Source organism: Carassius gibelio, chromosome B3, assembly GCF_023724105.1.
Source record: "Carassius gibelio isolate Cgi1373 ecotype wild population from Czech Republic chromosome B3, carGib1.2-hapl.c, whole genome shotgun sequence".
NCBI classification, from domain to species: Eukaryota; Metazoa; Chordata; class Actinopteri; order Cypriniformes; family Cyprinidae; genus Carassius; species Carassius gibelio.
This window is the reverse complement of record NC_068398.1, coordinates 13,216,834-13,288,922: the sequence shown is the minus strand read 5'-3', so window position 1 is coordinate 13,288,922 and position 72,089 is coordinate 13,216,834. Positions and strand designations below refer to the sequence as shown.

General features: G+C 37.7%; 2 protein-coding genes across 5 annotated transcripts; one reads left to right on the top strand and one right to left on the bottom strand.

Moving 5' to 3' along the window:
* Positions 1 to 14,136: 14,136 nt before the first annotated feature.
* On the top strand, positions 14,137 to 24,442 carry LOC127952131 (serine/threonine-protein kinase pim-2-like). The gene is made up of 7 exons (XM_052550440.1): positions 14,137 to 14,194; positions 14,286 to 14,380; positions 14,481 to 14,531; positions 14,676 to 15,054; positions 15,158 to 15,334; positions 15,470 to 15,558; positions 24,338 to 24,442. Exons 3-7 carry the CDS (start codon positions 14,505 to 14,507, stop codon positions 24,440 to 24,442), a joined length of 777 nt encoding a protein of 258 aa, XP_052406400.1. The 5' UTR covers positions 14,137 to 14,194; positions 14,286 to 14,380; positions 14,481 to 14,504.
* Positions 24,443 to 24,723: 281 nt separating this feature from the next.
* On the bottom strand, positions 24,724 to 57,245 carry axin1 (axin 1). Of its 4 annotated transcripts, none has more exons than XM_052550795.1 (10): positions 56,782 to 57,245; positions 53,877 to 54,848; positions 40,835 to 40,975; positions 36,266 to 36,362; positions 32,152 to 32,289; positions 29,688 to 30,238; positions 28,937 to 29,107; positions 28,566 to 28,814; positions 26,314 to 26,463; positions 24,724 to 25,686 (listed from the first exon to the last, which is right to left on the bottom strand). In XM_052550795.1, the coding sequence occupies exons 2-10, from the start codon at positions 54,752 to 54,754 to the stop codon at positions 25,560 to 25,562; spliced, it is 2,502 nt and encodes an 833-aa protein (XP_052406755.1). In that variant the 5' UTR covers positions 54,755 to 54,848; positions 56,782 to 57,245; the 3' UTR covers positions 24,724 to 25,559. The 4 variants fall into 4 exon arrangements, with proteins under 4 accessions (XP_052406755.1, XP_052406757.1, XP_052406754.1 ...); XM_052550797.1 differs by having other exon boundaries at positions 28,937 to 29,104; positions 56,782 to 56,998; XM_052550794.1 differs by having other exon boundaries at positions 56,796 to 56,987.
* Between the last annotated feature and the right edge of the window lie 14,844 nt (positions 57,246 to 72,089).

Genomic DNA, 72,089 nt, shown 5'->3' with positions numbered 1-72,089 from the left:
ACAGGAAAAAAATGCCATAAATTCTCTTTATGTGAACGGTGTTGTAAGTACCTGCCCTAAAATGATTTCCTCAGAGATTTTTCAATTCTATAGTTCTTTATATAGCTCATTCTTTTCTGTATCAGACTGTAATATTCTCTTTGATAATATACACTCTAGCATACCGCAGTTAGACCAGGAATTTAAAGACTTGTGTGAGGCTGACATCAAGATAGAGGAATTAGATAAAGCAATAAATAAATTATCTTCAGGAAAATCTCCAGGTCCTGATGGCCTTACTTCCGAATTTTATAAATTTTTTAGGGAAGATTTGAGGGAACTATTATTTCAAGCCTTTCTCGAATGTATCCAAAATAATTCACTATCTTCAACCATGAAACAAGGTCTAATTACTCTTATCCCCAAACCGGGTAAAGATGCACGACATATAGATAATCTTCGCCCCATCACTTTACTCAACTGTGATCATAAAATTCTAGCGCATATATTTTCCAGTAGGCTCAAGAAAAATATAGATCAAATAATTAGTGAATCACAGTCTGGTTTTATAAAAGGTAGGTCAATACATAATAACATCAGATTGGTTTTAGATATTTTAGATTATCGTGAATATATTGAAGATGAAGGCTATATTCTCTTTTTAGATTTTAAAAAGGCATTTGACACAATCGAACATAATTTCATATTTAACTCCCTCGAAAAATTTGGTTTTGGCATGAAATTTATTTCTTTCATAAAAATGTTATATAAAGACATCAATAGTTCTATATCCCTTTCATTTGGAACATCCCAGAGATTCAATATTTCGCGAGGAATAAGACAAGGATGTCCCATTTCCCCTTTTCTATTTATCTTTGCAGTAGAAATGCTTGCTATCTTGATAGATAAAAATAGCAACTTTGATCGACTTAGTGTATTTGGAAGACAAATTGGTATAAGTCAATTAGCGGATGATACAGCGATCTTTTTAAAGGACCAATTTCAGATTAATAAAGCCATTCAACTAGTTAATCTATTTTCCAAAGCATCAGGCCTACACTTAAACTTGAACAAGTGTGAGTTACTTGCAATTCATGGCAGAGATTTAGACTCTTTATGTGACATACCCATAAAAACATGTGTAAAATATTTGGGGATAACTATTACTAGAGATAGTAATCAAAGTGTCCAAGAAAATTTTGTTAAAAATCTTTCAAAAGCAAAAGCAATCCTCAATAACTGGCTACAAAGAGATATCTCGATATTTGGAAGAGTCTTATTGACTAAAATGGAATTACTCTCCAGGTTCGTTTATCCAGCCTCCTCCTTAGCTATCCCGCCCCATTTACTGAAAGAATGTAATATTGCATTGTTTAACTTAATCTGGAAAAATAAGCATCACTATATCAACAAAAATGATTTAGTTCACAATTATGAAGAAGGGGGATTAAATGTTATTGATTTAGAAATAATGAATAGTGTTTTGAAAACTCAGTGGTTAAGATCATTTCTTTGTAATTCAAACTGCTTATGGTTCATCGTATCTTCTTCAATATTTGGGAAAGTAGGTGGCTTGGAGTTTTTGATTAGTTGTGACTTTAATATATCCAAATTACCTCTTAAATTGTCTGCATTTCACCAACAAGTTCTCCTTTGTTGGAAATTAGCATTTTCTCACAATTTTAGTCCACACAAAACTTGTATTTGGAACAATCGTTTTATTTTGCACCATAACAAATCTTTATTTTATGAAAACTGGTTTCAATATAATATTCTTTCCCTATTGGACATGACAGACAGTTATGGAAATGTTCTCAATTACAAGGATTTCTGTTTAAAACATGGATTTGCATATCATCCTAAAGAGTTTTACAGTGTTGTAAATGCCATACCCAAAAACATGGTATTATTAGTAAAAGGGATTCTTACACATTACTCTGTAACATTCTCTCTCCCATCTCTTTGTCTGGGTGAATTGTTTATTAGAGATCATAAATGTAATAACAAATATATTAGAAATGTCTTCATTAATAAACTTCATCCAAATAGAATAAAACGATATTATGTTTTCAAAGAATTTAACCCTAAAGAGGTGAAGGAAATGAGCATGAATTATCTTACCTTTCCAAGTCTCCCTAAAGTGAAAGAGCTTCATTTTAAAATAATAAATTATATATACCCGTCTAAGGAGCTTATCAAATCAAAATTTGATATTGGAGAAAACTCTTGTCAATTCTGTGATAGTGATATTGAAACCACTGAACATATTTTTTTTGATTGTAATTACTCAAAGTTGTTTTGGGCTCAATTGTGCAGTAAAATGTCATGTGTAATTACATGGATAAATCCCCTTGAATACAAACAAATTAAGTTTGGTGTACTTAAGAAAGATTACTCACAACATTACTTGATTAACAACCTTTTTGATGTTGCTAAATATTTCATTCATAAATGCAGATTTCTGAAAACCCCTCCATCCTTTCCTCACTTCTCTAATGAACTCAAACTTTTTGCTGCTTCTCTTGATGCTCTCTCAAATGAAAAAGCTACTGCAGTTGCCAGCTTCTTCAGTGAACTAAGTGCTCAATAACTACTTGCTACCCCTTGTAAGAAATTAGTTATCTATAATTGCTCTTTTATTTTATTTATTTTTGTTTTTTATTTAATTATTATTATTTATTTTTTTTGTAATTTATTTTTATTTATTCCTTTTTGTTATTCGTGATTGTGCATTTAATGTATTACATCACTATTACATATTGTATTTGCAACTATGTCTGCCTCGAAGAATTGTTAATATTGTTTATTCTGTACCTGTTTTGTATGTACATTTGTTTGCTAATATAAAAAAAAAAAAAAAAAAAAAACAATTGAAATATTCACTGAACAGAAACATTCAAAAAACAGATTAATTCAGGAATAAAAGAGATTGTTTTTATGAGAGTCAGTGAATCATTCACTCAACAGATTTCAAACAGATTTATTCACAAATCAGACAAGTGGTTGAATTTATGACTTTTTTTATGAATTACCTGTCCTTTTGAGAAAACATGCTTTTAAATCATATATGCAAAAATATTAAAAGTTTACAGAAAGCATTAGGTATGATTCATAGAGAATGCTTTATGCAAACTTTCAATCTTTCTGCATTTTTAGATTTAGGGTCGGGGCAAAGAAAATACAATTTGTACAGTATACAAACCATTACATCTGCAGAATGTCCCCATAAAATGTGGAAATCCAATGTGTGTGTGTGTGTGTGTGTGTGTGTGTGTGTGTGTGTGTGTGTGTTTTCTACAGAATAAATAAAGTCATAGAGGCTTGAAACGGCACAAGAGTGAATAAATCAACTCTTCTTAACTCTCTTTGGCTGATGATACACGGGGCAACTTTTTGAGCAATGTTGCCTGGCAACTTTAAGAAATGTTTGCAACGGGCAACCAGGTGAGACACAGGACCCACAACCAATTTAAAATATCTAGATAGAAATGTGTTACCCATTCTCAATGGGAAAGGTGTCCAGCAAAATTGCTCAAAAAGCTTTCATCAGCCTTAAGTCATTGTGGCATCTTCCAATATCTAACTTAAAAATTAGTTTTGAGCAAATTATGAAAGAGATTTGATTTGATTTTTAGGACTAAACTAATGGGAACATGTTGGGTATTTTCTTGCACTAAGAACTGTCAGAAAAATGGCTTGCACGCATCTTTGATTCCTGCGGCACAGTGATGTACTAAATCTCTGAAAACCCAGTCTTTTGTCCACATCTTAATCATTTCCTTATATTTAGAGTGAATATTTTCAGTAGTTCTTGCATTCAATCCTTCACATGGATGACAAGCACTTTCTATGCCACTGGAAGCCCAATTTATTCACATCTTTCCAACAATCAAGGCATCATGTTCAAATCATAAGAGCAGCAGCACCTACAGGTGTTGGAGTATTTCTCTGAACAGTTCTGAAGCTTCCATACTTGCGCTGAATTATCTTACCACGACTTTTAAAGCAATCAGTCACTTTGCCCCAGCTGCAGAAAGTACATGAACATGGCATTATTATGTGTGTGTGCTGCAAGTGTGCACGAGTGCACAGCCTTCACGAAAATGTGTGAGCAATGAATGACTTAAACACTGGAAAGAATTAAAAAGAAAAAATGCTAATTAAAAATGTTTGTGACAATGCGACACTTCCTCGATAGTCCAAGTGACAATTCCTGTGTCGACGATGGAGCATGCAGCTGACTTATAGTGCGATGTGATTTGAAGCCATTTGCATTTTGAGAAAGAGAATGCCTTGGGATTCATTCACACTGTTTGTGAAATTATGTCTCACAGAAACTTCTTCAAATTACTTTATCAGTTATTTAATTGAGAAATATGAATTGTACCTCACCTAAAGCATTATAATTATTTCACCCACGCCGGACAGAGACTGAGACAGAGAGTTTCATTGGCTCTCCATTTTGCAGCATTTATTAGCATCCAGGTCAAGGGTGTGGGCTCTTTCATTTGTGGAAAAATTATACAGGTCAAAGAGGGTCAGCAAAAGGTCGTAGTACACATTATTGTAAAGCCTATCAGTGTCAAGCAATAAATTTATCCAATCAAGTCATTCAAGTAACCAATATTTATTAACTCGTCAAAGGTTCTAAAACACAAATAGGCTTAACTGGTAGCAAGTTGATACCATAAGGGTTCAACAACCCCCAATATATCATGTGCAAATGTGCAATACTTTACACCAGACAAAAACAGTCATTCAAAACAGTGACACAGGCCAGCTCCTAAAAAAGAGCCAGAAAGACACCCTCCTTATTGTGCGAAAACATTTCAAAATCATTTTTAAAAACAACATACATCAAATAACATGAATAAACATTCCACTACAGCACAATATAAAACAAATAACATGAATACACGTTCCAATTTAGCACAATATAAAACAAACATACACTTCAACCATATACAATCACATACCTAGTACCAGCTAGACAAGTTTTCCAACTCTGGCACAAACCATCATTGCCATCTGCACAAAACATTTAAATGCCAATGATTATACACAATATCACGCGGTTAATAAGTATTACATCCAACATTGTCACATACCTAACAACAGCTACGACAACTGTTTTCCGAAGCTGGCACAAACCATCATTGCAGTCTCCAAGAAAGAAACCACCACCACCTATCTGGCAATCAGCATGCACCTGCCATTACTCAAAAGCTAATGCCAGCCCATTCATAAAGGACACGTAGGCTAGAGACTACCATACTCACCAAACAGGACTACCGTAAATACTATAGTGTTTATAGCCATTACATTCACCGCCCCCACCACTGATCATCGTCCCAATGATCTTATAATTTCATTTATTAACCACCTACTTAAACTACAATCCCCACACTTTTCCATATGATGTCAAAAGCCTAGTGTCCTTTATAAGCAATGGTCTACTCTAAAAACCCCCTATCTTTTCCATTAGAAACAACAGATTTGGGTAGATTAAATGGATTAGAATGCCTCCCTGCTGTTGATCTACTAGAACGCCGCAATTGACCTGGAGGTACTTGAGTGACTTCGGACATTCGAGATTCTTCTGAATCAATTTGCTCCACTGAATCAACATCTGATTCACTACATACCTCTGGTTCTGACTGTTTTCCCATCCTCAGCAAGGATTCAGTTGAGGCCTCTTCCCTAATAACCCATGCTTCATCCAGTTCACTATCAGAGACTACCTCACTATAACTCTGGACATCCTGGTGAACCGCTCCTACTACCCCTGGACCGCACGGCCTCAATTCTGTTCTATGAACATTCTTTGGTGGGCAAGACTCATCCACAGGAGCAACTGTATACACCGCTTTAGTGTCATCTGGCTGAGCTATCATTTTGTAGGGCGTAGGCATCCACAAATCCTGAATTTTATGCCTTCCTAAAAAATTGTGGTTCCTACAATAAACCAACTGACACACCTGCAAAGAACTCTGTAGTGAAGGAGGACCAATATATCTCTTCCTAACTTCAGCAGAATGTTCCATCTGCCCCCATGCTTTTTGATAAGCCTCTTTAAATATCTCCTGATGCCCCACCACCCATTCATCAACCGTCTCTATAAAATCTGACTGGCTTACCCCAAACAAAATGTCAACTGGTAACTTTGGCAACTGTCCAAAAATAAAAAAAATATGGGCTATAACCAGTACTTGCATGCTCAGTTGTATTATAAGCAAAAACTACCTCTGGTAAATATTCAACCCATCTTCTTTTCTTCAATGGTGAGAGAGTTCTTAAATTATGCAGGGTTTGATTGAACCTCTCGTATTGACCATTGCCCTGCGGATGATAAGGGGTAGTTCGACTCTGCTTAATCCCATACATTTTACACAAGTTTCGGACAACCTTTGCCTCAAAACATCTCCCCTGATCCGAATGAATTCGTTGGGGGGACCCCATACTTGTGAATCCACTCCCTAACAAGGGATTTTGTCACGGTCACTGCCTTTTGGTCCCGGGTAGGTACCGCAACCACAAACACATCAGTGAAAATCAAGACATTCTCCTTACCATCACTAGAAGGTTCTAGAACAGTGAAATCCATAGCTACCACTTCAAAGGGTCTTCTAGCTAACAAACTACCGGTTTCAGTCACTAACTTTGGCACTGGGGCTTTTGCCACAATACATCGTTCACATTGCTTACAATAAGTTTCAATATCTTGAAACATTCCTGGCCAATAACATCTGGCTCTGACCAGCTTAAAAGTGCGTTCTACACCCTGATGCCCATGTTCATCATGTAACCCACGAAGGACTTCCTCCTTCAGACTCTGAGGTAGGAGCACCTGTTTAATCTGGCCTTGTTTAGGATCCACAAATTGGCGGTACAAGACTCCTTCCTCCTCTACCAACTTCTCCCATTGTCGTAGAAGTTCCAAGACCTTACCATCCTCTTTAGCCCTCACTAATCTACCAGGTTTTACTTTCTGACTCCAATACACATGAAACCTTGCAATAATGGGGTCGGCCTGCTGTTGAGCGGCCCAAACTGCCTGAGAAAAAACAGGGAAGCTACATGTGGTTGTCTGCTCATTAATCATCATTGTATGACCCTTCTCTGGAGTTTGATTAAAAATACTCGCCCCAAATGCAGGTTTAGCCATTGACTGGGTTTGTCGTGACAATGTATCCGCCCCCCCATTTTGACGCCCTGGCCTATAACGAATTTCAAAATCAAATCTAGCCAGGTCTGAAACCCACCTCTGCTCAATGGCACCAAACTTGGCAGTCTGCAGATGACTCAGTGGATTGTTATCCGTAAACACTATAAATTTGTGGCCTAACAAATAGTCACGAAACTTATCTGTGACTGCCCATTTCAATGCCAACAGCTCTAGCTTCATGGCACTATAATTCTCCATGTTCCGCTCGGATGGCCTTAACCCACGACTTGCATATGCAATCGGTCTTCTTCCATCTTTCCCTTCTTGGGACAATATTGCTCCCAACCCATGATGGCTGGCATCAACTTCCAAATAGAAGGGCTTTGTAAAATCTGCATAGCCAAGTACCGGGGCTGTAACTAGCTTCTCTTTTAATACCTGTAAAGCCGATTCACACTCAGAACCCAGTTCACCAAGTGGCACTCTAGTGGTCTTAGATTTACCTGCCTTTGGTGTGGCCAATGCTGCAAGGGCATGCAGGGGTGAGAAAATTTTTTCACAAATCGCCTGTAATATCCGGCAAAACCCAAAAAAGATCTAAGTTCTGTTACTGTACCTCAGTGATCCTCAAATCTGACTCGCGAGATCCAGTTTCCTGCAGAGTTTAGCTCCGACTCCAATTAAACACACCTGCCTGTGATTTTCTAATGATCCTGAAGACACTGATTAGCAAACTCATGCGTGTTTGATTAGGGTTAGAGCTAAACTTCGCAGGAAAGTGGATCTCGCGAGCCAGATTTGAGGATCACTGCTGTACCTGGTCGCGGCCATTGGGCTACTACCTGGGTTTTCTCAGGATCTGTTGCAACCCCCTCAGCAGATATCACATGTCCTAAATAGGATACTTGGCGTTGAAAAAGCGAACATTTACTCCATTTCACTTTTAGGCCATACTCCCTAAAACGTGAAAGAACTAACCTGAGACGACTAAGATGTTGTTCAAAAGATGACGAGAACACAATCACATCATCTAAATAGAGAAGCAAAGACTGATCTTGAAGACTGAAAGTGCTGATCACCTAAAATTCTCTCCATAAGTCGCTGAAATGTTCCGGGTGCGTTGCAAAGCCCAAAAGCCATACGATTAAACTGATATAGACCAAATGGTGTGCAAAAAGCAGTCTTTTGTCTGTCCTTCTCAGCAACCTCCACTTGATTATAACCACTAGCGAGGTCCAAGGTTGAAAACCACTGGGCCCCGCTAAGTACATCAAGTGACTCCTCTATCCTAAGGAGTGGATATGCATCTTTTCGTGTCTTTAAGTTTAACTGGCGGTAGTCAACACACATCCGCATATTGCCATTTTTTTTCTTAACAATAACCAAAGGTGATGAATACGGACTACAGCTCTCACTAATAATACCTTGCTCCAAAAGCTGTCTAATATGATCCTTCACCTCTTCATATTGGCTTGGTGGAAGACGGCAATAACGCTGACGAACTGGAACATCATCAGTGACTGGCATCTCATGCTGTATAATTGAGGTGCGCCCAAAATCATTATCACTGAAAGCAAACACATCAGCATAATTATTCAGTAATGCTTTAACCTGAGCTATCTGCTGATGTTCCAAAAAAGGGCATTCAAATTGAAAATCCTGTGTAGAGCTAGATCCAGCCTCTTGACTCAAAACCAAAGCCTCTTCAGAACCTAATGAAATCTGAACCTCCCCAGGAGATATATTCTGAAAAGAAATAGACTTTGAACCTCCTGCTACTACCTCAGCTACATGCAAGCATGCCAGGCGTGTATGAGGGGCCAAATTGATATCTAAAGCACCAGCATTTACAATAGGAACAGCTAACTGGCCACCCTGCACCTTCACCAAACCTGGAGATACCATTAAGGAGCCAGGTAAAATCCCTTCATCTACCTCCAACCCCTCCACCAAAACGATATAATCTGAACCATGAGTATTCTGGAAACCTGTAGCGGGAACCAAACACATAGAACCTGCAGGTACCAGTACAGGTGAAGGGGCCATCACTTTTGCAAAACCCTGATACACTTGAGCACATGGTCCAGGTGACATTACATTAAAAGAATCAGACAGAATTTCACGGCAATCTTTTATTATGTTCATGCCCACCAACCCTGGAACAGATTTTCTCTTCAATTTTGTAATAGGATCCGTTGGGTCTCTCACCACCAAAACGCCATGCAGTGGCAAGACCTTATCCATAATTTTAACATCAAGTTCCAAATAACCCAAATACGGTATAGAAAGGCCATTTGCTGCTTTTAAAGACAACCACCCACATTCTTTTAGAACATCCTCCCCTTTGCATTCAAAAGGTTCCTTAAAAAAACTCTCGGTTATGATGGTGACCATAGAGCCTGTATCTATCATAGATGGAACACATACTCCCCCCATATACACATCCATAACTGGAGTAGGTCCTGTAAGTGCATGGAATACTTTTTCCCATGAATGGGTGAAATCACCTGAGCCCAACTGCTCCCTTCCTATAGTCTGGCTCTTAAATTCAGAGGGAATTGTTTGCCTGTTGCATAGTAGTTTGGACAACTGCCCCCCTAGCAACCTCAGATGGGGTTACTTGGCGACCAGCGTCACCAACAGTATTGACATTTGAGCAAAAACGTGCAATATGTCCTACTCCCCGACATCTAAAACAAATAGGTCTTCCTGCTGAATCATACCTGGGTTCCTGTCTTGGCCTACGCCCCCGCCTCCCTTCAGAAACTTGAAGCCAGGCTACCTGCTGTGCAAGCCCCTCTAATTTCTCCTCCTGTTTCCTCATTGTATCTCTAAGTTCCAGAAGAAAGGAATCAGGGTTAACGGACTTATTTGTTATAATACCAGAGCATTCAACTGCTGCATCTTCTGGTGCTAAATTATAGGAAGCTCTATCAGGCACATTATCTTCTTCCCAAAACAGCATAGATTCTCTCCGCAACGCTAAGAATTTTATATTTGGGTCTTGTCTAATTAATCGTTTTAGTTCTCGACGAAGTGAGGGGTCTCTTACGTTCTCTGCGAATGGATTTCTTATCGTCTGCTCCCCACACAACTCCACTCCTCCATTACAACGATTTATATCCCCTGCCAAAGACAATAGTGAATGAGAAAATTCCCGCAACCCCTCACCTGCCTTCTGTTTTCTGTCAAAAAAACGATTTTGAGAAGCAGTCAGAGAATAGGGATGGCCATATGCCTCCTTTAAAACCTCTAGAATTAATGTAGGGCTCCTGCGTACCTCAGGTGTGCTATATCTTATCTCCTGTTTAGCTCCCCCCTCCAGATGATCATACAAAAATGCTGCCTGTTCTCTTTCTCTATATTGTCGATAATTCATAGAGTTCTGCACTTCATCAGTCCAATCATAATAGGAGATAGTACCTGGTTCACCGGAAAACATTAACATCTTTTTGTCTTTAGGCATATAAATCACTTCAACAGATGTCGTAACTTTACTTGTGGAGGTTGGTGAGGCTGCTGAATAAGCCTGGCCTACATCTGAAGGAGAATGTGAAGTTTCCATAGGATCGGTTGTGGTTACTTGTTGTAACTGGGCAGTCAATGCTTCATTCTGTTGTTTAAGTTCATCCATCAATGCTTTTTCCCTATCCAGTCTTTCCTGCAATGCAGCAAGCTCTTGCTCCATCGTTTGGAAGTCAGTCGTACAACAACAGTCTTTATATCCAATGCAGTTTTCACTGAAGTCTCTTGTTCCCACACTCATCGACTCTTCAGCCTATGTCACTGTTTTGAAAACTTACCTTACTCTACATCAACTTGCCACCAGTTTTTTTAAATATCCTGTTTGTGACGCCAAACTGTAAAGCCTATCAATCTCAAGCAATAAATTTATCCAATCAAGTCATTCAAGTAACCAATATTTATTAACTCGTCAAAGGTTCTAAAACACAAATAGGCTTAACTGGTAGCAAGTTGATACCATCAGGGTTCAACAACCCCCAATATATCATGTGCAAATGTGCAATACTTTACACCAGACAAAAACAGTCATTCAAAACACTGACACAGGCCAGCTCCTAAAAAAGAGCCAGAAAGACACCCTCCTTATTGTGCGAAAACATTTCAAAATCATTTTTAAAAACAACATACATCAAATAACATGAATAAACATTCCACTACAGCACAATATAAAACAAATAACATGAATACACGTTCCAAATTTAGCACAATATAAAACAAACATACACTTCAACCATATACAATCACATACCTAGTACCAGCTAGACAAGTTTTCCAACTCTGGCACAAACCATCATTGCCATCTGCACAAAACATTTAAATGCCAATGATTATACACAATATCACGCGGTTAAAAAGTATTACATCCAACATTGTCACATACCTAACAACAGCTACGACAACTGTTTTCCAAAGCTGGCACAAACCATCATTGCAGTCTCCAAGAAAGAAACCACCACCACCTATCTGGCAATCAGCATGCACCTGCCATTACTCAAAAGCTAATGCCAGCCCATTCATAAAGGACACGTAGGCTAGAGACTACCATACTCACCCAACAGGACTACCGTAAATACTATAGTGTTTATAGCCATTACATTATCATTTTAAATGAATAAACATGGCTACAAGTGGCAATCATCAGGACGATTTGGACTCATACCATGTATCTTTCCAAATACTGTGTATTTTTACAGCAAAGTTAGGGCTTGATGAAATAGCTAAAATAATTCCAAAAATGTCTGTCAGTCATATTGAGGCAGGTTTATTTTGTTTACAAAATATGAAAACAAAGATAATACATTTTGAATTTTTTGATTGGGGGGGGGCTAAAAAGCACTAATGCAAAGTTAGGCTATTAGCAAAATTGTAAATTTCCACAAAATCTGCAGAAAGATACAAACTTAAAAAAGTCTTTTTAACAGTAGAATTAAAGTAGCCATCATATATATATATATATATATATATGTCTTTGTGCGAATTATTAAAGCTATTAAAGTTACTCAGACAAAATCACTGTCACTTTTCTTGCCAAAGACAGGAGAGGGTATTTAAGGTCGCTGTCACTTTAAGATTGTTGTGATTTCCAACTTAACGTTAACCGCTGTGTTTACACAAATATACAAGATTTCTATTTTCTCATATTTCTGTTTTATCTTATGTCACTTTAATGTGATTGATAAAACAGCAAATTATATCGTTAGTAAACTTCACAGGATATGAATGTTATCGTTCGAAAGGACCAGTTTAGTTTTTTTTTTTTTTTTTTTTTATTCCATTCTGCGCGAGCCTTTATGACGTCACACTTCGCCGTTGAAGGTATTTAAAGCCACGAAACTCTGCTGATTTTGTACTTTGGAGTCTCGAGAGTAACGTACTTGGTAGCGACTGTTAGCGACTGACAAACGGTGTTATCATGGGACTGCTTTCTAGACTAAAAAAAGCGACTGGTTTGGAGAGTGTACGAGAACCCTGTGTAAACCCCAAAGACTCCCCCATCATGACGGAGAACCGTCAACCGGCGCCGGTTGGTGCTCTTGAGACCGATGTAGGGAGAAAGATGAAGAGCTGCTGGAAGTGGGCCGCTCTTCACTTTGTTTCCCGCAGAAAGGGAACATATGACCTGGCCAAAGCTGAGGAGAAATACGGGATAGAGGCAGAAACACAGTGGAGAGATAACGATGGTACACTCACATCAAAAACTGATAAATCACTGAATATTCAGTAACAAGAGTTTCTGTTATTCCCTATTATCATTATTATAACATAAAATAATTATAAAAAATGATCACGATCCCAAAACACTGCTGTAATTATCACACCAAACATTTTAGAGTAACAGGAAACATTTTTTTTTTTTTTTAGTTTGAGTTTAAATTGTAGGATATAAATTCAATTCAGACCTACTCCTAAATCAAGAACAGACATAATTTGAGTATGTCATATTTTACTCTTTTTATGTATTTTTTTTTTTATTTAATTGATATTATAGATCCAGCTCCTGGAGACCTCCTTGATGTTGAAGAACAGCAGAAACACAGCGTCTTGGACAAGAGTAAGATTAATACATTTATGAGAATTAGGAAATGTTATTATGATTTATTTTGTACTTGATCAAATTAACATGTAAACTTGTATTTCATATTTACCACAATTGTTTGACTGTTAATAGACCAGAGTGAACTCTGTGTACATCCTAAAGACGGCCCCATCACGTCAGAGAGCCGTCATCCTCCTCTGTCTGTTAGTGCTGCTGAGATTGATGAAGGGAGAGAGGAGGAGGAGAAGAAGAAGAAGAAGAGCTTCTGGAAGTGGGCCGCTCATCACTTTCCTTGCAGTGGAGCTGGAAGATATAATCTGTCCGAAGCCGAGGAGAAATGCTGGAAAGAGGCGGGAGCACAGTGGACAGATAGCGATGGTACAGTCACAAAAATATGTCATGATGATGCAAATATTGATAAATGACTGATTCTTCAATTACAGAAACATAATTAAGGAAAAGAAAAACACTGCTAACATTATCACACCAAACATTTTAGAGTAAATGCCTGTTCACAACAAGGCCGATAACTACAAAGATAATGATACAGATACAGTTCTAAATATTAAAAAAGTTCAGCAGAGTTCACACCGCAGCTATAATGAAAAAGAGAAACAATATCGTTGGAATCACTTTCAGAACAAATTTTCTTTTTTTCCAGCTGATGAATTATAAAATCACTGACAGCCAATCAGAATCAATCCTGCTGTGACGAACTTGAGAGTTTAACAATAATGTCCGCTGGTGTGGACGCAAATAACGTTATCTTTATAGTTATCATTCTTGGTGTGAACGGGCTGAAACAGTTTAGATATGTTATGTTTTTTGGGATGTCAATTCATAAACGTTCCTAAAGGAAGAACCACATTAGTTTGTGTGTGTAATATTTAACTCATATTGTTTATTTGATTTGATTCCTATTATAGATCCAACTCCTGAAGACCTCCTTGCTGCTAAGGAACAGCAGGAACACAGCGTCCTGGACAAGAGTAAGATTAATAAATGGCTGAAAATGTTATCATAACTTATTTTTAAAAATGTATATAATTGTATTTCATACTATTGTTTGTCTGTTAACAGGCCGTATTTGCAGGCAATATAAAATCGGCTGCAAGCTGGGTGAAGGAGGGTTTGGCTTTGTGTATGAAGGGACCCGCCGCAAGGATGGACTTCAGGTTTACATTTTTTTGTTGTTTTACTGTCAAAACTTTGCATTCATTGTTTATGACTGTACACAGCACATGCTAATTGTTAACTCTTTGTTTTGTTGATCAGGTGGCTATAAAGTTTTCAAATAAGATGCCAACCACGACATCTATCAGAGTGGTGAGTATACTGCACTCTCTGTGTTATTGCCTTTTAGTAATTGTTTTCAATCTATAACATCTTATATTAATGTTAATCACAGACTAAAAATGAGCTTTCAGTAGGCAAACCATTTTGATTTGTGAACAATTTTCTGTCTGTTAGCCTGGTCATCTCAAACGTCTGCCAATGGAGATTGGCCTGATGCTCATGGCCAACAATGGACCCAGCGTTTCCCAGATCATTAAGCTGCTTGACTGGGAGGATGACAAAGATCACTACGTGATAGTCATGGAGCGACCAGTGCCTTGTGTGGATTTGTTTAGTTTTTTGAAACTCTGTGGAGGAAGCCTTGATGAGGGCAAGGCACGATGTATTATGTTGCAAGTCATTGAAGCCGCTAAAACTTGCTGTGATCGTGGCGTCTTCCATCATGACATAAAACTACAAAACCTTCTGGTGAACCAGGACACCATGGAGGTCAAATTAATTGACTTCGGGTGTGGTGCAGTCATGAAGAAATCTGCCTTCAAATCCTTTAGTGGTATGTGTTATGAAGTGCTTTATTAATTATCTCACAGAAACACATCTTATATGCACTCAACATGCTGCCGTCATTGATTAAACATCAGACATCTTTCCTGCAGGCACGAGAACGTACTGTCCACCTGAGTTCGAAGCCAAAGGCATGTGCCATGCAAAGCCGACCACAGTGTGGACTCTTGGGATTCTTCTGTTCGTAATGGTGTGCGGCCATTTTCCCACATACCTCGATGTGAGCTTGATCAGTCAGAAAAGCTGGATCAGGCTCATCCTGACACATGGTGAGATCTTCATCAAACAACATAGAAGGACCATTTGAATTCTAAATCATACAAAAAAGACCCATGGCTTGACAGAGAGCAGGTGTAAATTAAACGTTTATAATCAAACATCTCTCTCTTTTTTTCTCTTCACAGAATGCTGCCAGATGATTTGTGATTGTCTGCATCAGGATCCACAGAAGAGACTCAGTCTGGACGAGATGCATCTCCACGACTGGTTTAAGGTACGGCAAATAAGACTAGTTAAGCTTTTTGTTGGTTTAGTTTGATCATCCGTCGCCATGAACTTAAGATAAATTTTCTCTAAATGTAAAGTATTTAGACAAAAAATGCCGATTTATCTTTTTTTTCAGTACACGAAGTAAAACACAAAGAACCTCAGAAAACAACTCCTGTCATGGCCACCCTGTTGTTCTCAGGCAGCTTTGCGTCTGGCGGACTGACCATCAGTCCACTCCGGCCTTAGCGTATTACAGGCCTGCAAGTCCTCGTAGCATCTGCCGACTTGACTTTTAATAGTATTTATATATATATATATATATATATATATATATATATATATATATTAAAAAAATGAAAAAGAAAACCTATAATAAAATGTATAAGATATTTATAAGAAAATGTATAAGGAGTTTAGTTAGAAGATGCATGTGACAAGGGGGGCGTGGTTCAGCAAAGTCTGCAGTGGGAGAGAAGGTCCGGAGACGAGAGGTGAGTAAGTGGGGTAAGTGTAAAATGATGAACACCTGTGTCTTATTGCAGTAATTCGCCTGGACCTGGAGAGACCTGTTAAAAGAGAGGCTGGAAAATATGGTGAGAGAGAGAGATGGACGGAGACTCTGACACTGCTCTTCTCAGAATTAAAATTGGGCCTTTAATGTTTTTTTGTGAAATTTATGAATAAAAATTAAAAGCATCACCAACGCCAACCATGGTCACTTCCCTTTTCCCACTATGAACTTTTGATATAGATTTTTAAAATTTGTATTATTTATATTGTGCTGTTCCCTTGTAGAAGTTCATAGTACATTCCTCTACAGTCCTTTAGGCTCCTGCAAAAGTCATTTTGGTCATGTCTGAATATGCTGTGGTCTGTCATAAACTCAGGCCAAATTCTACTGTAATCTGCCATCTATATCCCTTCAAAATGAACTGCAAACAAAGATAATTAAAAACTATATTTTTGAGATTAGTAATGTGTTCACCTTGAGATAAATGCCCAAGCATCAAAAATTCATGCAATTTCCTTAGATTGCCTTCTTGTTATGTATTTCATGCATTTCATTAAGTTTTTATATCACATTCACAAGATTAATAATTATTGTTACACATCAGCCTAAATGTCCACAGCAATTAAAAGAAAATCAGAATTCACTTTTGAGATATATATATATATATATATTGCTATAGATGAAAATACTTGGCCACACACATTTCTACTGTTGATTTAATTACCATTGCTAGCAAACAAATAAAATTGATTTAAAATGAGCACAACAATGTAAGGGACTGTTATGTAAAATTAGACCTCAGAGACAAAGCAGTGCAACATTTCCTAATAAGTCCTATAGCTGTTAATGTGGGGCTGAGAACTGAGTTTTGGATTATTTTTAGATATTGCATGTTAAATAGGATGATATTATAATTTGTTCTAATTTGGCAGCAGTGTTTATGTATTCAAAAATCAGTGCACAAAAAATTATAAAGAAAGATTGTGGATGTGTGCAATTGATTAATTGCATATTAGGAGGGCATATACTAACAGGACATCTTACATTTAAGCCTAATCTCTCTTGTTAGCTGCTTGAAGAAATCTTCTTGGCACAGATTAACATCTGAGAGGTACACATAACATGTATAGTCCACCAGGACTGTGGCTTCTCATTGTTATTGGTGAGCATTTTCAGCAGGTTACATTGATACACCAGTATAGGTAGCGACAAGTGACTGTCTTTATGAGATGAAAGAATGACTGAATCATGCACACTTGCGGAGACGCTGATTCATTGTGTGATAAAACAAAGGTTGAATTTATGAGTGAATAATTGAAATATTCACTGAACAGAAACATTCAAAAAAACTGATTAATTCAGGAATAAAAGAGATTGTCTTTATGAGAGTCAGTGAATCATTCACTCAACAGACTTTTTCAAAACAGATTTATTCAAAAATCAGACAAGTGGTAGAATGTATGACTTTTTTTTTTTTAATTATCTGTCCTTTTGAGAAAACATGCTTTTAAATCATACATACCTAAACTTTCAATCTTTCTGCATTTTTAGATTTAGGGTCGGGGCACAGAAAATACAATTTGTACAGTATACAAACCATTACATCTGCAGAATGTCCCCATAAAATGTGGAAATCCACTGTGTGTGTGTGTGTGTTTTCTACAGAATAAATAAAGTCATAGAGGCTTGAAACGGCACAAGAGTGAATAAATCAACTCTTCTTAAATCTCTTTGGCTGATGATACACGGGGCAACTTTTTGAGCAATGTTGGCAACGGGCAACCAGGTGAGACACAGGGCCCACAACCAATTTAAAATATCTAGATTGAAATGTGTTAACCATTCTCAATGGGAAAGAGTAACACTGCTCAAAAAAAAGGTGCCCAGCAAAATTGCTCAAAAAGCTTTCATCAGCCTTAAGTCATTGTGGCATCTTCCAATATCTAACTTAAAAATTAGTTTAGAGCAAATTATAAAATAGAGATTTGATTTTTAGGACTGAACTAATGGGAACATGTTGGGTATTTTCTTGCACTAAGAACTGTCAGAAAAATTGCACGCATCTTTGATTCCTGCGGCACAGTGATGTACTAAATCTCTGAAAACCCAGTCTTTTGTCCACATCTTAATCATTTCCTTATATTTAGAGTGAATATTTTCAGTAGTTCTTGCATTCAATCCTTCACATGGATGACAAGCACTTTCTATGCCACTGGAAGCCCAATTTATTCACATCTTTCCAACAATCAAGGCATCATGTTCAAATCATAAGAGCAGCAGCACATACAGGTGTTGGAGTATTTCTCTGAACAGTTCTGAAGCTTTCATACTTGCGCTGAATTATCTTACCACGACTTTTAAAGCAATCAGTCACTTTGCCCCAGCTGCAGAAAGTAGACCACAGAGTGGTGTCTGTGCTGAGTGCAGATACTGTACAGAGTAATTGTCAATGTGGGAGAAAAACAAGAAAATAGCCATCCTGCTGCTGAAGATTGAACCCTTTCCCAGCAAGGTTAACAATGCAAAAGTGGAATCATTTTTGATAGATTTAAAATTGAGCACTGATGAAAGCTTTCGGCCTTTCAGCCTTTAGTGATCACATAGCCCTCCCAAATGTGAGTATATTGAACAAAAAGAAGCCTGACGTGACGATAATAACAGACTAATGATCACAAACTCACTTGTGAGTTGAACTGCAAAAGTGCGACAATCATTTTAAGTTGACAGCATATATTTCTTGCAATATAAACACTACAAAATTTCCACAACAATCTTATTCTGTCTATGGATTCCTCTATGGATCCTTGTCATCTTTATAAAGCTGAATCCATTTAGTCGTTCACTTTCACCCGTTCGGCAAGTCAACAGTGAGAATAATAACATTTCATAACATTTATGCTTATTCTACATTTAAAAAAAAAAACTCTTCACATGAGCAGTGCCTAAAAACTGTCTCCACGGTGCAATGAAAGAGCATTAATCTTACTTCAAAAGTTTCGCGTGAAGACTTCTCAGCTTATGAAGCAAATAACTGCACCACTTCCAATTGTTGGTGCACAGCAAAAGACTGACTCTCCCTTTGAAACTCAGTCATTTCAAGGTTAGCTTTAATTGCTGCAACATAAAACATAAAAGACACTGAAGTTCTTTAGCCTTAACCTTCACTCGATTAAATATAAAACATGTAGACCGTACATGCTTTCTATTTGACTTCTCTGCTTGCAAAAATGATAATTACTATTTATTTTGACATGTCGTATTGGCTCTATGTATGGTCAGAATGTACTTCTTTGTTTCCTCAGCCATTACAAGGAAAGCATTTGGCTTTTGGTGTATCTTGTGGTGTATCTTAAACATGCAGACTAAAGGTGTTTTAACAGCTGTGTTAAGGCTGCTCTGAGCCTGCTTTATATATACAAAACTGTGCCTGCTCTGTACAAGTACACAGTTCATTAAAAGTGCTGCGTAAATGCATCTGTGCCATCTTTGTGCAGCAGTAAACAGTGTGAAGACATCTAATGCAGCTTCAGAAGCACTTCTGCACTCCTACGCAGTGTTATTGAGCACAGTCTTCACATGTTCTAACCACAGGGGAATTACAGGTGTATGTCCATCAGATTTTTTATTTTGTTTTCTAGGGTGTTGTCCTAAATATTCAATTTTGCACTTTCATCATTGGAGCTATTAGAACCTCGGTGCATTTCGGAGCTGCGTTACCATGGAGACTGCAGGATCCACTGATGTTAGCCCAATCCAGCCTCAGCGATGTACTTTGAGAGCCAGCTTTATTCCTCAGGATTATACCAAGAGAGATTTGGGGATTTTCTTTTTATTGTAGGAGCATGGATACTCATTTTGTTTTGCTACTTTTATGGGCTTTCTTGTACACTGTGTGCTTAATGTTTTATGGATGTAGTGTCTGTTACTGAAAAAAAAAATATCATACCTGTCCTTTCTTTGTACTCAATGCTTGTTTGTTTTTTTGGCACACGGTCTGTGATTATTATGCGTCCCTTTTATGTATTTGTCTATATATCATCTATAAGGGTCTATATATATTTCTGCATCGAGCTGGGTGATGTATTAAATATTTATGCTTTTCTGATGAAATCGAACTATGCAGCATCATGAATTTTGCAATGATTTTAATACACCTCTTAACCGCGGAGCTCCTCCTTGCATGAATGAGAGCATAAGACATTTTAATAACATCTCTGCTTTAAACATCATTAGGAAAAATTGCATTAGAGTTTGTCAAATTTATTCATTTCCATTAATCAATATTTCAGAGCCTGCAAGATTTTTTTTTTATTATGTTCTTTAAAGTCGTTTCTTATGCTCACCAAGGCTGTATTTATGTGATCACATTAGAAATAGCAATATTGAAAAATACTGCATTTTAAAATGACTTTTCTTCTTTGAAATCTTGAAAAATAGAATCAGAATCAGAAGAGCTTTATCACCAAGTATGTTTACACACACACAAGGAGTTGGACTTGACGACAGGAGCTTCCATCCAGTGCAGAAGAAAGTGCAAACATAGTGCAGACATGCATAGGAATAACACAGTAGGGATGTTATATAACACTAATATAAAAAAGAAAAAGAAAAAAACTGTCGATCTGTTTCAGCAGCTCCTGTGGCAGGTTGAAGTTCCTCAGACGGTGAAGGAAGTACAATCGCTGCTGGGCCTTTTTTACAGTGGAGTCAAATGTGAGTGTCCCAGTTCAGGCCCTGAGAGATGATGGTGCCCAGGAACCTGAATGAGTCCAGTGCCATCACAGCGCTATTTTTTTTCCTGAAGTCCACTATAAGACTGGAAAATGGGCATCTGATGATCCCTTTAAAATAAGTGATTATTAGATAAAAAATACAATTATTTTATAGCACACTTAAAAATACACTGCTAATATATACATTTCCTTTTATTTCTCTTTTTACTTTTAATATGAATTTTCATCAAACCGAAAATGAAATAAATAAACATATGCACTGCCAATATGAATGCCAGAGAACGAAATGCCCAAAAAGAGTTTTGGGTTTTGCTCTGAAACCGGCTGTGCATAGCCCAGATTCAAGGTTTGAGCTCAAATGGAAACAGTGTTACAGTTAGTCAATCTGAAATGGTGATTGTGCAGTAACAGCTGTCAGCCAGGTCGGTATGCAAATGTGTGCTCTTGACTTTGCATTCCACGGCAGATGCACACCTGCGTATCCCGTCATCTCCAGTCAATGTGTCTTTGCTGAATAAATGTTTGAAATCATTTAAGAAAAAGAAGTTGTTACTAACCCCAAACTTTATAGTGAACTGTATAGTGTATTTTTATTTTTTTCTCATATCTTGCATTAAATATTTCAAATATGAAACTGTCATTATGCATATTTTTCATTTGAATAGAAGAAATGTAATTTCATTGCAGACATATCATGAATATTGTCAGAAGGCTAATGCTATAAAGACATTTTACGCCAAGTCCCACTTCCTATTTGGAGTGCATTGTTTGCTGAAAACTGATTTTTGGTGCTCAAGGCACACAGAGCACAACTCGTACAGCACAATAAAACAGTTTCTGAGTCAACCACAGGGAGCCAGAAAGCTTTTCATGAAGAGCGACTGGCCCCAAAAACACATTATACCTGCCACAGTGGGCAGGAGTCATCATTACTGATGAAGCCGAGACAGGGCCGGTGAGACGGTGAGAGGTGCAGGTTTAATCAGAGGTGTGAACCCCAGCATCAGATCAGCATTTGATGAGTGAGGGCCAGAAATCAAACATTTACCCGGCAGCTTTGATCACAGAGGGCACGGGGGCCACCGTGACCAGAGAAAAACACTGTGCATATGTATATCCTGCAGATGTACCATCTGCTAATGAAAGTCTTTTTGTTTTTATTTGGTCCTAGAGACTTTGGTTAGACACGGCGGCAGAACACCCTAATGATCTTTCCTTTTCAATTAAGCAGCTCGGGTTTCGTAACCTGAGCCCTGCACAGTGTTCCAGAATTAATTGCAAGTCCAATACAAGAGAGCGACCTTAATCAACAAGCATCCTCAAGGCGCTTCCACAGCTGAAAGTGAAGACAACATGAAACGTAACGGCATCATCAGCCTCTCAAAGAAACAAAGAGCTGAGCACACGTTGAGGGAACAGGCTCGATCAAAATATGCACCTTTCATTATTTTTCTTCAGTGAAAGCAGAAACCATCAAGTCATTTTCTCGTGCCATAGCTACTATATGATGTGCTCCAGTTAAAAGGAGTCCATCGAGCCATGAATTTTGTGGCTATTTTTCCCAAGGACCTCTTTAGAAACCCATTAAGTCTCAGAAGTGCCGTCTACAAAAGAAAGCCTCCTAACAAAGCACCCCGAGTCCCTACAGAGTCTGGACACGTGTCCACAAAGACTCTGTCCCTTCATACTGCTTATATTCACACACACTATATATACCGAATTATAAAGACAAGAGGAGGTTGTTTTGGTAAAAGTTGAAGACGAGGAGACTGGTAGTACAGAATGTGCGCCCTCTGGCGATAGAGGCATAAAACTGCATGTTACTCCCGGAGCAACTTTACAGGCGATCATTTTACTGAACGATGTTACGAAGGTTATGAGATATCTTAGCAGTCAGGCTAGGAAAAGTCCATCTCTGGGTCGAGTTTAAATCCTCTTAAGTCTCAAAGTTGTCGCCATCTGCAGTTTGATTACGGAGTAGTTGTTTGTAGGCGAATGTTGCTCATTAGTTATGTCTAATGCCGCCAGACACTTCCCACCGAACATGAGCTGCATTTGGCGGATTCTTTGAATAAAACGCGGTCAACATTATAAATCATTAAGGGAAAAGGAAAGGTCAGTGTTTTGAACAACGCTTTTATTTACTTGCTCAGTAATTGAGTTTTTCCCAAAAGCCACATGTACTGTAGTTTTAATAGATTCTTTTATATGATCTGTCATAATTCAATGTTTATGTGGCGCCTCAGACACAGCTATCTTGGCAAAGCTCCCGAAACCGTTGCTAGGAAACAAGAGCGCCATCATCTGTTTACATTAATATTTTTTTTTAGAAATGCTTAATTTAATGCATGCATAAATAAACCCGAATAACTACGGATAGGCTTATATAATTCACAAAATATAAAATCATGCAAAAAGGAACAAGAGAACTCCATATTTGTTTTATAACATGTCTTTATTGTCCAAAGTACCATAAAATGTGAACTGTACAATCTCGGCACACTTAAGCAGAACCAGGGCACTAAATATCCAAATTGGGTTGCTGGTTGTCCTTGAAGACACATAAAAAAAAAAGAAAAAAAAAATGTACATATTTACATAGAAAGACTTAAAGTGTGTTGATGCTCTTCGCAAAGGAAACAACAACAACAAAAAAAGTTCTTAAGAAAGTTAAAAACATAATGCAAGTCCCTGGTACTGGACACATGGAGTGAGGAGAGCAGACCGTGGATCAGAGATGAGGATGGTCAGAAAGGCACTCTGTGATGTCTATGTACAGGTCATCCATCATTCGGTGAGAGGAGCTCACGCCCAAGCTATTCACAGTAGTTAACTCTTTACATCCCAGTTGACAATTACACCGTAATTAAAAATCAGTCGAAACCAACATGAGAAATGTTCCATATTTTGCATCAAGTACCCATATTGTTCAAGTTGATGAAAGCTTAAAACAATTCTAACTGAACGTGGGGGGCAAAAAATAAAAACAAACATGACAAATCACTGAACAAACATCGATGACAATAGCAACTTAAATCAAACTACACGGGGAATTAAAAATGTAAAAACTAGAGCAGAAATGGGATGCCGGATCAACAGAAAGCATTCTACCGTTACAGCACCACACCTGGCTCGGTCTCGCCAGGCCTGTCCTAGCGGTTAGTTACACTTCTCTGTGTTTCATTACAACACGCAGCCTGAAAACTCTATGAAGGAGCTTCATTTTTTTTTGTCGCTGAAACAACGCAAGCGGATTTCATTCGACTCCCGCGATAGATTGTTCTCTTTGGTGTTTCATGATCTCAACATGGCTAAAACTAAATTTGTTAAAAACGATTCAATCTCGCCAGGCACCACATTTAGCCGTGTTAAGCTAAAAGGCTACAATGCTCGATTCGTTTCTTGTTCTGTAATACATTAAGGTAAGTGTAAACATGATCCGTATATTGTCCAATGGCACTAGACAGACGATGGACCCCAGGACGACCAGCACGTCGCGTCCTCTTCCTCAAGTCTCACATTCCCCTGCTCCTAAACAGGCGTCAGCGCTGCTGTGGATCTCACACCTGGAGAGCCACCTTACAGATTCTGGATATAAACTACAGACTTATAACTTCTGCCACTTAAACATCGTGAGATATTAGTTTCATAAAATTGCCGCACTCATCCTTTCAGCGCCGTCAAATGATTAATCGCAATTTTCTGTTTGCATAATATAAGTGTATATATTTGTTATGTATATATCGATATGCACACATGCATGTATATATTTGAGAAAACCTATATAAGATATATGAATATAAATAAATACAATATAAAATACACTGTACGAGTGTGCATTTATATATATATATATACACAAATATACAGTAAACACTTACATATCGTAAACAAACTTATCTTGGATGTGATTAATCGCGATTAATCATTTGACAGTGCTATATCCTTTGCTCTGAAATCATGCTGTGTTATTATCATGTATGTCATGACATCAGCGAAGGACAGAGAGCAATGTGAAGGCATCGTCATACAGGACATCTGCTCAAAGCGGTACTCCTCTGACATCAATGCATAACGCATTTAACAAACCAGTTTTATGAGTTAAAAGCACTTGGTAAAGCGCGGGTTGCAATTTCTCCATAACCGCAGCTTTGTGAAAGCCCACTATATTTTGGGTCAGGTTGATGCCGCAGCTTTGATATGGGTGAACCGATTCCGCTTTTTTTTTCTTTTTTCCGTTTTTTTTTTTAAATATTTAAATAGATATAAAACTTTCTCTTTTTCCTTTTAAACATACAGTCTGTACACATCTGGTACCAGTACATATAAAATTACAAGAGTTGTTAAATTAGAAAGGATATGTTCCTTCTGATACGTCATATCAAAAATATGCAGCTTTAGTAAACATATTCATAGTACTTTTCTCTAAGCTAACTTTACATTGCTACATTACATTTTTCAGGGTTAGAAATATAGCAAAAGTGAGAGAATGCTGCCTCACGCTTTCGTCTCTGTGAGTCCGAGGGCTCTCCGTGCACAACGCAGTGATCTTGAGCGCACTGAGCAGCTGTGTGACTTTAAAAGCCGTTGTGCGGAGGTAGACGCCTCGGAGTAAATAGTGTACTTTCCGTTCCTGCTCTGCACCTCTCGCTCTCCAGCACATCCACATTCGCTGTACCAATCTCAGCACCTGCTCGCCGCGTCCTCCTTTTCTCCATATCCTGCTGCGCCTCTGCAGCCCCGGTCCCTCCCTCCCCGGCCTCAGTCGATCTTCTCAACTTTTCCGATGATCTTCTCCTCGAAGATGGGCAGGATGGCATCGTCTTCGCGAACCTCCTCGAACACCACTCCGCAGTCAAACTCATCGCTCACTTTCTTGAAATAATACCTAGGATGTGGTGAGGCAAAGAGATAGGGATTATTAAATACCAAGATTAAATACTTGGTTAAATACCAAGTCATTTAATTCAGTTGACATAACTGTAAAATTTTAAGCTTTTTATATTATATATAAAATGCAATTTAATAATGGAATTTTTTTTTATAGAAATAGTTAATTCATAAAAGGAGTAAAACAGTATTGTGAAATAATATTACAATTTAAAAGAACCAATTCGAGTTTTGCATTTATCTTTTATAATATATATAGTAAAAATATAAATACAGTCGGAATCAATTTAACGTCTTTGTTAATTAAATTATCAGTGAATTGTCGTTTAATAATCATATTGTGGTCTTTTCTCAAACAAAGCTATTGAATGACTTCAGAAAACGAGAACAATGTTTTTGTAAGGAGTGTAAGTGGAGTTGTAAGGATCAGTTTTATTATACTTTCATATTGATACTGGCTTATGAGAAGATTGAAAGTTTCAGTCCAAGACTGATAAACACAGTCTCTTCTTGTGTTCCACAGAAGATCATTCGTCAGTAAACGATGACAGGATCCGAAGTCTTCTAAAGTAAACACTACAGAAGGTTTTCAAAAACTAGAACATGACTTGTGGCAAAGGTTTACCTGTAGCTCCCTTTCTTAGTAAGCAGTTCCTTGAACTGTCCCAGCGTGACGATCCTTCCTTTGACAGACGTCCTGTACGGGATGGGCTCTCCACAGAAGTAATAGGCCACGGTGATGTTCTCACAAGGCTGCTTCTTCATATTCTTATGCCTGGAAATGAACAGAGACAATCTTACCTAACATTTGTTCTACAATAACAAGGAACAAAATTATGCAGTTTGCTTTTCTAGCATCAAAGTGAGAAGTACAACGTCCCGATCCCAAAAGGGTGTCTGGACCAGAGCCGTATTTCAAAGGCTCTTGTATGTGCTCTGCTCGGCTTGAAGTGGGCACGAGTGCTAGTGGGCGTCAGAGGATTGGTTTACTGCTGCCAAGTAAAACGGATTCCAGATGCCTGACAAATGTTCCTGGGAAAGAAAAAAAAAAAACGAACACTGGCACCGATGTGCCGCTTTCATCTCATCCACACCAAAGCTTTGATGTCACTAAACTGCATATCTGCATTAGGAGCAGGCACACAACCGTGGCCTCTTATTCTCCTGCAGCTGATCAGCGGTTAATACGCCAGAACAACACTTCACTGCAACCAAATCTGAGAGAAACTACGTACTAAAACTGGTCAAACGACCTTACATTCTTAAAGGAACAGTTCACCTAAAAATTGTAATATGCTGTTAATGTAGTCACCCTCAGGCCAGTCGATGCTTCTCAATCAGAACCGATTTGGATAAATTTAGCATTACAGCACTCTCTCAACAAAGGATCCTCTGTAGTGAATGGGTGCCGTCAGAGACCAGACAGGTGATAAAAACAATTGGAAGTAATCCACACAACTCCAGTACATCAATTAACATCTAAAGTGAAAAGCTGCATGTTTGTAAGAAACAAATAACTCATGAAAATTTTACGTATTGTGCCTTTTAATTAATACAATATTCAAAAACTACTTGAATATATTACACGCAGTAGTTTAATTAGGTTATCCAAAAAGTTCCCAAGGATTTGTAAATCCAGAGAAATTTCAATTTTAAATAATGACTCGTCCCTGTTCACTGTCGCCGATCAATTATGTAATATCTACATATTCCCAGGTTCTGTTTGTAGAAACGATTGCAACACACGGACACAAATGCTGCTGTACAGTTAAACTAAATCCATTACGGCTGCCGCGAATTAAATGAAAACTAAAATAAAGTGTTGACCGCAGAATTCAATTTAGATCTGCTCAATATTGCACCCATGAATTTTTACGCTTTTACAGTGTTGTGCATTATAACCAATCACACACACACACACACACACACACACACGAGTGTTGAGCTTCTGAATGCAACGGCAATTAGGGGTGTTGAGATGAGTTTTTTGATCAGTTCACACACTGGCTGACTGCATTCAGCTCCCAACTATGATGTATGAGATTCATTCATAAAACCTTTATAGACAGCTTTCCTGAGTTTTTTTTAAGAGCCCTTAAAATCTTAATGTTCTTTCACAATGTAAATGTTCATTTCTCAAATTCTCTGCATAATCTTTTTGCTGTTTCGATAACTGTAAAAGGTACAGGTAATAAAATAATTATTCATTACCTCATCTGTGAACATCCTGCTTCATAAGGCTTCGCCTTTGTTATTGTTTTGAAAATGCGACCTCTAGTGGGGAAAATTACATATTGTGCCTTTAAGGTTTTTTAACTCTGCACCGTTTCTTCCAGCCAAAGCACCAGTCTATAATCCAGAACACTTGCTCCAGTTGAAAAAAATAAATCCATCCCCGCTGTCCTCTCATATTAAAATTAACCAACATGTTAAACCCTGTTTTAAAACGCAGCTTCACACTTCACTTCTGTGTTTTTATCAGTTTGTTTGAACTCATACTGCATCAATCAGTAGCATGAGATGGTGAAGGGAAGGGCTACGCTCTAGGGAGAAGCACAGAGGACATACTCTGCCTCGGAGAGCTCCATGTCTGAGACGGCGGGCACCACACTTAGCGTGGGGAACAGAGTTCAAAGGCTAACGTGCCTCATACGCATGCACTTAAGCCAGCCACAATGTGTGAAGGGGAGAAGAGGACGCAGCCTTGCATTGTGCATTTTGGGACATAGAAGGATCACTGACAAATAACTTCCAAGATGAAGAAACATTAAGTTTATAAAGCAAACTGCATTAGATTATTTTTATGCGGTAACAAATCAAGCCTCAATGTATCTATCATATATGAATTGTTGTCTTCAGGTGAAAATGTTTTCTCACCTCGGCTTAGCCTGCAATGCTCCAGACTTCCTCCTCTCCTCCTCAAGCCGCCTGCGTGCCTCTTCCAGCTGGGTGAGGGGGTTGGGGGCTGGGTTGGGGGGCATGGTTGGATCCTGGATGAAGGGATGGGAGGGCTGCACATTGTTGCGGAGCTGAGCGGTGACCCAAGGGTGCACAGCCCCCGGCCGCTCCACCGAGCTGGGCCTCGACACCTCGTGACTCTGAGCCTTCTTGGAGCCAGAGATGCTCCTATGAAATAAGCAAAAACGACATTAGCTTTTACATGATTCATTAAAAAAAAACATGGCTTGCTTTCTATTTCTCTTTCTATCTTAATACTATTACTACACTAAATAAATAAAGTCTCTCACCCGTAAGGGCTCCTCTTAGAGCGGCCAGCTTCCTTCTCGCCCTCCATCATCCACTGCAAGATCTTCTGGTTCCTCTCCATATCATCAAGGGGCAAGGGCTCTCGCATCTCAAAGTTTCGACCATCCTCTCCTTTTCTGACTGGTCGCTTTGACAGTGTGCTTCCTTTACTGCTACAGTGAGACATGAGAACCTCAAAATCACAGATGATGTAGAGAAATGGCTTCACTAATCGTCTCCAATTTACACTGCCATTCAAAAATCTGGTGTCAGCACACTTTTCTTTTTTTTCTTTTTTTGAGAAGAAATTACTCCTATTCAGCAAGGACACATTAAATTGATCAAAAGTAATGACAGTAATGAAATTTATAATGTTTCAAAAGATTTCCATTTCAAGTAAATACTGTTCTTTTCAACTTTCTATTCCTCGAAGAATCTTAAAAAAAAAAAAAATTGTAAAAACTTCCAAAATATTGAGAAGCATATCTAAAATGTCTCGTGAGCACCTGCTGGAATTTCTTCTTTGCATTACATGAATAAATTACGTAAAAAAAAGAAGACAAACTAAATTACTAATATTACTTATTTTTATAGTAATAATTTTTCCAATGTGAAGTATTTTTACTGTATTTTGGATCAAATAAATGCAGCCTTGGTAAGCATAATAGATTTTTTTCAAAAACAAAAATCTTATTGACTCCACCCTTTTGAACAGTAGTGTACATGTCTAACAAAAGATATCGAGGCACATACCCGTAACCCATGGGGTCCATGGCACTGGGGCCGACGCTCATCCCATCTGCAAAGTTGCGTGACTTGGATCCAAAGTGGTGTTGCTCCATATTCCAGGCCAGTCCCCCATGCATCCTCATAGCTTCCGCATCCACCTGCTCTTTGGGTTTCCCCCCCGCGGCATAGTGTGTGTGGTGGATGTGTTTGTGATGGTGCAGGTGCGCTGCTTCCCCCTTCGGGCCCAGCCGAGCCTGGTGCTTGCCTTGGCCACCGGACAGCGGCATCATCATCATCCCGGGAATCTTGCCCGCAGGAAGCCCGTCAGGGGAGCGGGACTTCGGAGAGTGGCGCCCCGTGCCCGGAGATTGACAGCCGGGGGTTTTCATGACACGCTGCACATGCTCGTCCAGGATGCTCTCGGGGTTTTCCTCGTGTGCGTCCCGTAGCTGCAGCCCGTTGTAGCTCATTTCAGAGTAGCGGCCGCCATAATGCTGCACGTGGACCGCTGGAGGAATCCTGTGATTGGCCAGGGAGGGAGCAGTGGAGATGTCTGCATCGTCACCTTCCTCTTCCTACAGGACACAAGAGATTATTCAATAATGGCAAGAAACCACCTCCCTCAAAGAAAAAACACATTTTATAGTGACTGAATAAATCTGCAGAAAACAACTGGCTGTGGAATCACTGTGCAGTAACATGTTTAAACCTGCAGGGGTCACACGCTTACAGCTTTCCTTAGATTCTATTGATATGCTTTTGTTATGGTCATATAGAAAACACACAATGACCTTAAACAGCCATGAGAAAATTCCCTTGTTGCCCAAAACACAACTTCAATATTCATTTTAATTATGAAGCCCTTCTCCACAAGCAGATCTCTCTTCAGATTACAAAAGATCCGACATGCCTTTTCCCTTAACAAGACTTAATATTTTACTTGCCAATTTGTTGTGCCCTTCTCCAATTATGATTTTACTGGCAAAAAACACTTAGTTCTTTGACAAATGAAGTTTTACTCATGGTCTGGTGACTAAATTGCATTTTAGTCACATTATGTATTGTTACTTGCAGACAATGAAAAAGCAGTTTTTTTTTTTCTATGAACGCTGTCATGACTTAAATGTAATTAATCCATAACAGCGTTCTCACCATATTTTTATTCTGAATAATATTCTGCAAATGTCAAAACATGTTCACTTGACCGTTTAATTGAGATGTCCATTCAGACGTTCTTGGAATTTTTTTCACCAATGAAGCAATAAATTGATTCAAATTGTCAAGAAAAATTAATTTTTACTGTTACAAAGATGTCTATCTCAAAAAATGTTTGTTCTTTTCAACTTTCTATTTATATTTATATAAAACAAACCCTTAAAATTGTATCACGGTATCCATATTTCATAAAATATCAGTATTTTAAAAATATAAAGCAGCACAGCTGTTTTCAATAGTGATAAAATTATTTCACATAACAAATATATATACACACACTTATTTTAACAATGCAGTCACATTTTGCATTTATTTCCATTAATATTCCTTTATTCATCAAAAGTGCCTTTTCATGTGGTCGTCTTCTAGTTTCATAAGAGAAAGTCAATAAAGCCGAAACCACAACAGATCATTTGTGTGCGATGCTTTGATTCTCTCTCCAGGTAGTGAAGTCCAAGGAGACGAGGAATTTTGAGGATTTGGCAAATGCATCATTTTATTTTTACTGAACAGCTGTGCGGGTCAGCGCTCTGGATGATCTTTGACAGATCATGCCAGAATAAAAAATAGAGAAAAAAGGAGATGAGGTGGAACACACCACACAAATCCAACCGCAATGCAGCCAATTTTCACTGTGCCGTTTCGACCTCTAAAAACTGATTTCTGCCCCAAATTGACTGAATAACACCCCAGAATGGAGAGTTTATTCAGACTTGTCAAGGCTCAGTTGCTGGCAAAAACATGTTTAACTGTCAGAGTCCGTCCTGCTCAGTGGAGCAAAGAGAGCAAGTGCTGTATTTAGAAGATAGTTGCTCAACTTAAAACAAGTTTGCTGAAAGCCGAGGCTCCAGTGAGAATATCAATTAGAAGACAAATGACATTCTTCCTTCCGCTCATAATAACTCCAAGTCACTGTTCTGTGACAGAAGTTCTTCTAACAGGAGGCCAAACCACATAACTAATCTGCCTTGAGACGTAACACCTGGCTTTGAGTCGGGAAAAAGATTCCTATTTGCGGCGTGTGCAAGCATTTCTTCACGCCCCGACTGACTTCAAACAAAGTCATTACACTGAGGCAGACTAGCAAGTAGCTCAATCTCGGCAGGTGATTCACCTGACACTGAACAGAAAGACCCCCTTGATAAGACAGGAAGTCTTTAGAACACATCCGAAGTCTCGCTCATCAAGAGTCCTCAGTTTTTGATACAGGGGGAACCAAAAAACTACTATAGCTGAAAATACGGCAGTGACGTGACGACTGGGATGCACTCACCAGCCGAACTCTCTTGAGCCGCTCTTCCAGTTTTTCTTGCGCCTCACGTTCCCTCAGCACCCCCTCCAGCCTGCTGATGAGCTCCGCCGCAAACTTCTCCGGCTCAACGTGAATATCCTTTGGCATCCGGTTTGTGCGCTGATGGGAAGACAATGAGAGTCAGTACTCAAGGTCACTTTTCACAATTAATGCGATGCGCTTAAAAGAAACTACAACTACAGCTGCTGATTAAACAGCCATGGAAAGAGAACAATAAAACAACAGGGAAAGCAGAAGAACATTAATACTGTCTAGACAGTCAAATATTTGACTAGACTGACATATTTTTGATCATGTGCCACTGAGAACAAATACACTACTCCAGTAGTGTACAGTAGAGAACAAATACACTACTCCATCAGTTTTAGTTTGAAATAGTGACATTTTGGCTTCGAATAATGTGGTTGTCAAGGAGTAAGTTATGAAATATTAACCCTCTGACGTGAAATCAAACCGGCATGATTAGAATATTTAATTACATAAAGGAGTAAGTTATGAAATATTAACCCTTTGACGTGAAATCAAACCGGCATGATTAGAATAATTAATTACATAAACTGCACCTGCTTTTGCACTATTGTTTCACATTGCAAGGTTGTTGCTGACTCAGAATGAGGGACTGGCTGAGCAGTTGTTATTTGAATGTCTGAAAAGGCTTAAATGAAATGTGTATTTTGAAACAGAGAAAAAAAGTCGAATTATTTGCATAAATCACTAGATCTAGAATGTCTAGAACGGCTGCAGATGAGGCATTAAGTGCATGGCACTGCAACCAACTTAACATTTTACAGAGTTTAATGTAGCAATGTGGTAGCTCAGTTTTTAAATATTCGATAGCTACAGCCCTAGTGCACATACATTATTTTTTTGCTCTCAAACCAACAGGACTCCAAACAACTTAAGCTCAGGAAAATGTATTATTCCAGAAGTCTGAAAGGAGAAAAAGAGAGAAGGGGGAGGAGGACAGACACATGAAGAAATATAGTTGCAGGCAGTGCCTGGACAAGGTTCAATAAAACCTTACAGGAGTCGTTAAAATTTTGATTACAGGGCCAAATCTGATATAAAGTCTGTTTCAGCTCTCTTTGTTCTGGCCTTCTGTTTGCTTAAGATTCATCAGTCTCCTCCACAGCCCACACGGTTACATGCCCAGTGGAACTGCAGAATCTGTCAAGTCCTGACAAGGCATTTCGGTTGCTAACACTGCCTCCCTGCCGCAGACCACGCTTACAGAATATAAGAGAGCCTTTTAAACTTAACAGAGGCAGAACGCCAGAATGCAACCAAATGGGGAAAAAAAAAAAACATCGAAGCGGGAGAGTGTTAAAAGGTTTAGAATCATAAACAATGTGAACAATGCACAAGATAAACATGAACAAAGTGGAGTAATATCAATTAAAAGTCAACAGTTCATCTGAAAATAAGGATTCTTCACTTATGTTGTGCCAAACCCACATAATGTTCTTTCTTTGGTTGAACAAAAATGCAGACGTTAGGCAAGATGTTCGTTCTGCTCTTTGCCATACAATGAATCTGGTTATCAGCGGCTGTCGAACTCCAAAAAAAAAAGAGTCTAAATAGTCACATGATCGCTTTGTGCAAGGAACAGGCCAAGATGTGTCATTGTTCACTTTTAAATATTGTGGTTTGAATATGAACTACCATTCAAAAGTTTGGGGTTTCTATTCATTAGATTTCTATTCAGAACCTTGAAATAACATGTACCGTTCGTTTCTACAAAAATATTAGACCGCAAAAATATTAAGCAGCACAACAGTTTTCAATAATTTGAATTTGAATGTTTCTTCAAATCAGCATATTAGATTAATTTCTAAACAAATCAAGTGACACTGACGAATAGAGTTATGACTGCTGAAAATAAACCTACATTTTAAAATATATTTCAATAGAATAGAGTGGTTTAATTAGTGTTTTTTCTGTATTTTTAAACAAATAAGCAGACTTTTCAAAAACATCTTGCTGACCCAAACTTTTGAATGGCAATACATGCAATATTAGAAGTTTTGAGAGATCAGAAAAATCAGATATATTGTAGATTTGTTCAGAAGGCCGTATGAGTCACATCTAGAGCTCCAAGATTCTGGATAAATTGACAAATCAATATTTTTTTTGTCTCAAAAAGCGATTCTGAACTCAAAACAACTTGCGACAAAATATTAATTGCTGCAGTCTAGTGTGTGTGCATGTGTGTATTAAAAATATAATATTGAAGACACCAATTTTTATTACAATCATGAAAAAGTGGTTTGATTGAATGATTTAAATACTAAAATTACTTCATTACTGGATGATTCAGCGTTTTTGAATGAACCTCTTGAATGATTGAGTCAATGGCAAATAATTTTTTTTTTATTAACAGTCACTTGTCGTCACCTAGTGTTGAAACAATGTAATCAACAACTGTTATTTAAAGCGCCACTTCCTTTCAAAAGAGGATTTGGTCTGTTTTGATGACAAGTTCTCAACAACAGACATCAGTGTTTTTATCCAAACTATAAACTGGGACTATACTAATCCCAGTATCTCTGTGATAACATGAATGACTGTAAGGGGCCGTTCACATATCACGCCTATAAACGCTAGGCGCGCTGTTTTCTCCTCCTTTCCAAATGCCCGGGCAGTTGCGGCCCGAGGCACCTGCCTTCGCTAAGCAACCATGACGTGCTCTTTTCATGAAGACGCGGAAATTTCAGCAAAGGATGAATTGATTTTCAGCTCTAAAAGTCGCTTGTAGTAGCTCTACTACTAAATTTATTTCAAAATGGCAATCCATATACAACTATGATCAGCTGTTCCTTCATCTTAGCTGAGCTTTCAACATTGTTACGGGAAAGGATGAAGCTGAATGGTTAGTTCTTGTCACATGACCCGCGGTGCGCTTGCGGCTCTCTGAAAAGTTGAGATGTTTTTAACTCGATGCGGTGTGGACGCGCCTTGAAAAACGGGCGCGTCGCACTGGGTGCGCATCGCGACCGTGCCGCTTCCATTATTAGCGCGCATACCGCGCGCCTACATTGGAAATAACGAATTTGAGCGTGCAAAAGACGTGATATGTGAACGGCCCCAAGACTGTAATAAGGTGTAGTTGAAAAGACTGAAGTTGCTTCTTCCCTAAACGTGCCAACTGTCTACTCTCTGTGTCAGCAGCAGCGCACGATCTGAACGTTCCAGTTAGATTTTAACAGACACGTAAGAATCTCTGTCATTAAGAAATTAGTTGAATTTAACAATTAATCGTGCAGCTCTAGTCACAACACTAACTGTGAGGCTCTATGTCATTTTAGAGCTTGACATTCCCTCGAAAAGCAAAATATCCCGCTACATATTCCATGAAATAAAGGAAGTCAAACCATTTTGGAAAGACATGACAGAAGTTAGATTTTCAGGTGAACTACCCCTTTAAGAAAGTTTGTACATCTGCAACTTGTCATTCGATAATCAGGTATTGGTGAAAACGTTAAAGAGTCTCTAGTACGTCACATGCACACTCGAGCTGAAGTGTCTTCACTGCCTCCACAGTTTTCAGTCTCTATAGGATGAGTGAAAGGCCCCGGTGATGGGAAGTGTATGTTTGCTCTGTTAAATTGGGCTCCATCTCAGAGGCTCCAATTATGCTGGAGCCGGTGCAGTGGGAAAGCCGAGCCATCAGAGGGGGAGGCTTCACATCTGCTGGGGCAGAGCAGGCAGAGCTGACGAGAGCATCAGGAACGCTTTAGACAGCACACTTGCGCTCTCTCGCTCTCCATCAGCTATTCGCCGGCACATGATCAAAGCTCCCCAGCCACCGCTGTGCATCTTAAGAATGCACATTCATTTTAGGGGCGATGGGAGAGACAAGGCAGTGGGAAGAAAAGAGAGAGTAAGAATGACAGGGAAAGACCAGAAGATGATGGACGGAGACCAGACACAGAGAAGAAAATAAAAAGAAGGAGTGGGGGAAGAGAAAGAGAGAGAGGAATGATGGAAAGAAAGGTAGACACACACACACACACACACACACACACAAAGTGTTGTAAAATCAACAAGGTGTTCTAGAAATCCAAAGCATACTTACGGGAATATGAGGTAGTGGCACTCGCCCATTAACTTTGGCACTTTCGTGGATCTCATGTCGATGCGGCTTACGATATCTATAAGGTGGGACTCCATCTCTGTAGGGACAGGCATAAGATTTTAGTTCACAATCTTTAGCAATATACAAAAAAAGTTAGTTAAACTTATTTAATGCATTAACAATTAATAATGAGCAATAGATACATTAGCTACTGAGGTTATTAATAAAAAATTAAACTTAGGTCATTAACACTTGCAAGTTTTGATTTTAACAACGTATTATTAAATACTTAAATGACCATATTAAAGAATGTTTAGAAAAAATTTTCATCGGTAGTTTGTGAACTAATTAACTAATGTTGATTAATAGAGCCTTAATGTAGCCTAAAGTGTGACCAAACAATAAAGAATCAAAATATTTTCAAACAATAGCTAGGGCATGATTTGAACACAAAACTCTGAATGGGTGTTTAAACCATTGATATGCATCTAAGGTTTAAACCATTTAAATACGTTTTTAGAAAGTAGTACAACTGCTTTGTTTATGGGGTTTCCAGGGTAACGTATGCATTTCTGCTATTCAGCGCCATCTGCTGTCGGAGAGTAAATACGCTTTCATGCAGAGCATCTCACGCACTCCACCATGTGCTTTCATCCGTGCTTGAGAGTACACACGTCTTTCACGCAGCATACTGCAGTGTTGTGCATTGTGCCCAGTTGATGGGAAAAGTATTCTTAATGCATAAAAAAAACAGAATAATTTGTAATAAATGATTATTTCCAGTATTTTGAAGTGCCCACAATAACAATATCGTGCATATTCATTTCCTTAAATATTGCATTACCAAATACCAGCATAATGTCTAATATGAAGTCGTTACCTTCTAAACAATACACATTGAATAAAAAGTAAAAAAAAAGAATTGGTGATCGTTCACTCCCCTGTATGACTTTCACCCATGGAACACAAAAGTATATGTTGAGCAGAATGTCTAAGCCTGTATTGTTATAGTAAACTATTATTATGAATACTTATGAATAAATACAATGGTAACTTCAATAGAAGCCTTATAGAGAAGACTTTTATGCCATTTGAAGGTTTGACATCTGTTGTTCCCATTTACTTTCACTGTACAGAAGAGCAGATCAGACATTCTGCTAAACATTTATATTCCACAAAACAAAACTCATACAGGTTTGGAATGATATGAGGCGGAGTAAACAATGAAAAATGTCATTTTTTAATCAAACGCTCTCTTAAACCATAGTGCCATTTGTCTAATCTACATGTAATGCCTGTTCGCAAAATCTAGCTCCTACATAATCATTCAGTGAAACTTTGTAATGTTGTATTTTTTGTGCTGGTAAATAAACATGTACTGAACATCAGGGGATTTAACTGATCTTGCTAAATGCAAAATGTATATTCACTTATATAGAAATCTCAGTTCTAAAGGGTACAAAATGGTGCTGCAGCTCTGTAACAATGAATATGTGCAGTCCTTGTGTGAGAACAGACCTCAGACTGCAGAGCTAAAGTGATAGCAGGCGTTTACGTTTTTTGTTGTGGGACTGAAATTGTAAAAAAAAAAAAAAAAAAAAACTCCCCACATCTGACTGAATCCCTGGGGCAGTGGCTGCAACAGCTTCAGAGCAAAGCTTGTTTGGGGTCCTTCACTGACACATGCACAGGGAGTCTTTAATCCCCCCGGGGCCTGCTGAGGACCCCCCTGCATCTCTGCCTGGCACACAGCTGATAATGGCCTTTAATCTAGCCCACTTCAGACACATGTTTTTGCCCTGATGTGCCTTTAATGTGTTTTTTGTGTAACATAGATCACTCATGCCATCTCTGCACTCAGCACTTCCCTGTTGCTGCTTCTCTAGCTAAAATCCTCACAAACCGCATTAAAAAAGGAACTCATTTCCCGACAGTGAAATTGTACATTTTTGAAGTTGTAATCTTTGTTTTCCTTGTTTACAAAAAGTATTCTTGTAGCTTCATAAAATTATGTCTGAACCACTGATGTCACATGGACTATTTTAATGAAGTCCTTGCTACCTTTCTTGGCCTTGAACATGATAGATACACTGTTGTCTATGTAGGGTCAGACAGTGCTCACATTTCATGAGAAATATTTTAATTTGTGTTCGACGATGAACGAAGGTCTTATGGTTTTGGAACAACATGACAATTTTCATTTTTGGGTGAACCATACCTTTAATTTAAAAAAATAAATTATGCGCATTTGCTGCACTGAGAAATGGAAAGCTGCTTGATTTGACAATTACTTCTGTGCGAGTTGTGCTTCGTACCTTGGTAAATTCCTCTGCCTCTAAGCTTCTTTTAATTTATTTTAAATCTCACATCAGGTTCTTTGGCAATGATTTTTTTTAATGTGACAACGCGTTTACGTCACCCACAAAGCGGAAGGAGACACAAGCTCTGCGTCCGAAGTCGCATACTGCAAGGAGTCAGCAGTGTTTTGATTTGAGTGTGCGGGCAAACGTAAAGAGAACGTCGTGGCGTGTGTCCATTGCAAGATAGAGCTGGCATACCACAACTAGGGCCCTATGATTTCCGCGATGCAAAAAACGCGGAGGGAATCGCGGAATCCAGTCATAAAAAACGAATTTACAGTTTAACGCGGAATGGCAAGGAATTTGCCAAATTTTGAATGAATTCATCAAAAATAGCTCATTGCACTTACATCAAATCACGATATGAACTAATATCTGTAAATATTAAGCTGGAATAGTCTGTTTAAATATGAATCCTGCATGTTCTGCGTGTCTTTGTTAATGAATGGAGCAGAAGCGCGTCTTCATTCATTAAACACACTGAAGCGCGCATGAAGCTCGCAGTGAATTCAGCGTCTGCTGTCTCTCTAAATAAGACGTGAACACATGTACAACATCTCCAGAACTGCTCTAAAAGTCGCTTTATGAGCATTTGACCGTTTGAGTTGAGTAAAACTAGCGTCACATCACACTGTAAAGGCACGCCTACCCCTCAAAATAAAAGTCCGGCTAAAGACTGTTGTTCAGCAGAATGTACATAGCCTACTACAAAAAAAAAAAAAAATCTTACTTTTTTTTTTTAAGTTTTAATCGCACAACATTTCTTCCATGTTTTATTTTTTATAGTAAATCCCCTTTGTTTACCAAAAAGTTAAGTAAATTTTAAATAATTAAAAGATAAATTTATGTTTTATGTGTTTAATGTGCATCTCAGAAAATGCTTTATTTAAAACCCCAACTGAATGGCACTTAAATGTACTTAATTCATCTGTCAACTTTATTGTCATTGTTCACAGTACAAGACAGAGAAACAATGGGTAATAATTAAACGCTTATTTTTGATGTATGCATTGCATTCTATGCATTTAAAAAATAAATAAAAAATCTAAAAAAGGAAACTTAGTTGTTCATTTTAAGAGACCCAGGAGTCTCATTTTCTCTTGCATAATTAATATTGCACTTTAATTAAGCAAAAACAAATTTTATCCGATTACTCGATTAATTGATGGAATTTTTGGTAGAATACTCGATTACTAAAATATTCGATGGCTACAGCCCTACTCCCAATACATATTTTGCAACAAGTTCAAGTGGGTTACACACATTCGCAGAACTGGCCAATGGAAATCTGCTTGGTTTGACAGTGACTTGTGTGAGCTGTGCTTCATTCACCAATACACTATTGACAAAGGACCTTTTTTTGCCCATGAAATTTCACTAATGTGACCGCACCTTGACTGAGCGCTGACTGCATTAGCGGTTTTAAAAATACCCATTTTTAAAAGCTTTAAATTTAAAACCACTTCCACATAAATGGACGGAAAATCATTTTAATATCACAATGCATTATCCAGCCGACCAAGTCCTCGTGTCAACCATTTAAAATAACTGCATGAGGCCGAAATATTTTGGAAGCCATGAAATGAGTGGACAAATCTGATTACACCCAAGGCCAAAACACTATTTATTCTCTGTTTGTTTTCTATATTCCATTTCCTGTTTTCTGTAACCTGCTTGTGTACATTACCAATGTGAAGGCCATTTCCTTTGTTTTCAGGGAAAGTTAATTTGAAGGGAAACAAGTCAATGCCTTCAAATTACAGCCTGCAGCGCCTCATACCTCCCAATTTGAAGCTCTATAATTAGCATAAGTAATGACATTTAGAAGCTTTCATTGGTGTGGATAATGAGCAGATGGTCCTCCTCAGAGGAGAGCAGATTTGTTTCTGTTCCCAGAGCAGAGCTGGGCGAAAATGGCACTAATTCTGTGTGCACGAGACACTGCTCTGAGACCAGCCTCCGCTAACTGCTGCCAGCCTCAGCTTAAGACACGCCAATGACAAGTAATATCGAGCTTTGTCTGCGCATCTTCCTGTTGATTCCTGAAATATCTGGGCTTCTGCAGAACTGGCTGCAAGTTTCTTGGAGGAGGAAAATCCTGCCAAATTGACTCAGGACGCTGTGGTGAAATTGAATCGCTCTAAGCTCTCGGATGGAATGTTCCGCCAGCTTGTGGTGTGTGTTTGTGTGTCTGTCGATGTGTACGTACACACTGCTGTCGGTCAGGGAGAGAGTGTCTGCGTCGCTGGACATGCTCTGCTGCTCGCTGTCGTTGGCACTGGTGGCGGGCGCCAGCGCGTAGCCAGTGTTCACGTAGTACGGGTTGATGGGCTCCCTCCATGACGCGTGTCTGTTGATGAGAAATGGGACAGAGGAGATTCCTGTTAGACACGTGATTAGGAAGACAATACAGGTCCTCTCAGTGAAACGATGCATTATATTCACGCATTTCTAAGTAATAATGAGAGATGCTCAGCTGATTGCAATCAGTGAATAAACACTTTCTATTACTCGAATGTCCGTCAACTTTTCTAGATCACATATGTGATCCTGGGCACAAAACCAGTCACAAGTAGCACAGGTATATTTGTACCAATAGCCAACATTACACTGTATGTGTAAAATAATCGATTTTTCTTTTATGCCAAAAATAATTGGGAAATGAAGTAAAGATCATGTTCCATGAAGATATTTTGTAAATTTCCCAACATAAATAGAGCAAAACTTAATATTTCATTAGAATTATGCATTGCTAAGAACTTAATTTAAACAAATTTAAAGATGATTTTCCTTAATATTAAAATTGTTGTATCTCGGCCAAATATTGTCCTAACAAGCCATTCATCAATGCAAAGCTTATTTATGTATAAATCTCTTATTACTGGTTTTGTGGTCCAGGGTCACATTTCAGTAATGCAATAGACACCAGTTTGCTTTCAGACTTCAGCATCACTTTAAAAATGTAGAGAAACAAACAACAGAGAACTAATATTACTAACATCAATAAAACAAAAAGGCATGTAATTATACATAATTCAAACACTATTTAGAAATCAGATAAAAATTGTTAAATATTTCAATAAAAGGAAAGAACGATTAAAAAAAGAATGTGGAATACACAACTGTCAATCATGAAGAGATTAATAAATGACTGAATAAAAACATGAATATAGAAAGCTCTCATATTAAGTTTCATTACACCAATGAGTTAAATGCTTTTAAAACTGAAACAATCAGCACATTTTTTCACTTGTTCTTAAAATCCCAAATACATTGTAACATGTAATACTTTTATAATTGACTAAATAGTTATTTATAAAAAAATGTATATTTCCAGTGAAATTCAGTAACTAAGTTAATTCTATAAAATTAGTTATACTTCTAATATACTTCAATATTACAATATAATGCTATAATAGCACATTATTGATAATATTGATCTCAAGCTTGACTTTGCAAATTTAAAATCGCAAATCAAATCACAATAATCAACAAAAAAATACAAATAAATCGCAATTAGATATTTTCCCCATATCGCATAGCCCTACTGTGAGAGATTACAAATAACCAGTTATGTCAAAGATCCTGATTAAAACAAAAGAATTGGCATATGACTATTGAGATAACAAGACAAAAATGTATCACTGTTAAAAATCAGATCATCACTAAATAATATAATTATAATTACACACAAAAATGTAACAAGTCAAAGATAATGCTACGCCCTATCTGCCTTATTGAAGATAAAAACATTATCGAAAAGGACTTGCCTTCTATTAATGACAGCACATAACTAATCAAGAGCTTCATCACATAATTAACCTTAAACATTTTCAAAATGGTCTTTCGGCTGGGTGGAGGCAATGTAGACAATCGAAATCTCAGAAAAACAAATTATCTTGCAATTAATTAATGCCTACAAAGAACAAAAACATACCACACACACTTGAGGACAACATCCTGTCATGCAAAATCTAAAACAAGAATAAGTGTTTCACTGCTTAAGTGCTCTTAAAATATAATTGGGTTAATGCCTGTTCTCCGAGCTACCATTCCACTGGAAACAAGGACTATAGAAATACAAAGATGATTTAAATAACTGAAATGTAATAAATAAATAAATTTAATAAATAAATGAAACTACTGCTGAATCTTTCAGAAATGAAGCAAGCATCTTACTTCATGAACTGATGGAAATCCATCTTAGATTCTGAGCCAAATTACAGGGGGTTAAAAATGACTCCAGAAATATGTCAGCATCATTGTTACTTTTACACAGAGTTTGGTAGGTCTATTAGTTAAAAAACAAAATAAATAAACATACCACACACACTTGAGGACAACATCCTGTCATGCAAAATCTAAAACAAGAATAAGTGTTTCACTGCTTAAGTGCTCTTAAAATATAATTGGGTTAATGCCTGTTCTCCGAGCTACCATTCCACTGGAAACAAGGACTATAGAAATACAAAGATGATTTAAATAACTGAAATGTAATAAATAAATAAATTTAATAAATAAATGAAACTACTGCTGAATCTTTCAGAAATGAAGCAAGCATCTTACTTCATGAACTGATGGAAATCCATCTTAGATTCTGAGCCAAATTACAGGGGGTTAAAAATGACTCCAGAAATATGTCAGCATCATTGTTACTTTTACACAGAGTTTGGTAGGTCTATTAGTTAAAAAACAAAATAAATAAAATAAAAAAACCTTGAAAAGTGCTCTTTTCTCATTTTTTAATGGTCACCATTGGAACAATGCAACAGATTGCTAAAATCAACAGATTTTACTAACTTTTGACTCCACTCTAAAAAAAAAAATAGAGGTGTACTCCATAAATATTCATCCATGACATTTAACATTTTGGCTTTCACTATACATCTTTCTTCAGAAAACATCTCAGCAAATTAAAACATTTGAGCCGGGGACGGGAATGACACGGATGACCCAGTATTTTGTCTTGTCCTGCTGCTCACGTGCAGTGCAAACACAGTGAAATCCATGCAGATGCATGTGAACTCTAAATTCAGATTACTTCCACATCTATTAATGACACACACATGCAAAAATTATGTCAAAATGCATATCTCTGTAAGTATCCTTGTAAACACAGCTGCTCATGGTTACAAATATGCCACTATCAATTTTTCATGTTGCAATTAATTGCTAAAGCTTTTATCACGCTCTACAGTATTATCACGATTTTTTCATAATACAGTACAGGTTTAACTTTTTTCTTTTAATAAAAATAACTGAACATTTAAATATGATTAAGCAAAATACACAAAACAGATTTTACACAGATTAAATTGCTAAAACATTATTACAATGACCAATAGGAATCACTTTTTAATAAGATCTCTTTAGTTAACCTTAGATAATGCATCAACATTCACAATGAGCAATAGCTACATTTGCTACAGAGGTTATTGATCTTTGTTAAAAAATCTGTTCATGTAAACTCATTAAATAACAGTCGCAACTTTTGATTTTAACAATGTGTTAACAAATATAGAAATTACCTACGATTAATGACTGTTCAGAAGAATTTTTCATTGGCAGTTTATGTTAATTAAAAAATTTGTTAATGAAGCCTTATTGCAAAGTGTGACCAAACAAAGAATCAGAACACTTTCAAACAATATCTAGGTCATGTTGTAGAACAGATTCAATTGTAAAAATAAATAAATAAAATGGCCTATTAAGTCTAAATATTTACATATTTGGCGATGTGAGGAACACCATAGTGAATACACAAATCTGAATGGCTGTTTAAATCATTTAAACGTTTTTAGAAACAGAAAGAAGTGCAGCTGCTTTGCTTATGGGATTTTCACTTTAACGACTACATTTCTGCTGTTCAGCGCCATCTGCTGTCAGAGAGTGCATGTGGTTTCATCCAGAGCAGTGATGCGTGGGTTGATCCAAAATGAGCAGGTGTCTGCGGTCAAGAGTCATCAAAAAACATTTTATGATATTCCGGTCAGGTCGTTTGAAATAAAGATGCCAATTAAACCTTTGTAATGTATATAGTACTAGACAATTTTGAAATAAATAGGCCTACACTTTATTGGCTGAATAACTGGGGCGAAGATGACGAACGAGCTCAGTCTGCAGGTAGAGATGGAGGCATCAAGAGAAAAGGTGAAGACTGGGGAGCAACGGCACTGTTTTTGGTAAAACATGATTTTGACAACTTTATTAAGTTTTGTTTTATAGAAAACTATTTTTAAAAGATTTTTGTTTTGTATAAATTGTATCTTAATTTTGATAAATGTTTTATCAGTCAATTGCCCATATTTAATAAATAAGCACATATATAGCAGACGTTCTATCAAAGAAACCTGAAAAAAATCTACTCATCTGTTTTCAACATAATAATAATAATGTTTTTTGAACAGCAAATCAGAATATTAGAATAATTTCTGAAGATAATGTGACACTGAAGACTGGAGTAATGATGCTGAAAATTCAACTTTGCATCACAGAAATAAATTACTAATTTAAAATACATTCAAGTAGGGCTGGGCGATATATAAAAAAAAATGATATCTCGATATTGTCAACATTTTTACAATATTCGATATATATCTCGATATGTTTCCATTTGCATTTAAATAATAAAAAAAAATATGATTTTCTTTTGCCCATAAAACAAAAACAAAAAAAACGATTTAGATTAAACAGTTTATTTAAGCAGTTAAAAAAATCTAGACCAAGAGATCACTTACTGCTTTTTATTAAATGAATACATGTAGGCCTATATGTAACTGAAGCAGTGCAAATTAAGTACAGAAAGTGCATTCTGTCAACTTTTTAGTACATGCAATTCACAATTTATACTATGCAACTGGGATAAGTATTTTATTTTTATTACAAGTTTTTAAGCTAAGAACACAAGTCTGTCAACTGTCTGCGGTTTTAAGAGAAGCTCTGTGGGATGAAACTATGTTCCTACTGACATTAAAAACCCTCTTAGATGGGGAGCTAGTTGCTGAAGCACATAGCTATTTCTTATATATAAATATATATAAATGAATACCAAAGACTTTTGCATTCTCTGTCTATATTATGGAAACTGGTAAACATATCAGTGAAATTCCCCAATAGTAATTCAAATTGGTCATAGCCTATGTTTCTCTATTCAAACATCAGCGGTCGAGTAAGTGCATTTATTCACAAAAGCAAACAATACAGTTGAGATCTCAAGACAGAACACAGACCGGCTGAACGACGCTTTCATTAGATCGCTCAATTCCAGCTTGTTAGTGTTTTCAGATTGTCGGCGGCGGCTCTTCCGCAATGAGGAGTGAGCACGTGCGCATGGTTGCCAGATTGCTTCAAATAAGCAAACGCCGGGCAGAAAATGTATCCTTGTAACAGTGGAGCTCTGATTCGGAGATTTAAACTCTTCTTATCTGGCAACCGCTATCATTAAGCTCTCGTAGTAGAGGGGCGTAGAGCAGTCAGCAGTTACAGGTTCCTTTTTTGGACATTCGGCGCGTTCTTTTGGGAAAGTATGCTTGAATTTGAAAGATTCGATATTCCCGATATATTCAAATTTTACATCGTCGTCAAAATTATTCTGATACTTTCGCTAATATTCGATATATCGCCCAGCCCGACATTCAAGTAAAAAGCAGTTATTTTAAACTCTAAAAATTTTAAGAGACTTTAAAAAACATTACACATCTTATGGTTCAAAAACTTTTGACTGGTAGTGTATATATTATATATTTAAAACCCCAGTTTTTTTTATATTAGAATGATGAAAAAGTTGTTTAAATCACTGATTCAATGACTCCCTCATAAACCTACTAAACTTGTTTCATTACATCAGCGTTTTTGAACTATTCTCTTGAATGAAAAATTCATTCATTGACAAATACATTTTTAAGTCACTTGTCGCCACCTAGTAGTGAAACAATGCAATCGACACAAACATTATTTGATGCACGGTACTTTCAAAAGGGGATTTGCTCTATTTTGATCACTGCCATATAGACATCAATGTTTATATCTGAACTATAAACTATTCCAGTATTTCTGTGATAATATAAATGACTGTAATACTGTGTAGTTGAAAAGACCGTTTGTGAAGATGTTTCTTCACCAAACATGCTAACCGCTCTCTCTGTGTTAGCGGCAGTGTGAACACGGATTTCAATGATAAAGGTTTAATAGACTCGGGGGAATCGTTGTCATTTAGAAATGAGATCGAGAGGGTGTCTGAATCAAGATCGCGATCTTTTAATGATTAATCGTGCAGCTCTAAACTTTAATGTTTTATTACTGATCTTTTATGAATATTTACTCTAACAATATTTACGTAATTGAGAAATACTTACAATTTCACATGACACTGTTACAGTTTCATTTGTTATTATCTATATTATCAGTTTTTTGGCTTTTTCAAAGAAGTGTTCAAAAGCACAGTACTTTTTCAGAACCACAGCAAAATGACATTAAGAATACGAATTTCTACGTCCCCTACCCTTATTTTAATATAAATGTAAGCATTCGCTGCTTCCCTCAGACTGAATTTACCCAGCTAACACACATCATGCCAACTGAGGCATGTAACTGAATCCAGGATGGCTAATATGAGCATGACACACAGATGATGAAAACAAGAGTAACACACACACACAAAAAAAAAAATCTGTCAACCTTGCGATGCGGATTCCTTCCTGGAAGAACAGGTATGACACAAATTGAAATTCATTACTGCACGCGTGTAATTTTTGAGCGACTACAAAAAGGAGCAGGAAGTGTTTTGAAATATGGTATTTTCTCTCGGTTTATACAAGGCTTGTTTATTGTGTGCCACTTGGGAACAGCTAGGCTCTGCTTGAACCTCTCACAAACCGAGACAGAAACATCTCTTTATGACCAGCCTAAGCAGAGGGACAGAAAGAAACAGACAGCGGCAGATAGAACAAGAAAAATAGAGAATATGATAGAGGAGGGGGGAGGAAAGCGAGAGAGTGTGAGAGAGAGAGACCCAGGCTCTCTGCAGTCTCAAGTGATTATTCCTCGCTCTCAACCCATCCACGGTCTTCTAATGATACAAGCAGCAGCCATGTCAATATTCACCGTATAAGAGAATACCCAGAAACCTTCAGAGACGATCCTGAGCCTTCAGCAGCTCTCTCCACAGGCCCAGCATTCACCATTCCATTTGATTCTTCACAAAACAAAGGCTCCAAAAGAGGCAGGGGGCAACTGGAATCTCTGAATCATTACTGCGATTCAAAACGAATCGATCTGCTGCTCTTCCCCCCAATAACATACACATGCCAACATCCAACTGAGCTAACACATTAATTACTGTGACATCTCCTGTGAAAAAAACAAAACAAAAGCAAGCCCTCGCTAGAGTAAGAAATAAAAAGCACAGGCACGTTAGGATTTAACTGGCAGCCCATTACCACTTAAAAATCCTTGCATCCAAAGTAACTCCACTGGGACAAAAGAACGATGCACATTTGAAAGGAGCCATTACCTAGATACAGGTAACATTGGTGTGCCCGAGATTTGTGCACCTCCCCACATTCAGAATAATTATGAGCTCTCTGTCATCCAATTTTACATGTGATCACAGCTGACTCCAGACTCCTACAGATTAAACCCTCAAAGGCAGCTCTGCGCTCCAGAGCACAGGGAAAAGAGATTCACATTACACTCTACCTCAAAGAGAAAATCACTGACTGGCTACTGAACGACTATTATATCATGCCTTATTATTTACTACGGTCTTAAAATATAATAAGTTGCTATTTCTCTCTCAACATACAAAGAAATCCATACTTCATGCTCACATATGACATCAACAGATTTTGTCCTTCCACTTTACCATTCTAGACAGAGTAAAATCATCCTCAACACATAAATGAACAAGAACTTTAGCCATGACGGCCCTATTAATCCTAGTAATTTAGACAGTTAGATTTACCATTAGGAGTGCACCAATACTACATTTTTGAACAACATGAACAAGCCAGTAATCATTTTCTTATGCAGTTCAAAAGATTTGAGTTGACAAAAAAAAAAATCTCTAAGAAATTAATACTTTTATTCAGCAAGAATGTGTTAAATTTATCAAAAGTGACAGTCAAGACAAGATGTTATAAAAGACTTGTATTTGAAATAAATGCTGTTCTTTTGACCTTTCTATTCATCATGGAATCCTGAAAATTCCAGTTTCTGCTAGAATGTTACGGTGTTTTTAACATTATAAGAACTTTTTCTTGTGCACTATATGAGCATATTAAAAAGATTTTTGAAGGATCATGACAACGAAGACTGTAGTAGGCCTAGTAGGACTCCAGTAGTAACTTATTTCTTATTCATTCTTAAAATAAAGCTTTGCCATTACAGTAATAAATTGTTACAATATATAAACAGAAAACAGTTGTAATAATTTGAAAATATTATTTTTACTGTATTACTGTATTATAAAAAAAATGTAAGCCTTTATGAGCATAAGAAAAAAAAAACATCTTACTGACCCCAAGCTATCGAATTAGAGTAAGACTGTAAGCAAAAGATAGGGGACATTACAATTCTACATTAGTTTGAAAAGCTCCAGGTGATTTAACATTATACAGTATAAACAACTTAGATCTGAGCATTGGATTTCCTTATGAGTATTAGAGTTTAACTGTTTTTGTTAAATATAACAGTCAACGCAAAGATAATCTACATGTAAAACCAGGAAATTAACAAGTATCCTACAATTAAATACTAACTAAATGCCAATATATATTTCAGGTTAATATCACCAAAACTTGCACAGAAAATTGTAATATCAGCCAATAACGAACAAGGCACACTAATATACATGTAATATATGCATTCCTACTTCAGTGTAAGAGATCAAAACATTTGCACAGATGAGTAAAAAACTATTCTCATCCTTATTCCTGCTGGAATAAATTTCTCTTCTAGCATTAGATTTATATTTTGACCACCACTCTTGGTAAAGCCTAGGATTTATTTCTAGACTTAACAATACACATTATAGGCAGTCACTGTGGCTTTATTACCAAACTAATTTTAAGTACATTCCCACACGGAGAAACTTCTGAATTCCCTCACTTCCTTCTTTTCTGCAAGCAAATCAAAGACATATGACTCCTGCAAAATTTACATGCATGAAACCCCAAAGCATTTACCTGCAAGGCTATTTAAAAAATAAACGTGATGTCTTTCAGTAATTCCAGCCAAAGACTTCATGTAGGCCTAATGAAAAAATAATTTGAAAACAAATGCCTCACAATGGCATTGCTCCCGCTAATTAAAAACACATCAGGTCCAGAGGCAATGGAACATACATTGAGCTGGGTGGAGAGTTTAGGGTGTTTCTGCGGTTTAACAATATCAATCTGTCATCGAGTCTCTCCTTTTGTCATGTTAAAGCTTGTTAAAAGAGGTACCTTTTAACAACGTTCAAAAATTAAAATGCTACGCAAAGCCCTCCGCACGCTAAACATAAACTGTCGGGAGAAGACGCGAGTCAAAGGAGGAGAGGAAGAAGATGCAGCAAAACAATCTCAAAGAGAGGCGCATTTCCTTTCAGAGCCCTCCTGGGGATGTTTCTCATCTTTATACCTCACCTGAACATCTAAAGCGCTGAGGTTTTGGACAGAACAGGGTTACTGCACCATCAACAGATGTCAAGGTTTGTCTCAGACAGTTGAGAGAAAACTGGGTCAACTTCTAGGGGTAGATTTCCGCAATTTTCAATCTCTTTGCGGGAGGAGTGCCAGCAAGTGAGCACAGTGCAGTTGAGCACATCAGAGCACAATGTATGCTTGAGCATTTTACAGAGGCTAAATCAGGCTGTGTAAATCCTCCTCCATGCCCGCTTCGAATTTAAGCTTTAGCACCGAGAGAGGAAAAACATGCACTAATTCAGAAATTCACGTTAAGAAAATGATACTTCAGATTCTGACTGGACGACCTGCATTAAAAGTTGCTGTTAAGATTAGAGATGTTCCGATACCCTTTTTCTCTTCCCGATACCGATTCCGATACCTGGGCTCAGGGTATCGGCCGATACCGAGTACTGCTCCGATACCTGGGTGTGTATCTGTATATACAGCTGTATATACTACTAGCCCTGTGTAAATTGCTAGAATTCTTTTTATGGTGTGCTTCAGACAGATCCCTCAATAAAACATGAACAAATACATGGTGAACTACTGTATTTATTACAGTATTTTTATTATCTAACATGAATTTGACAGTATTATTTATTTTCATATGCAAAAAAGAACTTCAAATGCAGCCAAAAATCTAACACCGCAAACTAAAAAAGGTATTTAAGTTTTACAATATAACTGTATAAAAAAACTGCAACAAATAAGTCTAGGAATATAAAAAAAGATCTATTAATCAGATAATCTCTTTACAACAAAACAAGTAAAAAACAAGCAACCATCTAGGCATAATTATTATTATTATAGAGACGTATTATTATTACTGTAGGCTACAACAGTAGCTTTATATATTGTCAATTTACTCATGTAAACCAAACATTTATTTTAATGGGCTGCCATGAAGATCTTTGAGTGTCTGTGTTTATGATATGACAGTATTCTCAAATGAAACGGTAAATTCTCATGAAGTGACGGTTTATGCGTTCGTGTCCTCATGACACACAGCAGAGACTACAAAACAGCGAGCTCTCGCGCATCTGTGCCAGTCACCCACAGAGATGTAGATTTTGCGGGAGTAATATTTAAATAGTATTTTGCAGTTTAATATTCACAGACACTAGTATATATTCGGCTACTGTCTGGAGCCCTGCGCTTTGACTTACACGGAAGCGACTGAACGCAGCTGCCGGTACTGAATATACTTGAGAGTCTGTAACTACCGGTACTACAGAGACATACTGCTAACCACTGATCTATAATATAGAAGCGGCTTCACTGTCTTTTGGCAGTTTAGAATGTGATGAGTGATCCAGTCATATATAGATCAGGGCTGCTAACGCGTTTTCATTTCTTCTTCGCTGCTCTAAACAGGGGTTGCTTGTGGCAACACAGCACAACTTCCTGTGTTTTCAATGCATTTTGAGCAGCGAAGAAGAACCGTGCAGCAGTTAGGCAAAGCTTGCGGTCATAACTAGGTATTTTTTAAGAAAATGGTATCGGATCGGTATATGGGTTCATGTACTCGACGATGCCGATGCCAGAATTTGTTGTGGTATCGGAGATATTTCCGATACTAGTATCGGAATCGGAACAACTCTAGTTAAGATGCCCTTTGAAATTAATTTACACCACAGTTGTGAATGGTCAACGGACTAATTGTTTATTCTGATTCGTGATTATTGACAAACTAGTTATATTGCCATTTGACTATCTTTTAGCCAAAGTTTTATAAAAGTTCAAAGTAAATACACTTGCGCCAGTGCTTCTGGTGGCCTTAACAAATATCTTAGAGGGGCTGCAGATTACTTACAATTTAAAATAGCAAATAAACAACCATTAACTAACCAAAACATCTCAAAATCAATATTTCTTATTTAATTCACTTTGAGATTATAATAAGGAACAAAATGGTCCTAAAAAAAGGTGATTTTTGAACATTGGAAAGTAATGTTAACAAAAATCTTAATGGATCTTTTTTAGGAAATGTATGTGCAATTTCATAGTAATGCCAAGCTCTAAAATATTTGTAGCTGGTAGAAATGTAGAAAAAAAAGTAGTAATTCTTAGTAAATTAGAAATAACTGGGGGGGGGGGGGGGGGGGGGAATTATCAAATCACAGGACCTTTGAATATTGTTGTGAATGATGAGGGCCCTGAAGACAAAAAGGTTGAGGGCCACAAATTTAAAAAGTAAAAGTTCTCACTAAAAATCACACCAATCCAGTTTTTCTAAGGCACGGTTCAGTCATTATTTACTCACCCTGACATCATTTCAAAACCTGCGTCACTTCTACAGATCACAAAAGATTTTTGTTTAACTCAAAATATCTTCTTTTGAGTTCCCCAGAAGAAAGTAATGATACGAGGGTGATTAAATGATTTAGAGGTTAGACTAACAAAGACAGAACATTTGACAGATGTGGCAACATGCATTTAACCCTACACATATTCGATTATACACACCACGTAATGCATATATGTGAGACAAATAAAGCTTGCAGCTTTAATGCACAAAAAGCTGCTGTCACTTGAATATAACGGTGCATGTAAAAGTAAAACGTGACCTTACTACAGTAATAGCTTATGAACGCCTCATACCTGGAGTGGCTTATTGCTTTTGATATGTCATTGTGAAAGCACCTGTCGATATTTGCTTTTAAATCTAGGATGAAAAGCTTTGTAATCTTCAGCAGAGTCTGTTCAAAGGCCCACATGCACCGCTTTCTATTCCAGCAGGACAAGGATTAAAGTATTTAGCAGTCACATCTCTAAATCCCATTTTGCTCATATGGAGGGACTCGAGGCTCTGATGCATCAAGTGATTTGCTGTAATTTTCACAGCATGGCTTAAAAGCCATGTCTCACCAAATGAAATGATGTCAGTGCGATGCACAATACGAATGAGAAAGGACACGTGTGCTAAAAGAGCACAACAGGCCATCACAACCGGTGGCGAGGAATGCCTCGGGAATGTCGGAGCACAAAAAAATTCATTACAAAACACAATACCTGAAGCATACATTCCAGTGCGCTCGCTCGGCGAGCAAACCATGGGTGGCACGAAAGATAGAGATCTGAAAACATTCAGATACAAACCAAATCTATACACAGCTGTGGGCTTCAAAGTGCATTAGATCAGATACACAAAACGTCCCTGAACGCATCAGCTCAATCTATGCCACAAAACTTTGTTGGAGCGTGCGCATTCTTTCTTTCTCACAAAATATTCAATGCCGTTTCCTCCTTTGTGCACATTCTAAAGAGAATCCATGTTGTGGTTCTCGTGAAGAAACCTTTATTCTGCTGCAAAGCCTGCCATTCAAGAGACACCTGCATGGAGAACACAAAGAGGACCCACTTGCACCAACTCGCAGTAGGCAAAGACAACGCTGCGACCCACTATCTGTCTTGCTAACTCAGTCGCAGCTACTTAGAGGTTTCTGCCTATACTGCATTCCTCTCATCTCCAGTGGAAGGCTGTGCTTAACTCCGATTCCCTTTTTATCTTTTTCTTCTGCACGGCGAGGGGGGAAGGGGGATGGAAGAAGAGAGAGAGAAGCATTTCAAAGCTGCAGGATTTACCTGTACTCACGGTTGTCCTGATATCTCTTACTGCTGGCCACCCGCTGAGGCACAGTTTCCATGAGCAGCTTCTGGGTCAGCCTGTTGCTGGGAGTGGGGTCGCTTTCGTGGTTCTGCCCCTGTTCCCGGTCGCACCGCCATTCCTCGTCTTCGTTCAGAGTTGGCAGGTAGCCCGGCAGGGCTTTGCCGTTGCCTGACACCGAGCTCTGGTCGCTGAACAGTTTGGGACTCTCTCCGCCCGTCCTGGTGTATTCCAAGTATATGTCGGACTTTAAAAACAAAGGGTAGGTATTTTCTTCCATCATAGTCTGAATTTCGGTTTGCGCCTGGTCGAACATGGCGGCATCGATGTGAAGCTTCATCACACAGTCCTTGATGAAGCTCTTGGTGGCCGGCTTGATCTGCCGGGACACGATGCCGTTGTTATCCAAGATGTACTTTTTGTAAATGGCTTTGGCGAGCTTCAGCATCTTCTCGTTGCCTTCGTTGGCCTCCTGCTTGCGGAAGCCGCTGCAGGCGAACCAGAAGTCCAGCAAGTCGGCGCACTCCTCCTGTTTGAGGAAAGTCCTGAACAAGTGGATGCCATCTTGGTCGTCTAAGAGCGAGTGCAAGGACTCTGCCCACTTCAGGTAGGGTGGCGTCGGGGAAGCACTACCCTCGGGCTCGTAGCCCAGGTCCAGGTCGGGTCTTCTGGGCGTAGCTATGGAGGTCTCGTTCTTGAGGCTCTCACTCTTAGATGAGTAAAAGCTGTGGCCGTATTGCCGTCCATCGCTGGACACCAGATCGCCCTCCTCCCCGGGGACCGGGGGTCTGGGGGCATCCTCAGTGAAGCTGCTGCCCACATCTGGCGGATAACAGGCCATCTCGTTTACACTCATGCTGACAGTGTCCCTGCACCCTGTCCCAGTATAGCCCACAAGGCAGAAAGTTTATATCCAGACTTCTATCAATGCCACTGCGAAAGAATTCCTCCTATAAGAGAAGAGAGAGAGAAAGAGGCATGGGAAAAAGCATTCAAAAATACTCAACACAACCTGCTTAAAAACAATGTGTAAAATAGTGCTGCTGATATGTTCACGAACCAAATAACTGATGCAAAGTCTTCTACCTTAATGTGGGTCTAACATTTCATACAACAACAAAAAAAAATCAATAAGACAATAGCATTTTAAAGAGGACAACAGAGTGTGACCAGTAACTCAAACTGATTTTAAATCATATTTCACATTGACATACTGTAGCAAATGTATCAAGCAAAACAATCATTTTTGTACCAACACTTGTAACAAGAAGCAAAATAAGCATATTCCCAACTTAAAACCTGTGCACTGCATAAAGCATATAAAAATTGGATAAGGAGGTTATTTTATTTGGTTACACTTTATTTGAGGTGTCCTTGTTACAGTGAAGGCTAATTATACATTAGTAATATTCATGAACTGCATTTACTTATATGGTTAGGGCTTGGCTTGGGGTTACTTGCATGTAATTATGCATAGCTATTGTTATTATAATAGTAAGCAAATGTAACGTAACAAAAGAAACTTAAAACGAAGTGTTACCTTTTATTTGAAGGTGTTCTTGTTACAGACAGACAAATATTAATAAACAACATGTATTCATTAAGTTAGATGCTTGCAACTTTGCATCATTTACTGTTGGTAAATGTAAAGTGTGACAAGGACACTGTTAAATAAAGTAACGTTACTAAACATTTTCAATTAATGTTACATCCCAATAATGGCTTAGTAAACCTTTTGGGCCATCTGTACAATCCAGGTTTAAATTAAACACTTGCATTGCTCTACAATCCCATCAATTTTCCAGTGGCCTCAGGCATCTATCTTAAAGAGAGCAAAAAAAGGGCAGCCATCATGGCACAAACACTCTTGAACTCACCTGTGACACGGTTTACGACACCAACCATAAACCCAACACTTTCAAGTTCCGACCTTAGAACCTGTGACTGACCGCCTGCCAACTAGACTTCGTCTGATGTTCTTGATAAGCGAGCTAAGGCAGAAAGAAACCTTGAGCTCTCCCAGTCAATAACTTGAACTTCAATGGCGATGAGCTAGCAGGCTAATCCAGCACAAGACGCCAATTCACAAATACTTCACGCGCACTGACGCTGTTACTTAAAAACAAAACACCACAGGGGGGTTAACCCGAGGAGGCTACTAACTAGCTACAAAACAAAACGCCGCGATAAGTTAGAAACATAAATAGAGCGAACATCAACCGCATCAAAGAACGCGACGCGCGAGGAGAGGAAGTACGTGCGGCGCGAGACCTTCCCAAACAAGTGAGCACAGACGGCCAGAAACACTTTCACCATCTTTGAGTGCCCTAGCCGATGTTTGCACCGAGCTTGTCCTGCGGATCCGACTCAACTAGTGAGAACACGTTGTCACAGCCATCTTTAACCACTACAAACGCCAATATATCAAATCATCCCACTTACGCACGGGAAAAAGAAAAAAAGCGGCCATCTAAAAACGGCTCGCGCTCGCTGCGTTTTTCCTTCGCTGACGACATTACAACACCCCTTTCGCTGCCCTCGCGCTTTCTGCTTTGAAGTGAGCCCCACATTCATCGCATTCATGTCTCGGCCTCAGCAGCAGCAGCAGGAGCGGATGGGGGAGGGGGAAGTAAGAAACAAACTCCATACACACACAGCCAGGCCCTTCCGCAGCCCAGGGACTAGTGTGCAACTTTGCAACACTGATTTTCGCACTCCACCACGCCGATAACACGCTTCACAAACGCGCACTCGACCTCGCAGAGGATTGGGACGGGAGCGGCGAGAAAGCGACGGTGCATTTCATCTCTCCGCTACCGCAAACCCCCATTACACCCGAAGCCAGGAGGAGGAAAAGAAAAGTGTACCGTACTGTAACGTTACCTGTGAGAACCTACTTTCCGTTTCCGAGCGCATCGGGAAGAGCGTTGTATGCGGAGGGATGCGAATCGTGTCATCGATGCGGAGCTCGGAGTTTAAAAATAACAAAGAAAACAGTCGCTTCTCCACCTCTCCATTGCTGTCTCTCACACTCCTGAGCCCGTGTGCGAGTGAGAGTGTGTGTGTGTGTGAGAGAGAGAGATGTGCAGCGCCGCGCATGGACAGAAATCACACTGCCGCCTGGAGAAGAAGAAAAAGATGAAGGCGAGGAAACCCTGGAGTGTGAGGAGCGCCTTCGCGAAGTCATTCACACTCACTACGCGGTGAAGGTGCGCTCAGAAACACGTTTAGACCATTAAGAGGCGATCACCGCATCGAGGAGAATGATTAAAATGACATATGCATGAGGAGATCAGCAAAAAGTCTTCTGGAAAATGATGTTTTACTTTACATTGAGCAGGTCGCCCCCTCATGGACGCCGCCATGTTGACGTCACATGACCAGGCGTGTCAAACAGCTCACCTGCTACTAGTTCTGCTTATAATATTGTTTTAATTTCACTTATAATATTGTTTTAATTTCACTTTATGATCTAAACCTAACAAGCAGACTCTAAATAATATAAAAACAAACCGTTAGAAGATTCACTGGCTCTGTCAGGGGTGTTTTTTAGCCTTTTATCAGTGAAATTAAAAGTGTGGCCATATTTTGATGCTCTTTTTTTTAAATAGTGTTTTGGGTATAAATGGATATTAATCACTTTTCCCCAGCTCTTCACAAGTTGTAGTTGTAATAAAGAACTGCTTTGTTGTTGACAAATGATAGAAGACGTTTTCAAGTTTTGTTTCCTATCGACCTCATCCAGTGCTCTATCTGTTTTATTTTTCTCCTGTAAAACATCCCGTTATTTCTTGCGATGTTAGAAACCGCTGCAAGCGATTCAGTGAATGAGTAAACTGTCCTAATGAATCAAACTGAATCGCAAACCATTTTTAGAGCCTGTTTGACCTATTAGATCAAAACAGTGATTCATTCACTCGTTCTGACTCTAAACTTCTTTGGGAAAACACTGACTGCTGAAATATTATCAGGAAAAAAAAAGGAATCACATGTCGGTGTATGGTAATTATTATATAAGCATTTATCAATAATGTTTTTGGGGCACAGTGGTATTTTAAAAAGGCCAGGACAATTTTCCAGACATTTTATTTAATCCTAAAGCAAAACACAATGTGTAATTCAAAATACGGTTAAAACTCCTGCATACTTCATATTTACACAGCAAACAGACCTTTAAGAATTACACTGAAGCTGTGAGGCATAGAATTACACTGGATTGGACTGTTATTAGCAACATTTCTTTTTTTACTTGTGAGTTTTAAATGCACCCCCTTTTTATCCAGATAAAATTCAATATGGCATCTATAAGTTAGGTCCTATTTTTAATTTTTTTCTTAAAAGTCTCAATATTAGAATGAAGCCTGAGTCAACAGCGTAGTCTTAAGTGATCAGCATGTGTGAAATCCACTAATTATATATATATATATATATATATATATATATATATATATATATATATATATATATATAAAAATCCAAACAAGCAATCATTCCCTGCTATAGTGATGAAACATAAGCAATGACCTCCGGCTTCAGTATATACAGACCAAGGATAAACAGCAGGACATCAAGCACAGAGTGCAAATTCACAACAGTCACAGCTGCCACACTGCAAAACGCCTCCAGAACCACCAACAACATGCAAAAAAAATCTTAAGACTGAATGCAAGAATGTGCACAGTGCAAGACAAAAAAACACAGATGAAACAGAACAAAACAAAAAAGAACTAAACAGCAATGTGAAGAGGCTTATCTAAACCGATAGGTCAAACCAAAACCACACTAAATGGTAACAAAACATACTGAGTGCACCTCTATTCATTTTTTAAGCGTTCTGCAGACGTGTCAGTCTGTTTGATTTAGCCTCAGTAGTGTGCACACAGTCACTGTGGACTATAACCTTGAGGAAATTATCTCAGTTTTCCATCTGCAGTGTCATTGACACACATTTCATGGCTCTGCCGTGACAGCTTGGACATGCTATCTGTTTTTAATTCCTTCCAGCTATCAAGGTGCTGTAATCTAACCAAGTTTTTGAGAAGTTTTCCAAGTGTAAGTTAATCCCTTGTATGGTAGGTTCCTTTTGTGTGCAATGCACAAATATTATTTGCACATAAAGTTCTTGTTTAAATTTCAATGTAACATACCGAAAAATATCTTAAATAAACCAAATCCTCAGCCTGAGCTTAGCTCAGTAAAACATGAGGAACCTGAGACCGAAAAAAGCCTCTGCATCTCTCACAGAGAGAAAAGAGATTAGAATCAAGGTACATTTCCGAATGTATATCTCTCCATCTGACAAAAGATGAAAGCAACGTGGTAAAAGAAAGAATGCATGAGATTTAAACACTGTTCTTTTCTTTCAGTCATGCAGCAGGAGGTATGTCTCTTTATAATCCTGCTCAAGAATGGTTTTAAAGTCTTATAAACCGTACAGACATTACTGGAAATACAAATAACCTCTGTCCCATTTTTAACCTATTGAAGGCTAAGAGCAGGAAATGTGTCATCAGACTGGACACAGACAGTTGAACATTGCACATCAGAGAGTCAAAACCTCTATGCAGAATGATATGCAGAAGATAATTCTGGATTTATGAGTTACTTCAGTGAAGGAATTCATGTCTTATGACTTAAAGCACCTGCCGTTGAAAAAATGAGCAGGCCTTAAAGATGAATTTTACTTTGTATGCGCTGAACCTCTGAAGTTATGACTCAACACCTGGATATAATCTGGCATGTAATCTCACGGGTTCATTGCAAAAAGATCAAAGGCCCTTGGAAGGTGAAGTCCTGTTCCTCCTTTTTATGACTTTATTTCATTAGCTCATCTGAAAATGAAAGAGTGGGTTATGAAGAACCATGACTTTAATGACATATTACAAATTGCTCGTGGGAAATCAGGACTGGGTGTAGTTAGGCATTCGTCTCGGAATTTGACACACCTTAACTTTCACAAAAGAACATTAAACTAATGTTTGTCATGGTCTGCCAAGCCAAGGTCACCAAACATTTGCTAAGAAGTTTTCATGACCATGCCAGATGAAACCTTAATTTGCTTTTTGAGTTGTGTACAATATTCAGTATAGTTAGATTTGTTTCATGCTCACTAAGTCTGCATTTATAGTTAAAACCATAATATGGAACCGTAATAATAAATGTAATTTATTCTTGATGTCATATGATTCTTCAGAAATCATTTTTGTGGAAACTGTGATACATTCTTTTCAGAATATATATTTTTATAAAGTTTTGTAGCTCTTTAAATGCCACTATTTGATTTATAAAGTTTTATAACTTTAGAAATATCATTTCTGTCACTTTTAACAAATTTAACATGTCCTTGCTGAAAAAAAAACTATTACAAAATATAAATTTTATATATATATATCTTCATATGTATATGTGTGTGTGTATATACATATATATATATATATATATATATATATATATATATATATATATATATATACATACATATGTATGTATATATATATATATATATATATATATATATATATATATATATACATATGTATGTATGTATGTGTACATATAGCCATTCATGACTATATATCTGCACTTAGTAAGTTTTGTTCCCATATGTCAGTTAGTTATTATGAATGAAAATGCATTACCTGAGGAAACCGTACGTTTCTGTCTTGTGTTTTCTGTCTTCCCCCAGCTCTCCCTCCACTGACAGAAGATTCCATTTCAGTACCATTGAATGTATCAAGTTCCAGTAAAAACGGCATCCTCCTCTTTTTCAGAGAAACCAAGGTGATTGTCCACAAAAAATCGGTCCATTCCAGGTTATCAACTGTGTCCATTCGAATCTGAAACACAGGTATGAAAAAAACTGTAATATCAAATCTTTTTCAACAGAAATTTCTAACAATGTACTTCTTTAATTTTCTATGTTGGTTTATTCAGACACACACACACACACACACACACACAGTATATAAACATTCCCCCTCTAACACTCTATAACACTAGCATTTTCTATCATTTTTCTATTTTTCTACTTATCTACTTGTTTTGTGTATATATATATATATATATATATATATATATATATATATATATATATATATATATATATATATAATGTGGAGGATTTCTATGTTTTCCAGTCAACATAATATGCATGGACTAGTGAATACTGGGCCAGTGCTCAAATCAGATGGCATCAGCAGCTGCAAACTCAGATCTATCCTTGCCCTTCCTGAGGCCTGGCTTTGATTACTGGGCCCCCCACCACGAGCCAACACATGGCCATGAGCGCATACCAACTCAGTGCACAACCTCTGAGCAACCACTTGGAAACAATCAAGAGGTAAATAGCATGAAATAGAGGTGTTTGGAAACGGTTTGGAGAGATCGTGCAGATTAGGAGAGTATTTAGTAATTGTTCAAAGCCAGATTATTCTTGCCTTTGGAACTTTCACAAAGGGCGTTACAGTTGGAGGCGAGCAGGAATCGTTACCACAGAAAGTCATTTGGGAAACTGTAACCAGAGGTCGGAGTCACTTGGGTGAATGTCAGATTTGTTTTATCGTCGTTCTTCTACGTATAGTGAAAGTCACAGTCCCGGAGGAAACTGTTGGAATCAGTTGACAGCTGTGTTTGGGAGCTTCTTGCATGAGTTTTGATGGAGGTTGTGACTTCTGCTACTCTGCTACCTGTTGAGTGGCCCTGGACTCAAAGACAAATGACATGACAGGTGCACTTCCAGCTTAAGTACCTGCTCCACTACAAAGCAGCTGCGGTGATTGCTGGTAGGTTGCACAAGACAAAGAAAACAACAGCAAGTCTGCTCTGAATTACACTATGTTTACTCATATTTTCCAGTTCTGCTCTCACCAGTGCAAAGCACAGTTTGTCCGAGGCTATCAAATAAACCCATTATCTTTTGAAGAACACTCAAATAAACACACACTCAGGAAACTGTTACAGCTGCAAGGTCAGAATGAAGCACTTAAGGCATACATTTGGGATGTTTCTCAAGATGGATTGAGATGAATTAGATGCAGGCATGTGAAGAAAAAGAAACAGGCATAAATAGAATCATAAATCAGTGCAACACCAATTTGTTAATTCACAATGCACTCTTTGTAACCTTATCAGTAAATTTATGTTTTAACTATTTAGGTTTTTGTTAATATTTTCAATTCCACTTTATTTTTATATTTTATATTATTTTAGATTAGATTTTACTACTTAGATTACATCTATAGTTTATTAACGTTATTAACACACACGCAGACACATATTTATATATAAACACACACATACATTAAAATTTTGCCTTTGGCAGCTGGCTTAAATAGAAGTAGTGTACACTTAAAGCAAAATCAGTTAATGCTTTTATTTTACATATTTATGAATTTAGTTTTAGTTTACATTTTAGTTAACAATAATAATCCGGATGCAAATATAATTAATTTTCCACTTTCTACCATCATAATGCATAGTTAACTAAGGTGAATAAAATTGTGAAGTGAATTTAAATGCCTTAATTTAGTATAAAATTATTTGTATCTCTTCCTTAATAGTTAGATATGTTTTTTTCTATTTTTTTTTTTTTTTACTTGATTTGGTAACAAAATCATAATAAAATAAGTATTGCAATACTAAGGCTAGCATGTGGGTTCAGTCAATGTTAGGCAGAAATTGGCACGTAACCTTGTGTAACCCTGAAAAAAATAAAAAATAAAAATATATACACAAGTTGTGTGTCTTATGTATGATCAAAATAGGTATTTTCCACATGGCTGCCCCAATTTGATAATATGACTATGAATTTAAAATTAACCTATGACTGATAAGACATGACTGAGATATTTAAGGCAACATTTGGGCAAAAGCTAAAAAGTGCTATCTTTTTCCCCCTTTTTTCACTATCGTTGAAATCAGTATTCACTATCACTATCAGTATTATTAAACATTACATTGCATTTTTTGAAAGTAAATTTGTTTAATTTGCAAAAACCTACTGGCATTACAAAAAGTAGTTTGATGGGCCTCCAGTTGAACACTGTAGATTCCAAAGGTTTTCAGGTCTGACTTTGTCTCTTGTCTATATCAGCAAGAGTAATTCTCAGCTTCAAGGACGCCCCGCACCATAAACGCAACTCGGAAACTTTGTGGTACGTGACACACAGCATGATAGCAGGCCCATAAAAGTAATTACCTATGATTTCTAGCATTGCCAATGACATCACAAACATTCTTCAAATGTCCCTTACATCAACATGTGACTTCCTCTAATCTCATGAATCTCATTTCTCTCTGCAGGAAGTAATATTCAGTAAATAAATACATAAAGCAGGTTTATGCTTACATCTTTGTTGTTTAACATCTGAGAGGTTGTATAGTAAATTGGTTCAGCGTTGTCCAGAAATATACAATAAATAAAAATCAGCTATAGTGCTGGGTAGATTACTTACAAACTGTAGTCCTTTACTGATTACAGATCGCATGATGAAAACTGCAGTTATCAGTAGCACTTTATTTTACAGTCCTGTTCCTCATGTACATACTATGTACTTATTATAGTAATTACAATAACTATGTAATAACTAGGTACTAACCCTGAACCTACCCCTAAACCTAACCTTACCCCATGTAGTTACCTTGTGTTACCAGAACTTTCTTAGATAAATATACTGTAAGTAAACTATAACTACATGTTAGTACACGTACTGTAAAATAAAGTGCAACCATAACATCATCTAAATTACTCAGTTTAGGTAATGTATTTGCACTATTTTATTATTATTTTTTAATTACTTTTTACCCTAACTTGTTTAAACCTACCGTTACTTTTCCCACAAAAAAATGTAAAATTAAAAATAATCATAAGCATGGAACACAAAATAATTTTCATGGGCATTCTGTATTCTGAATATTGTCACAGCTAAATGTAATGGCCCACAGCAGTATTTTTGGAAAGGAAAGATTCAAAGAGAAAAAGAAGAATTAGAGAGAATCAATAAATTATGAATAATTTACTGCTTTTAAAAGAATACGTAATCATGTAATCCATAAAAAGTAACTGTAACCTGATTATGAGCATTTAAAAATATAATATAATCCAGATATGAGTACTCGTAATCTTTTTGATTATGTAATCCAGATTACAAGCAATCAATTACTACCCAGCATGGGCTTTACCATACCATAAAATCATATGTGTACACCGAGGGCTAAATATGATATAGATATGTGAGATAAAATATTACTGCATTGTGTTCATTCTAAGAGTTGCACAAGTTGCTAAAACCTTTTTTTTTTCTTTGCATGTTTTAACAGAAAACATATGACCACGCAGAGCTTTCCAACAACATTTGGAAACGGTCAACGACACAAGGTAAAACCTCTCCTTTGACTGTCTATAAACAAAGATTAGATTGAAAAAGCACAACACTTCCAGAACAGCATAAAAATAGACATACATTAACAGTCTTGTTAAAATCCTCATTATGTGAGCAGGTATACCGAATAGGAAAATGAAGCATGACAGTAAATGTGGCAGGAAACAGATAAGTTCTTGGCCTGCGGTCATTCATGTTCATTTTTAAATCACCTCCGACTAAAACATGTGGTGGCTCCCATCCCATTGCGGCATCTTACATCTGGTGGGCTAAGCAGGATAAGCCAAGTCAAGCCCACGGCGCTCTTCCATGAACCTATTGTTTGTGACCGTCCCATCTGCTCAGATTCGGCAGTATCAAGCGCAGGAGCAGATGAGTGGGCATCCGCAGGGACCCCCGCTGTAAACATCACAGAAGGAACTCTTCATTTGAACCAAAAATGTATTGCACCTCAGAAAATGGAGATTTAATTTGCTCATGATAAGAAAAAAAAGTGCTTGCCAAATGACTTCTTCTTTCTTCTATCTTTTGAGAAACCCGTATTTAAAGTAAAATTTACAGTCAGATGCTTGATGTATGATGGGAATCCACGTACATACTGCAGAACCAATTGTTTTTAAGCTACTAAAACATTTTTAGAGTCAATAAACTTGTTTAAATAGATTCGTATCATTTCCCATTAGTATTTACCTTTAAAAAAAAAAAAGAAAAGAAGTAAATACAGTATTCATTTGCATAGATTTTATGGCATCTGATCTTCATGGCCGGTGACACTGATGACTGTAACACAATAACTATTAGCCTATAAACTACACAATAGACATTCCAGTCTCTCAGCTGCATGTCACCAGGCCTCGGCGTAACCATTTCAGTGGCTGTGACGGACTAATATGTGGCTCAAGCCTTCAATAAAAAGGCGATGACAGCCATGTTAGGTGTATGAGGATTTGAAGAAAAAAGGAGTTCAGCAGGTGTTCCTTCAGCTATGAATCAATTTGAGACTCTATCTTGAGTTACTATTTCTGATTCTAGCAAACTGTTCACAAAAAAATGACTATGCCTTTTCTGTTTAGTGCACTGTAAAAAACATTTTTTGCAAGTTTCTGAAGTAGGTTTTGAAGAAGATACTATTTCAGTCTTTCTCCCTTGTATGTGTTGTTTGTCTCTCTCTCTCTCTTTATTATTTGTGAAATTTACTAGTAATTTCTTAATGAAAACTGTTTCAAAGTAAATCCTTTTTAGTTGAGTTTTTAGTTTTAACGTGATGAAAGAATTTACCCAATGAAATCAAAGGTAAAACCAGTAAGTCTAACCACAGTAGGAACTTTTAATGACTCAGAAGCAAGTGAAATGTCATTAGTCAAAACTAATAGATACGACAAAGTGTTCCCTTTTTAGAAATCAGACAGATGTTCGATTTGTGTAAATTACAACTTTTAAGTGGGTAATTTGCAGTGAAAACATGGTGAAACAAAGAAGAAACATTATGATTGAAAAATGAATGATCATTCTGTTGTCATGAAACAAGTCCTCTTGACAGGAGAAAGAAACCCAGCATTCCTCTGTGTTGGTTTTTGTTACAGCTGCCAGTGCAAATTTACCCCTCCTCGTAGGCTGTGCTTGAAATAGGCTTATCTTTTGAGGGGCCTGATCAGTTGACAATAGCCCATTTAGATGTTAAAGCTGAGTGCTGCTCTTCTCATTTCTACAAAAGATAATTATTCCTTCAAATAAGTTACTTCAAGGCTCCTTTTAGCACTTCTGTAAAAAGTGGAATAATATGGCTTTGAATTATGAGGGGAAAAACTGAGATTTTAGAGATACAACTGACAATAGACAAAGAAGCACATGCCTGAAATGGTTGGGCTGGGAGCACTACGAAACAAAGACGGCGAGGGTCCGGTCGAGAAAAGCTGATTTATATTTGAATGATTGGGACATCAAAAAGGGAAAATGTCTTTGGTGTATTGATAAGCTGCTCTTTTTAGCGCTCCCAAGTCTTGGGAGAAAGGTGGTATCTAAAGACTGTCAGAATGCACTCTGGAGTCCTGCTGATATCTTTTGTCATAGCTGAATAAATCGTGACTAACAAGGCCAAGGGTGGATTAGCCACAGAGGATTAAACAGGTTGTTGCTTGCGGTTTGTCTAACACCAAACTACTGATTACTGTTTCCATACGAAAACATGCACGAAATACTACATTTGGGTGCTTTAGCCTGTTTCACCAGCAAACAATGTGCCGCTGATGACGCGCATCAAATGGGCGAAAGATTCAGATCGCTAACAAATGCACAGTCAGAGAGGCTTAAAAGCTTGTTACTATCGCAAATGCTACGAGCTAGATATGCACAGCAAGCGGTCGCAACAATTGAAGTGTAGTCTTTGAAAGCGAGAGGGCCATGAGAGACGCAAGCCTACGAGACGTAAATAATAAAGACAATGACAATAACCGCTACGTGGAGGAAGAAGAAACCGCCGCTATTATCAACGGCACACAATCGATCCACATGCCATCTTCACGATTACCTCAGTGTGCGCAATAATTTTTTTTTAGCCATTCTTCAGCGTAGACTTTCCTCAACGGATCGGGTCTCGCACTACGCAGTCTGCGGCATCGCCGGCCGCCATCTTTAAGCACAACTGGGTTTAGTTGGCGATGGTTCTCCCCTCCATCTTTCTTTATCTTCTAGCTTTCCACCCAGCCCCCTCTTGGTTTGTTATGAGGGCTCTTCTTTTGACAACAGATCGTGGTATCGACAGGTTCACGGACAGCTCGGTCGGGAATCAGCGAGAACATGGAGCCCTTGCTGCTGCGCTTCACCCAATGTGGATTATCTGACCAAGCTTGATTATCTTTAAACATATCCGCCGAGGACAAATATTCATCCCAGAACTGAGGCCTTTGATCTGATGAAGGCCCGATTTGAAAGCCCCCTCCAAAGAGCCCTTTAGAGACAGCGTTCTCTCAGATGTTCCAAGTAATGAGATTTAGAGTGCTATGATTAATCTAGGCCAATTTCATACACACACAGACACACACAGACGAAAACAAAAAAACAAAGACATGGACATATGCATACTCGGACTGATCGAATGAAGTTTGCGCGACGATTCCTCCCATCTGCAAAATATGTACGAAAAGCGAACAACAGCCCAGCTGGAGATCTTTAATCGCGCTTTGGGAAAAAAATGTATTTGAAGAGGCTTCAACAATCATATTGAAAACTACGGCCGCGTCGTTTCTTCTCGCTTTCATTTGGCCAACGTTTACCGTCCAGACTATTATTCCAGGACGAGGAGCGTTTATTTGTGCTGGTAATGCTAATCTCGTTGACTACCATCTCTGACACATTTCACGGAGTCTACTCCAAGAACAATAATGTGAGTTAAGTCTCAAAATGGTTGATGCTCTCACCTGCCTCTCCTGCTGGGTGTCTCCTCCGCGGTGATTTCTGCGGTCCGCCATGACTGGGCGCAGTCGCCTACTTGCCACCACGGAGTACTTTCTTATACTCATGAATCTCTTTCTGTTTTTTACTACTGTGTTGCTGAAAGATGTGCATCTTTACTTTATGTTGCAGCTTCAGCTCTGCAAGCTGATTGGTGGACGCATGGACCAGATGATAGACCTCGGAACCCTATTGTAACTATGGCAACAGACCCCACAGGCATGAGTGATTTGCTCCTAATTGCAAAGTAAACATTAGAAACGCAACTGGATATTATCGCAAAGTGTGACAAACCTTGGGGTGGCGATTACAGAAATGCAATAAGCTTTGAAAGGAAAACAAAGCGGAGTGCTGTCCGATATGCTGCCCATTCTGAGCAGGATGAAAAGGGAAGCACAAAGACCACAGAGTAGCGGTTCTTTTCAAACAGCTATGCACAGTTTTCAGCGCTTCACGCCAATGCTATTTGATGTTTGGGAGCGTTTCATTCATCGTCAGACAACAACAACAACAGACCGGCAATGGGAAAAATGCACAAATATTCATAGCAAGGCGAGATGAACAAAATCGGTGTAGGCAGATGAGAGTGCTGGAAAGGAAAACGTGGAGAGCACGAAAGATGATATTGCCTTTGTTGGGTAATGTTATCAGCTGCTTACCTTTCATATGGATTTCACACTTGCTTGTCTAGTAGCGGCCAGGGTCAGACCCAGCAAACCCTTCCCACAATGACCGATTTTCCATTCAAACCATCCTGGCGAGGATCCTTGGTATTGCCTGCCACTTGCATTTGCATTGGCGCCGCCACTCTTAAACAAATTTACCACACACACTTTGTCTTGTTTTCAGGACTTCACATCATGCTGTCTTTGGGCTCGCATCAGCTAGCGGTGGACTCTTATTGAAAAGACAGTTTTGATTCTGCACGCCACACGTTCAAGAACAGCGAGGTGACTAGTGAGAAAAGAAAGTCACCACAAAATAGCAGCTGGCCATTAGTCTCAGTGGCCCCTTAGCACCCTGCACAGGCTCATATGTTTGTGTGTGTGTGTGGGGGGGGGACTCAGGTGGGGGTTTTCTTGACTGAGGGAGACCGCAGATATATTTAATGAGTCATTCTCATTGTTTATAATTTAAAAAAAAAACTACTGGAGAAACTATTCATTTAAAAACTTACTTTAACTTATTATTTTACATATTTAAAGGAAAGAGCACAAATATAGATAATTAGAAAAGGTATTGAAATAATAAATGCATTTAATCAACTTTGGATAAATAAATCAATAAATATAGTATCCTTCAAAAGTTAGGGGTCAGTAAGATGTTTTTGAAAGAAATCAATACTTTTATTCAGCAAGGATTCATTAAACTGATTTTATATTTTATAAAATTAATAATGTAGCAAAAGATTTTAATTTTAAATAAACATTCTTTTTAATGTTTTTGTTCATCACAAAGTCCTGAAATTTTTTTATCTTTGTTTCCACAAAAAAATTAAGCAGTAACTGTTTTTAACATGGATAATATTAATATATCAGCATAATAGAATATGCTAGAATAGAATAAAATATGAAGGATCATGTGACACTGAAGACTAAAGACATTGCTGTTGAAAATTCAGCTTTGCCATCACAGAAATAAATAAAATTTTAAAATATTTTAAAATAGAAACCAGCTCTTTTAAGTGTTAATAATATTTAAAAATATTACTGTCTTAGTGTATCTTTGATAATAATAAATGTAGCTTATCCCAAACTTTTGAATGCCTGTACTTTTGAATTCACCTTTTGATTTTTGACCACACTTTTCAGCAGGCTTCTAAAAAGAAAACTGCAACATGTTATTATAATACTGCTATAAAAATTACAATTACTTTGATAATATCAGGTATACAACACACCGAAAAAAACAGATAACATCTGTTTTGTCAGCATTATCAATGTCTTCAAAGAATGTCTATAGTTATTTTAATATGGTAAATTTAGCCCAGCAGCAACAGCGTTGCTAGAATAGCTTGTTTTTCATTTTACAACATAAGTTAAATTGATTTCCAAAATAAATAACAGAAAAAAAGTAAAACTAATAAGTAAATAACAAACCAACCAACCAGGGAAAATATAAGTGGAAGTATTAAGTAAATAGATGAGATATTCTAATCAAAGTACTGGCTGCTGCTGCAGAGGAACGTATCTTTTGCTGATGAAAGACAGTCAGTTCACTTTTCCCCTTCAGCAGTGAAAGGGCACATAATAAACAAATACTGCACACCACATACTGAGCATAACAACAAAATAGTTTTGTTTGGCTCATAACAAACAATATAGCCATATTATAGCTGAGGTGGATGTATAGGTCATTTTAGATTAGATTAATGCATTATTCAGAAGAGAATTCTCTTCTGAATAATACAAGAGATTCAACCCTTTTTGCCGCCATTATAGTTGACACAAAAATGATTGTGATAAACAAAATGTTAAATGTAGACGAACTGTTGTTGTGAGTGCACATTTTAGCCCAAAATGACTGATTCAACAGATAAGACGACAGAAAAGTGTCAAATAATAGTAAGGTATCCATTTCAAGGAATGAAACAGACTGGAAATGTCAGGAGGAGTGGCTTAGAAGTGTCAACAAAAACAGAGTGAAATATCCTGAGGCTTTGAAGGTGTGTCAAAAGCGTATCCAGTTTCTTGCTGGTAAAATAAGGGCAGCTAACAGTTCATATCGCTTTAATGTTACACCCCTCAAATAGAGCTAACATTAGCATAGCCACTGGCACTACATTTTAAAATCAAACGTACACTGACTGAACTGCTCCAGCGAAGAAAAAAAGGATATTAAATTCCAATAAAATATGATAACAGCCGAAGATAAATCAACAGAATCATCGGTTCTAGATCTCTGTTATCCTCCTGGAGGACTGCACGTCACATGCTGAAATCTATTTTCTTTGTAAGGCAGACAGTCTGTCATTTTATCCTCGGGATCATCTATCAGAATTGTCTTGCAAGAGCTAGCGAGAAAGGCTTTTCTCACCTCAAACAGTGAACTGCTTCACCTAACATAATTCACAGCTGGAAGACATTCTCAGAATTCCCTGTTCTCACCAAGACGGTATGAACAGATTTTTTTTAGTCGACTGTTGCATGAATAAAAAAAAGCCTCATTAAGGGATATTGAGACTCAGGGATGGTTATACGATTGCAGTGCTGCATTGATTTGAAGATCAATGGAGAGCAAAGGTGTTCAGAGGACTGAATCAATTCTGCATAACAACAAAATCCAACACCTCAAAGATCGCTCCATCCCCCAGTGACACACACTCACTGCTGGTGTAAGATAAGATGAGACATAGCATGCTGATTTTGATATTTGATTAACACAAATCAAATCCCACCTCATAAATGACAAAGCGATAGTTCCAGCCATGTTGCAAAATGTCTTACTATAGTATGAGCACACAAAATAAATGTGACAAATCAATTCTGAAATTAGTTAACCAAACAACCAAATTCAATTACAGCATAGCCTTCTCATTATCTCCAAAAATCATTCATATTATTTCTATATTGTCTTAACTATATTAACTAAATTCATGAAAGGTACTTGAAATTCTCTGTCAGTTCATTTTCTATTCATAATTTCAGTTAATTAAAAAGAAAATGAAGAGAAGCATAATATTACAAAATGTTGATTGCTCCACGTATTTTTTTTTAGAAAGAAAACCATGCAAATAAAGCATACAAAAATAAATAAATACATTTTACAAAAGTATGTTTTGGCACATCAATATATAAAATAAAATGATGCTGATAATACCACTAAACCAAAAATGATTAACGTTGCGATGTTTATTTATTCTATTGTCCTTTTGTCAAAAATTAACACTGTGAATGTTTTGCTTTATGTGCTAATTATTAACTTTTTCTTTTATATATATATATATATATATATATATATATATATATATATATATATATATATATATATATATATATATATATATATATATATAACAGGAAGCTCTTTCTAAGATCTGCTTCCTTTCAAATACTGTATACCCGGAAGCTCTGGTACAATTTTTTATGTTTTAAAATCCCAACTATTATAATAATAATAATATTTACTATTATAATGTAATGTATTTTATTATTTATGTTGATAAACATTACATATTTGCTCAGCTATAGCAATTACTGTGTGTGTTTGTATATATATATATATATATATATACACACACACACTCACACACACACACACACACACACACACACACACACATATATATATGATCAGATGCCTTTCTTTACATTTGTGTAAAAGGGTATCATATCTCTTTCTGACATCATGCATATTAAATTA

What these genes read in the sequence shown, in the direction of transcription:
- axin1 (XM_052550795.1), bottom strand. Translation starts at nt 54,754, where the DNA reads ATGAGTGTAAACGAGATGGCCTGTTATCCGCCAGATGTGGGCAGCAGC. An exon ending in TGCCACTACCTCATATTCCC is followed by an intron (nt 32,290 to 36,265) that starts GTAAGTATGCTT and finishes TCTTCCCATCAG; the next exon opens with CGCACAAACCGGATGCCAAA. An exon ending in GGCTCAAGAGAGTTCGGCTG is followed by an intron (nt 30,239 to 32,151) that starts GTGAGTGCATCC and finishes TGTGTCCTGTAG; the next exon opens with GAAGAGGAAGGTGACGATGC.
- LOC127952131 (XM_052550440.1), top strand. Translation starts at nt 14,505, where the DNA reads ATGCCAACCACGACATCTATCAGAGTG. An exon ending in CCACGACATCTATCAGAGTG is followed by an intron (nt 14,532 to 14,675) that starts GTGAGTATACTG and finishes TCTGTCTGTTAG; the next exon opens with CCTGGTCATCTCAAACGTCT. An exon ending in ATCTCCACGACTGGTTTAAG is followed by an intron (nt 15,559 to 24,337) that starts GTACGGCAAATA and finishes GCTCCTAAACAG; the next exon opens with GCGTCAGCGCTGCTGTGGAT.